We start from the raw sequence: 64095 nt of genomic DNA, 5'->3' as shown, positions 1-64095 counted from the left end.
GAAACACAGCTAATTACTGTTTTGAAAGATAAAAGCTGCGGAGTTTGAAACTAAAAATAAATAAAAATCAGAACAAAAAACACGACGATTGTTTGTTCTTGTTGGGGAGTCTTCGTTAATAGAAATTGTTCTGAAAAAAAAAACAGACTCATTTGAGGTAGCTGGGAAATGAATGAGCATTCCAGCCATCTTTTTCAGAGAGGTTACAAAAAGCAAGACCAACAATGCTGACAGAGCAGGCACTCCCTCACTGAATGCAAGCTTCTTAAAAGAATCGCTATCGATAGCCATTATCACAGTGATAAGCACCTTGAACACCTGTATTCGATTTAAAAAAAGAAATGGTCAGATTTAAGAAGCCAACAACTCTCCTGAAATACATGAAGAAATAACTCAACCCTTTATACAAGGATGATTTATTTCAGTTTTACCAGGGGCAAAAAAAATAAATAAATTCACAAGGAGCTGCTCTCAGAAACATAGTTCTTTGGTAAACAAAAAAATGTGGAGGGTAACGTAAAATAACAGCAACTATTTTACTTAATCATGGATGGCAATAGAAGTCCAGTACAAAATATTTTTTCTTAAAGTATAGGTAGAGGCAGAAAGCAGGTCATATTTGCCTGCGGTTCCAGTCCTACATCTTTGCCTTACAAACTGATGGGGATTCACTGAGCCAGCCAGCTGCTGTGATACTGTTCTACTGTTCTACAGCTGTGTCTGCTTGTTATCTGGTTATCTATTAAGCTACATTACCCCAAAAAAACCTACCCAAAAAACAGTACATTACAATCGTAGTTATATTCAATCACAAAGTGGCTGAGCTCTGCCAAATTCCTTACAGGAGTTGGTGCACCTTCCTGGGAAAAGTCAATTCATTTGAAATGTAATCTAAGTGCATGTTTCTTTAGGCAAACTGCCAATGTAGAAGCAACTGAATCCTATTTCATTGCAAGAAAAAAAAGCTGTTGAGTTAAGGATGATTGAGAATGATTTTTTTCTTACAAAAAGTAATATTGAATGTTCGTGTGCAGCAATTATTTAAATCCTAAGATGTTTGCCTATTTAATTATATTCTTCTCTGGCAACTGAACTCATTTAGTTGCCAAAAAAAAGAAAATCTAAAATGAGAAATAAAAATGTGCAGTAAAATATGAGGATATTGGAACATGAAAGGTCATTTGACACAAAAGCAGTTCACCAACCAACCTCAGCGAATCCAGGGAGACTTGTTTGTGTTATTCAGGTTTGCTGTGACAATCAAAAACATTTCTGCCCATTGCAATAATTACAATAAAAAGGTTACATACATACAATATGGAATTAAAGAATAAACAGGATTGTGATGAAGGGTTTTAGCTTGCCTGGTCTTTTATGAAGATACATATACATATTGTTCATGGTCTTGAAAATGATAGCATTTTCTTCTCTTTTTAAAAAATACATCTTTTATCCAACCATCCCCAAACTGTGTCAGTTAAGACAAATATTTGTATCTGTCATCATTATCTGCTTTCAATTACAACACGACAGGAGTCCGCGTTTTGGGGATCACATTTTGAGGACTAACTCTGTTAGAGACCTGTTTTCTTTTACTAGACCAGCTCACAGATCCAGCCATTGAAAGCTTGCTACAATTTTTCAGGCCCATGGAGTTCAAGGCAACGACGCTCCGGGGGAAGCAGACATTTAAGACAAGGTGAGAGGGCGGAAAGCAATCTCGAAATAGATCGTAGTACAGATTTTGTTTTTTAAAGAAATGGGTGGATCTGAAGAAAATCTTCTATTGATGTTCTGTTTTATTTTATTTTTCTGTGGTAATTATTAAATGCTTAGGTGTTTTGATCAAGAGTTCTTAATTAAACCCGCAGCTGTTTGTCGAACGCAATCTAAACAGAGTAACGTATCCAAAGCCCTTGAAATCAAAGCCCGCGTCTACCGCTCACAAGCCTTCTCGCCAGGCTGCCGGGACCCTTCGCTTCAGCCACCAAAGAAAATCTCGTATTAAAAAACAAACACATTGTAAAGTGTAATTGCATGGCCTATGGTTTCTGGCCCAAACACTGCACTCCTTTCCTCAGCATAATCAAAACCGCTGCCAAAAACTAATTTGTAATCACTAGCATGTGCTAAACAAATGTGGAATCCTTTTACTGTGGTATTGGGTGTAAATGGGGATTGTACTGGCGCTCAGGACTTCCTCGCCTGTGCAGTCGCGCTTCCTCAGCGCTGTGTGGCGGCCGCTCCGCACGCTGGTCCCTTTCAAAGGCGCTGGGGAGCAGACCCCGGCCTAATTGGGTAATTATATATGAAAATGAATACATTTACACAACAGCCTCGTTAAATATCATTTAAAGCAGATAGAGAAGAAATGCATCTACGTGTCAGAAACAGATGGGCGCCATTTGTGGCACACTGTGCGATGCTAAGGCGCAAGCGTCGGCACTGTTCCCGTTGATCGTTCAGTATCGACAGTGTACTTTGTTGTGAGTTGACAGTACAGTCAGCTGAAAACCGGCAATAGTGCGATCTTAATTACCGGAGTAATAAAAAGATCCCGGCTTGTTTATAAATATTTGACAGCAGAGTTGAACTTAAGGGTACTTCTTATTTTTTGCTCGGTATGTAAAATTAGTGTGAGTTCTGCGTCACCCCCGCTTGAATGGGAGAACCGCTTCAATTTCCATTGCTGTCGTGATAACGGTGTATCTGGCGATGTCAACTTCTGACACAAGAGGAACATGGTTCAAGTTATTGAGACCTTATAATACAGTCAACCTAGAATCCAGCCCTCGACACACTGCCTTTTCACGCTGGCGGATCGCTGTGTCGGGAGGCCACAGTATACGGTTTATACGCAGAACGGGAAGACCAAGTAGAATATCGGTAAAAACACCAGGACTGTTACAGAGGTCAACAGAAACCCTTTGACTGTCCTGTAAAAATGAAAAAAATAATTTACAGAATGTAGAACAGGAGTTTATCGGAGGAACATGGCTCCGGGTTTGAAAGATATACCTGTATATATACTGTGTATACCACCTGAATTAAAAACGAACATTCAAAACATGCAGGTGCGTAATTCCTTATTCCTTTCTGTGGGGGGATTTTAACGTTTTGAGATTTCATTGGGCCTGTGCGTTAAAGAAGACTGACAGAAGGGTTCCTGAAAATGCCCCCTGTACAAGCGCTCACAAGCAGCTCTGAGAGTCATTTTGTCTGAATCAGTAGAGAGCGGGGAACCTTCCAGGCGAATGTGGGGTCTCGTGTTGAAACGATGTCATCCTTTCTCAAGAAAACCGAACATATTATATTTGTGTTACGACGGACACAAACTGCACTTATATGGCCACAAAGGTTACACAGCTGAACCCAGTTACTTTAATAGCTTTGTTATTTAAACCGTTGAGTGTGCGCTTATATAGCGCTCATTTGCCTGGGCCCCTATTATCTGCTGAACATCCTTACTTTCTAAAATGCAACAATGTAAGGTGTAATATTGAAAGACGTAGTTCTATATAAAATAGTGTGTTTATACTGATACCTAAATGGCTTGCACAAATGGGTTACTTTTTGTTACATTCGCTCAGAAATCACTCAGCCAATTCCATAATTAATTTTAATAACATATGTTTATTTAATATATGAATTCGGTTTGTGTTACAACAGCAGCGCTTTTGTTCAGTTACTTTTATGCAGGCCATTCGCGCTGTGTTCGTCATGCAATTCAATCTAAATTTTGAACACGAACTGACAAAATATGTAAATCTCCACCGTTTTACAAAACGAAAGGATCATATTTAGTTCATTTTCGTGCTGTTGCACTCATATGGTTTTGTGAGTCAGATGTGTTGCTTTAGTTTACAAAGTCTTGAGAATGCGCTCTGTGAGTGTGAACACACTCATTGTCACATTCACGTTAGCCGGCACCGGGACGTTTACTGGGATGTGATCAAGCAATAAGATAGATCACACGTGGGCTTGGCTGTTGTGAATTAATCGTTTATGTGAAATGCAAAAACTAAAAATACACCCGCGCCACCTCAGTAACTGAACTGCATGTCGTTGCTGTGGTTACAGTTTCGTGAGCCGATGTATAGATCAGTCCGTAGACACGGAACACAGCACTGAGCTAGGAGTCCGTATGGGGCAGAAAAGAGGAAGGCATAGCAAGCACTCAAAGCAGAATCAACCTCTTAGGCCGGAGAAGTCTCCCTCAGGGAAAATACCACAGCATCTGCTGACGTGTTATTAAGTACACGGCTTTTTTGCTGGTTTTGAAAAGTAAGTGTTAAGCCAGGGTTTAAAAAAAAACAATTAATCCTGCGCGTATGCAAGCTTTCATCATCAGAGTGGCAGAAGAAAATCTAATTGTTGGGCAGTGTGTACAATAAATTTCCGTCTTTAGCTTCCATAATTACAACAATCTGGAATTAATGTTCTCGGATGCCAGCTGAGCTAGAAAGAGGATCTGGTTATCTGTCATTCCAACCAAGTATCATGTATTCCTTGTCTTGTAACATTTCTGAAATGTTTGCTGTGAGAACATTGAAATCCCTTGATAAAGCCTAAAATTTATTACTGGCCTTTCAGCCAAATTAATCTGTATAAATATATCTATTTCAGTATGGAACGCAGTCAAATATTCATTTCAGCGGTTTTCCCCCATATAACTTAAATTGCTGCAAGCTGCTGCACTTGGAAAATGTTCCCTCGTAATACCATTCTTCTCAGCATAAATCACAACTTAATGTTGCATTTAAATAGTTACAGACAGACAATTTATTCCTGGCCTACTTGTTACCAAAAGCCCCGCCAATCTGAGTGCTTCATGCTTTGTTGCCAACAGTCGTTATTTGCTGACAGTTCTTGCTTGTTTCTTCTTTATTGCGCCTTGTTGAAGTTTCAAGATTCCCTTCTCTTGAATTTCACAATGCCCAGGCGCTGTGTTAGCCAGGAGCGAAAATATGCAACATCAAGGATTTATTTGAGTAGCAGGATTCAGCTGAAGCTGAAGCCATTGAGAGGTTAATACCTTGCGTCTAGATAAAACCCCCTAAAAGACAGCCCGTTCACAGATCGCACCGATCTGCCTGGAGTGGTGCACACAAGGACCCCCAATACCTGCCGTCCGTCATTACGTGTGAGTGAGACATTTATTTTTACATGTGTTAGAGCTTTGGTCACATTGTCAGCCATGTCAAAATGCTTTAATTCCCCCAGAGTTCATCATCACATATCATTTTATTGTCCAACATTACAGAGTCCCTCCACTGTGAGCAACAGGCCTCTAAGTTCTCTCTCTCAGTTCTGCGTTTAAGTCTGCACTCCCCACAGTACAGTTAGGCATGGCAGCAGTGAGAGCCACGCAGCCACTGTTTCTCCACGGCTCAGAGGACAGCCGGCTCCAACCTGGAATACTGACGGTCTGAGGCATGTCTGAAGAAATGGCCGGTCAGCAGCGAGATATACCATACTGACGGTGTTCATGGGGAGCACTGCTCCTGGATTAATCATGACCAGCATATCTACAGTATATGTATGGTTTGTTTTGTTGTGTGTACAGGTATTCATAGCCATTACGAAAACAGTGCATCAGGACTTACCTGTCTGTCAGATCATCAGGGCTCCATGACTCAGTATTGGGATTCTGAGATGAAAACAAGGCAAGTTGTGATTAAGCAGGGACCTGGTGGAATTCCTAAAAACAGAACAGGGATTAATCGAATCTGTGATCCTTCCAGTTTGAGAGTTTACAGACACAGTCTTATCCAAACCGAGCTGTGTTTAATTTTCTCCTGTCTGAGTCTAAATTAAACCCCGCAGACCCTAAATCAAACCAGCGTGTGCTGGCCGGGATGCCAGTTGTAATAGAAACCAACTATCTTGTTTACAATTCATTTGTCTCATTAGCTTATTAACCCCAATTTAATAACAGGATGTCATTAAATGATCTGGCCTATGACTAATGACAATATTTATGCCCTAAAGTAGGTCACACAAAGCAACTATTTGACTCTCATCAATACCATGACTAGCATTATAGCAGATTAGCCTTATTTCCTCTGGGTGGGTAAATTGTTTACAAGAAGAAATAATTACATTACGAAACTCTGTCCCACATAACTAAATGACTAATCAGATTGAATTCATGTTTTTTGGTACGGTCATGCTGTTCTGCTGTTCTTCAGAGTAAGATCTACCTTAGATGAGCTGACCGCTTTGAGACAGTTGACAAAGGTTGCAGACAAAAATACTCTTGTGCTGAGGATAAAAAAGCAGTTTTTAAAATGCTGTACCTTGAGCTTTTTCTTTGAATCTGGCTTTTAGTTGCTAAACCTTCTGTATTGGACAATGTTATTTTACTGGGTAGCACCCACCATTAGCATGTAACACTCACTATGGAAACAGATAGCCGATAACTGATACCAAGTGACTTCTCCTTGTCACAACAAGAAAGCTTTCTGCTGATGAAACTGTGATGAAACTTTCACTGTGTAACTCATTGCTCAGAACGGTCGTAAATGCTCTTGACTCTTGATTTGCTACCCTCCTCACAGCAAGGATTACAGCTAAAAGCACACACGAGATGTGAAGTCTTTAATGCAATAAAAAGAGGAGGGATCCTTTTTTTCTGACTTTCCAGAAAGGTGCCTGATGCAGATTCCCTGAAGGGTGTCCGTCTGAGTATGTTTTTAGAAAAGGTTTATCAGCCTTTCAAAATGAATGGAAAACATGGTTATATGAATGATTTCTTGAGTGAAACCCGTGACAGAGATCTCAGTTTTGCTTAAGAATATTCATATAAAACAGATAAGAAGCTGTTACTAACCCCTCCCTTGAGAGAACATGTTAACCGCCCTCTTCGAGGCCACTGCTGGCTGGGGCGAGCTGTGAGATAGCTCCGGACAGAGCGAGGGCTTAAACGCAGGCCCTGGCGTGGAAGCTGCCACCACCCTGCCTCAGAGAGGTTTAAGGTTTGATTAAAACCAAATCTTGAGTCCAGTTTATGATCCTTGCAGTTGTTTATTACTGTGTTTATTCGGCACAGGGCTCTTAACCAATCACCGAAGGGGAAAATGCCAGAGCCTTGAGGGGAGCGCATCGAGTGGCGGCTGGCGAGAACCACCAGAATTTATCTTGAATTTATCTAGGAACGTCACAAAAATGGGCTCGGTTTATTTAATTGTTTTTATAATAAAAACAGACACAAATAGCTTTCCTGTTACCCCTCCAAGTCATTAAATAAAACCTCCAAGTAAGAAGCAGCTGCCTCACACAATGTTTCAATATCGTGTTGACCTTTGTGACCCACCCAGGCTTAAAGTAGCCTTTTCTGATGATTCCTAGGTGACGTAACCCATCCTAGAGGACACCAGGACACACAAAGAAACACTGCTAGAATTACCATTGGGAAATCTCTCGAAGCGAGACTCTGAATGGGGCTCTATTTTAAGGAACATTCACAATAATGAATTACAATGAGTCGTCTTTCAGGTCAACGATGAGATTCGTTGGGTGATTTCAGTTTTGCCCTGTCCTGGGCCCGTGTTTACTGCATACAGACACAAGATGGTTCTGGTGTCAGGTGGGCTGCCGTTGGGCTGAATCTGCCAAGATTCAGCCCAACGACAAGGGAACATTCAAGGGAAACGGGTCCGTGTCTGTGTCAGTGCGCTGTTGAAGGCTAGGGTCCATGTGGAACAGGAAAACATCTTTCTATAACCAGCCCCCTGAGGCTCTGGAGCTCCTGCTGAAGCTTCATTAGTGAGGAGGCCGGTCTCATCCCATAAATTTCAAAGGTTGTTTTCCTTCAGATCCATAAATCTGTCCATTCCGATGAAAGCACTGGGCCAAGCTCTCTTTTCAAAAAAGGAACCCATGACTTCTCATTTACTAATGTCGATATATAAAAAAAGATGGCTATGATTCACTGTGCCCAAATCAAAAACCCAACTGTTAATATGTAAATGTTTCAAATCACTCTAATAAAGCGGTAAGAAATTAGAACAGATGGACTTGAGCCGTTGAGACAACCACAGACAGATGAAAAGAGTTATGTAATTGAAGTCATCGGTTTTCTAAAGCGATATATCAAAAAGAAGAAGTATTCAGTAAAACGGGCATTAACCAGATAAATCAACAAGACTCTTTTCATCCAAGGCTATCTTGGATATTTTTTTATATCTATTTTTCGAAAATGTGTGCATGATTATAAAAAGGTCTCTAATTGTGCGCCTTTCAGCCTTTTATATTTTAGATTCAGCCTTTTATATTTTTCTTGACTTGATTAGAACTGCAACAAAACAGACTTGAAGTAAGCTGAAGGGTATCAATTTTCCCAATTCAGATCACTCTGACGGCGTACTGTTACTCAGCATTACAGGGTTTAGCTATAGCTGTCTCTTCCTTCTCATGCACTATGAAATACACCATAAATGTGTGCGTGGGGTGGAAACTAATCAACAGATCCTGTTCAGCATATATAATTAAGCCTTCACATTAAGCTTCCTATTAATCCTATAACCTAACAATCTAACAACTTGAAACCAGGATCTGCAGAAGACAGGAACCAGAACTGAACATGAAGATGCACGGCATAATATACTGTATGCTGAGCTCTTTTTGTTCTGTGACTACCTGTATTCATGAAATAAGAAGAAGCTGAAACACTAGTGCATTAACTCACAGGTAGGACTGTCCACAGATCTCCTATCAGATAATAAAAACAAATGAGTCTGCCTGTTTTATAACAGTTCTGTATAAATCGTTAATTTAGTAATCCTGCAAAAAAAAGAAAACAATGACGCAGCACCAAGGACTCACTCAAACATGCTATTGCAATCTAATAGCGCAAAAGGAAGATTTTGGATGGCTTTGGAGAAGCAAGTCTGTGAAGTGCTTTAATCACATGCCTCTTTGTGAGCTAAACTGTCCATTACAGCTGTTTTTCCTTAACGCACGGGAAAGAATTAAGGCATCAGGGATTTCCATGTGTCCTAACATGAATCCCTTACTGCATATCTGGAAAAGTGCCTCTAGGTGGCAGCTTGGTGTAGAGATTACATTCAGATTCATGCTGTCTGACAGCAGCAGCCCCATATGGATTTCATATTGGTGATCCCAGATATTTCTAGACCATGTGGAGCCATCCTTTTTCAGGAGAAGGAAGTGAGTGGTGTGTATGTCTGCCACTGTTTCCCATTTGTACCAGCAGGCCTTTGGAACAGCTCCACCGGCATTGACATACTCAGACAATGTGTCAGAACTCCGGCCAGGGCTATTTGTTAAGAAATAATGTTTGTTAAAAATGTGTTTGTAACTGTTCCTACTGCATATAGAATAAATAGCAGTGGTCTCCAAGATCAGCAGGATTTTTTTTTCCGCTTAGGTTTTCATCCTCTTGCTCAGTTTTCTATCATTAATAACTGGACTTTTATATCGCAGAAGAAAAATCTGAAAGAGTTATGCTCTCTGCCAGCCAATATATGCACTCTGGAGAACAGAGGATATTTTGCATCAACTCTCATACATCTGAAAATGTTTATTTTACTTGTTAATGTGTATAATATTTCACAGGTCATTCTTTGAAATTTAAGTTTTTTCCATGTTAGTATTAAGAAAAAATAGTAGAAATTGTTACACAAGGTGAAACCATTTACTCGTTAGTTTTCCTTACGTGAATGCTGTTTTGCTGTTGTGAATTGTTTTGTCTGTTTACGTAAATTAAAACTCATTGAAAACAGGAAGCCACTTGGTATCAGTTATGGTGGGTGTCTGTGACCAGGCAGGTATGTGGTAGTTTTCTGGTGCAGAACTGGGAGTGCAGAAGTCTGGCTCACTGGGAGTGCAACTCTCATCACAATAGATAAGATAATTATGCAAGTCCGAAGAACTTACAGAGACTAGGGAAGGACAAAGTACTTCAGTCTGATGTCTCACCAAAGGATAGAGTACAAGGAGGTCTGGGGCTGAATAGGAAAATGTTTTGTAACTTTGACCTTTGACCTTAATCACTAGACACCATACTGCACCAATATTGTGCTACGGCAAAAACAAATATTCATGAAATAAAAGAAGCACCTTCTACAGCCTAATTTGATCGGTCCAATCCTCTCCTACAAAGGGCTCCAAATGAGTGGAGGCGATTTGGCTCATTTCCTAATTAAAGGCTAATTGAACCGAGCAGCCAATTTTCCTGAATGAAGCAATGGGACCAACCCCAACAACATGGCTGGGTATTTCTGCCACACATCTACACTTCTTGGGTGAAGATGTGCCTCCTGTTCTCCTGTAGTTTCCACTCGTGTCCTCTGGTTCGTGTTTCGTTGTTGAAACTTGGGGGGTTCACTGGGTTGGCTGCGTCAGAGGCCTTAGGAATTTTGAATACTTGAATCTTTTAGTCTTCGCTTTTCAAGACCCTTCCCATCAGAGCACACCCCGAAGTCCTGGAATGTGCTGGGAATTTATGTGTTTTTGACACGTCATTTCTGCGGACCCTCTTCAGCTCCGACTCCGGATCGGAGCAGAGCCCACACACAGTGGGGTTCAGGGGGGTTTGTGGCAGGTGACTGACACTCCTCTATCTGGCAGCTGAATTCGGCACCAAACAGCAAGAAAACAAAAGTAAAAAATAATACAGGAACTACGCAGGAAAGCAAAATTACCCTTTTCTTTGGTTTCACAGTGATCATTTTCAGGAAGGAGAAACGTACACTTCATTTAACTTCTGCGCCGCTTAAGCTGGTATTGAATGTTCAGTTTTGTTCGTGATTCTCTTTGAAACATGTTCCATGTTTTGAGCCAGTCGCTGCTGCGTCAGGCCAACTGCTAACCTCGATCTTGAACGTTCCTTCTGGCCTCTTCTGGGATCGCTGTGATTTGTCTTTACTGCCAGTCAATTAGGCTTTTGTAATGTGAACCAGAATGCATGGACACTGAAGTTGCGATTTCCTAATTATTCTGTCCGTCGTCCCAGGGATGAAGCTAAGCTCTGGTTTTTATATTGCGGTTGCAGTATAATTTCACTTTGGTTTCTTTCCTTTAGGAGAACAGCCCTGCTGAATCTGCTCAAAGTCAACAAATCATTTGATTTGGACTTTTTCCCCCCAGATCATTCCAGTTTATTACCATAAGTAAGTGGTCTTTAGGTAGAGTAACATACAGTACATACTGCATTCTTCAAATTGATAGACATAAAGACCAATTTTGTATTTACTTCTATTACATTACAGTTTATAATTGTACTACCTTACAGTATTAGTACTATAGTTCATTAAAATGAACTCCGTCTGCTTATTTTTTTTTTCAAACTTTAGTTCCTGCCCTTGATAAAAATAGTCAATCGTGATATCTTTTAACATTCCAGTAGGGAGCTGAGTCAGCATGCTCAGGCTGCAAAGGAACAGGTAAAGGTTCATTCCATGCTGAAAGTAAGGGAAAAAACACAACGTTTCGGTTGTGGAGCCTTCTTCAAGTGTGGTAGCTTATGGTTGAATTTGGTCATCTGCTAGTGTGGTTCAGTTAATCTCATGACTGTGTGTCCACAGAACTGGGTGACTCCAAGGCCACATTGAGTGCTGTGCTGACAGACTGAACGCAGAATGGGACAAATGTTAGCTAAGACAACCCTCAAGATACATTCAGAACTGTAGCCTTTCCCTCTGTCCCTGACACTGAATAACACAGTAAGTCCTCTGGCTTAACCTGCTGATTTGTGAAACCCAGCCAGCGTATCAACTTCAACATCAAGGCTAGGTAGCTCGTTCCATACTCCTACCACCCTTTGTGTACAGGGATGCCCATTGTTGTGAGTTCTAAATGTTCTTCCCTGTAGTTTCCATTTGAGTCCACCAGTTATAAGGACATAAGTGAAACACTGACCAGTCTATACAGTATCTACCACATGTTTAATCACTCTCAGGAAGATGATTTCAAGTCATACAAAAGTCATAAAAAATAGGAACTACATACATTGCATATATTTTCTTCACTGAGGATTTTGTAAAAAGTACAGTGGTCTAATGAAGGAACATGCAGAAAATCTGCCACATTTTACAGCACTTTCCTTGTCATTGATCATGAAGTAGTTATTATTGTGTCATGGATTGTGAATCTATTTGGATTTCATTGGCTGAATAATGATTACACTGAAATTGATCTGTCATACACATTGCTGGACTGTTTGCATAAACTGGTTACTAAATCATTGTGTTTAGTCTCCACGTGTTAGTTAAATATTTTAAATTGGCCTTGTACATGCCAATCAGAAAACGTGTTTTAGAAATAAAATAAAAATGTGCTGTAGAGCATTAATCAAGAACCAGCTATCCATACTTTCCTCGGGTGTCAACCTAGAAGAGCAGGGAAATGTGATTTTGAAATGCATTTAAACTCCTCAACTACACAGCATACAGGCCCTAGAGAAATCAACCACATGTGTCCACACACAAAACTGCAATACTCAGACATTGAAATAAAATAAATTTATTTTTGCTTAATTTGTGGAATTTGGCATAAGCATTTTACTGGTGTCTCTTCTACATAAATGCTGCACTGCTGTAAGATTCCAACATGGAAAAAGAAAAAGTTTTCTTATATATTTCTCTCATTTCCAGATAGAAATTACAGGGGCAAAATATTAAAACACAGGCACGTGAAAGAACAATAAAAAAGCTTGTGAAAAATGATTCCATTTCACAACCGTGAAAGTGTGCAATTCTTCTTCAGCAATTTCCCTTAATGAAAAAATAAATACATGCCACTTTTGGTTTTGGATCTGAGTTTTTAAATTTAAACTGTTCAATATTATGCACAATATCGCTCCATGGCATTATTAGTTCCATACTGTGTAAACAAGCCCTGGAAGGCAACTCAGACCAAAATTTCACACAGTCATCATCTTTCACTGAATGATATTCATATTCTGTAGCCCGTAGGAACATTCCTCAGGAGGCTTAAAAGAAATGCACGCAGTTGGAACTAGGAGAACAACCAAAAAAAACAAACTGAACTCTTTAAGGTTGTGTAAATGAACAGAAATCCAATTTGTGTTGCTCTTACAATGAGACCAAGCCTGCATTTTCACTACATTTCAACTCCATTTCCAGGTAGTTCATGGTATTTCTTTTGGAACGGTTTCGTGTCCTGATAAAAGATTCCACCTGTATGGTCAAAAATGAAGCATTTTCCTATAATTCCCTTCTCCTATCCAAATTCAGCAGGATGGTAATTAACCCCACTTCAGATCTTTCAGGGTTGTGTTTTTAACTGGACATGCCAGATGTCTTCGGTTTCATGTAAATTTAATGGCTACTAGAAACATTTTTTGAAATTGGGTTTGTATAAATACAGGAGGATTTTAGGAGCAAATAAAAAATAAACTTAAAATAGATTTTTGCACAGTTCCAGTGGTAAATGAATGAACCGTACTTTCAGTGAAAATAGTTATTCTTGTAGATGACGTTTAATGCGGAAAAGTGAAAAAAAACTATGAAGGGTCTTAATTCAAATATTCGGAATCAAAGACATTGACCCAGTGTAATTCTTCAAATTGGGAAACATGAACCAGAGGACACTGGAGGAAACTACAAGGAAGGAAAATGTAAAACTGATAACAGGAGGCTAGAATAAGCTACTGTACCAAGCCATGTTGTAGAATCTGATACTCTGGTATCTTTCAATAAACAGCTGGATTCGATCATTGGAACAATTAGCAAATAGCAGTCACACAGGATAGACTGACTATGTTACCTCTTTTGTAATTGAAATCCTTATGTTTTTGTGTCCTCATCCGGAGAGATGTTTCATGATCTGTCTGGATCTGTCTGTCTCTAGTGTTTACGGTTTAACTTGGTGATCTTGAGATAAGCAGTATTAACACTTATAATAAAAATAATAATAATAATTTCCTTCTATTTATATATCATGTTTCTGGACACTCCACTCAAAGGGCTTCACAGATAATGGGGACTCCACTCCACCAATGCGCAGCCCCACCTGGATGATGCAACAGCAGCCAAGGTGCACCAGCATGCTCACCACACACCAGCTATCAGTGGGGAGGAGAAGTGAAATTTTTAGGAGGCCATGGTGAACTTTAGCCAGGATACAAGGGTAATACTCTACTCTTTTTGAGATACACCCTGACAAACAGAGAGTCAGGACATCAGTTTTACATCTCATACAAAGAACAGCAGCTTTTTTACAGTATAGTGTCCCCATCACTATACGGGAGCATTAGGACCCACACAGACTGCAGGGTGAGCGCCCCCTACAGGCCCCACTAACACCAGTTCCAGTAGAAACCTTAGCTTTCCCAGGAGGTCTCCCATCCAGATACTGACCAGGCTCACACCTGCTGAGCTCCAGTGGGCTGCCAGTTGTGAGTAGCAGGGTGATAGAGCTGCTGTTCGATAATACATCTCCCATGCACCTTTCAAACAGACACCCAGCAGAGCCAGTTCTAGCAGTGGGGACAATGAAAACATGAAGCTCCACAGTTCTTCCCTGCTGGCTGTAGCCTGATGAAGATGCCAAGAGTTTCCCCAGGGAAAAGAGGGAGAGGGGACAAGGAAAAGGACAGCTTGGGTGAGATTTAAAAGGCATCTTTGGTTGGTGAGTATCTTTATAAGTTTTTTCTAGAAATATAATTTCAGGTGTACTTATTTTAAGCTGATGAATACTGTGGTTGCTTCTGCTGTGCTCATGACACAGAAATACTGCACTTCAGACGCACTGAACATGAATGACCTTTTGCTAGGAAATAAAAGCTAGAAAGTAAAAATAAACAGATCTGCTCATTAACTGCAACTATGAGACATGAGCAGGAATACCATAATACCATAAATGGAAACAGTTTTTGATGTGCGTTATTTATGTTTGTTTTGCGTCCACCTACAAACAGTTGGACCAAAATACAGTGGCAGTCTGAGATCTTTTCATATCAAAGCAAACCAGTTTTGAAGTCCAGTCTTTGGAACTTCCAAAAAAAGGCCAAGGAATGTTGTAAGAGGCGTTCAAAGGAACTGACAACATTAACATTGTTTGGCTAATTACTTCGTTTATTTTCCATACTACTATATAACCTTTCAGCCCACAACAAAGTATACAACGAACACAAGGTGTGCAATGAAAATTCCTCAATTGTTTTCATCCACTTCCATGCTGTGGGCTGTTTTCTTCCAAAATCTGTCATTCTGCAACCGGTGCAAAAATAAAAAAATACTACAAGAAACATGAAATAAAAAACCTTAATTGGCAGCGCAAGAGTAATTAGCATGCGTTGTGAGAGCCAGCTCCCCAAGCTGAGCCCAGCGATACATACAGAGATGATAATTACATGCAGACCCACCTGCTGCAGCTGTTCCTGTGAAAATAAGAGTTGAGCAGGTAGGTGAGATGACAATGAACTTGCCATCCTATGCTGCACATGAATATCTCTAGGCTTGAAGTGAAAGCAGATACCCAGTCAGGGTTTTTGGGGGGGCCTTGCAGTTGATGCTATAAGCACTAGCAAACTGTACCTGTAGGTACCTGTAGTTAAATGAACAGTTTACTACACTACACTGAATACGTTATTGAACGATCGTGTTACAAACAGTAAATGCCAGTGCAGTTCCCTTATCGCCAGCTGTATATGTAACAGCTGTTTTTCCTCCAGTCCGTAATTACAGACAAAGGTTCCGCTCCTGACAGAGAAGGTGTAATCCAGAAAGACATACTTTCAGAACCCCACTGCTTCGCTATTACCTGTTCAGTAATGAGTAACTTTGAAACCATGAAAACTAATTAATCGTAACTACGAACGTTTTTGAACCGGCAGGGGTCAACCATTTTGAGACACACATCTGTAACCTCTCGTTTGTCTGAAAAGGGTGTTTTTGGAATAACAATGATAGTACAAACGTAATGAGAAAAATTAACAACACGGCTTTATTTATTTTTTTCTCAAATCAGATCAAGGCAGATGACAACACATAGGTTGGCACTTCACACATAGGTGTTGTTTGCTGTATCGTGAACACAAAATGTCACATTCTCTATGAAAAAAAAACTGCAAAGAGCTGTCAAAATCAAAGTATACAACTAAAACGATCAGGAAATGCTTTGCAAGTCAAGTGGTTAACCAGCGAGTCACAACAATTATACAGCATTTAAAATATTCACAAGGCTTGGGAAAGGGCACCATGACCTGCAGCAATTCGTTACAACACTCAAGAGTGTTAGATTTAATTAAGCCTTTGTGAGGCAAACACTGTAGCAAAATCAGTCATTTAATGTTAAGAATGATTTAATAAAACAGAAGTACAGGGCAATAATCTGTTCCAAGCATGGAGTTTAATAAGATTAACACTGCAGTTTCGTACGCCCTTCCTATGGTTAAACAGGCACAGGAATCATATTAAAGTGCGTTTAAACTGATTTCTCGGGGCACCATCCAATGAGTCCTTTTATTTTAGAATGCAACGTCGCATTTGTTTTCCGTCCCAAAATCCGGTTTTTGCACACGGCATCCGATTGTGGGAATCATCATCGTTTGAAACACTCATCTGTGAGCTGCGCGGTGCACCTGTGTGATCCGTCCGTTTGGCAATCGGTTTGAATTTTATTTGATCGGATTAGTGTGCACCCAGAACGACATTAACCTCTGATTTGCTGCGAGGAGACGCGTGAAGCACCGCGGTTTTGTGCTTCTGTGTTGCACATGGACAGAGGAAGGTCATCTTATGAAGAGCTGAACACTGTTGTTGTAAGACAAAGTAGACACGAACACAATTCCAAAAATAAAAGATATGACAAGCTGTTTCGTGGACCTGCGCATGAATGGTAAGTATTGCGATCTACATCGAATTTACTATTGCGCTTAAATGAGGTATGTACAGGATTACAGGAAATAAATCTCGCACCACAGAGAGAGAGAGAGCTGTGACGGGCCAGTTGAGTGACCAAGGTTCCAGTGGGAACAGTAGTCTCCACACGCAGGAAGCGGGTAGCACGGCTTCTTTTTCTATAAGAGAGACGTGTATTTGCGTAGTCCTTAATGTAATCGAAATTGCAGAAATATTCGTTTCATTATTTAAATCTAAACTGCATTGTGTCCATTAAGGCTCTTTGCCATGATTTCTACATATTGTGCTTACGACATCAGCCAACATGAACAATTAGGGCACAGAAACGCCAGGGCTGTATGTGGTTACTAACGTATAAGGGGACGTGAGAGAAGGAATTATAATGTTATAATAATGTTTCAATAATATATAATGTTTATAATGTTTCTTTATTAGCCCTATACAATTTATTGCATTAGGAATTCGTCTTTTCACATACCCCAGCTTTTCTCCAAGAAGTCTGGCTTCTTACTGGCTTTGTCCCAGGTGGCACCCTCACCTCCCCTTTAATTACCCCCCACCCCTGGGGGGTCTATAAAACAGGGCACCTCTGTGCAGGGGTTCTAGGAGGAGTAGGAGTCTTGTAGGGGAGACCTCAATCACGCCCATGTCTATTGAAGTGCTTGTGTACTGCTGAGCTCGTTATTCTCTCTGTGATTCATAGTGCAAAGACCTTCAGACTCTCAGATTAAGTATTTAGCAAAATTGTTTGACAACACATCTGTAGGGAGGGGCTTTGGGAAGACTGATCACACTTCAGCGCTATGAGCAGGTATCTGAAATATCCATTGTTGAAATGCATGTACTGATCCCAGCTTTTCAAAGCTCCATTGGTACACTACATACTGTAGATCTTGAATTGCAGTCATTTTTAAAAGGGGTCATACAAGCAGGTACAGTTACTGTAGTGTTAGTTGCTCACAAACCTGAAAAAAAAAACGAGTATGGTGTTTCGCTAAAGAATGAGAAGAAAAATCACACTGGAATGAAACCAGCATATATCCTGTACGAAACATTGGCATAAATCATTTTAGGAAATGTGAATGGAAAAGGAAAAATTCAACATGTAAAAAATAATACTCAAATCAAAGACACGTCATGTTTCTTGCAGCTCCATGTTTCTTACGTGCCCTGTTTTGAATTCAAGGCAAGTCAATGTGTCTTGCACATAAAGGATGGGAACATCATGGCAGAACAACATATTTTACATGCACTTGTCATAAAGCATTATTGCTTCACAACAGCAGCTTGCAGATGAGTATTTCCGAATGCTGGAGTCTTTTCTGTGCCAAAGACCCCAGGAACCCCTGCAGTTTATTAAAGTGGGAGGATCACGTGACTGCACTGCTGGAGAAATGAAGTCCATCCAAGCATTAAATAAAAATAGTTTTAAATGTGTAACTTTGGTTCTACACGTGGGAAACAAAAATAATGCTTGCTGTAGTTGGGACGTTATCATTCCAAACTTTGCTGCCAAAGGTGCTAAATACCCAAATTAGCAAACCATTCAGGAAATTTTAAAAAAAATGCTTTAAGAGCATGATTGTTTTCCAAGACCCTTGTGCATCTGAAAACTGAGGTTGTTGAAATACTTTCCCCATCAATCCTATGCCGAGTCACAGAATGCAGTGTCCTGTGACCAGCAGAGTCTTACAGAAATCGATGAAAGACCAAACATCAAAAACACTGTGCATGTGTTTCCAGGTAAATTTTAGTTTTAACTTTTCAGTTTTTTAAATGTTCTGGATTTCCTGTAATTATCCATTTTGCAGAGATGGCATCCAAAGTCTCCAATCTTAAATATCTAGAGAAAATTATACTTATGATGCTCCTTTGTTTTATAATTGGGAATTTCAACAGAAAAGTGACTCCAACTATACTGGCCCCTTGACAGTACTACTGTAGACACACATGATGACATCCTGTACTGCAGTTCAATGATGGACCAGTGAATTAAACAACATGCAAAAGAGTAATGTGAGCCTTACAAAAAATAGCAATAGTATGAGTAATGGCAAGTTAAAAGTTGTATTTGAGGTGGATAAAATATAAAACCTGTCAAAGTCATTTCTCTTTAATTAGTTCCAGTGTCCCATCCTGTTTCATATGTTTAACAATACTTCACACATTCTTTGCAGTTAATTTCTGCAACGGGTCTGCTTGTGGAAGTGTGGGTGATAAATGTAAACATTTTTTCTTGGACGAAAGAACCCCAGTTCACACTGTGCCTATAGTGTCAGTCTGGGTCTTATCCAGAGCTCGGTAATGACAGAAGATTGGCGTTTTGTTTTTACATGTCGAATTTAGAACAATTTTCAGGGCTTCAAATTATGGACGCTTTGCATTTTAATTCATGTTGCCAGTACTCACAAATGATTACATTTTCAGAATGAATTTTGATCTATTAAGTTTTAACCATGCATACTTATTCTTTAATGATCTTTTACTATACTTTTAGCTTCGATAATTCACAAATGTGTCAGACACAGAAACCTGCCCATGTGGTTTCAGCTTAGATGACATGTATCCAGGTGAGAGAAAGGACTTTAACTCATTAAGAAAATGCAAAAATAGGTTCCACCAGTTTATTAAAAAATGAAATAGTTTAGTAAGGCCTTTAGTGTGTTCAGATAGTTTACCTCTCAAAATATGGATTAATTACAGTTTAAACCTGGAGTTGGACAAAACAGATTAAATTTACTCATTAGGTGTTCTGCAGTGCATTCAAATTCGGAGTTTTGTTTTAATATATTTGTCTATGCCATCCCAAATAAGCTGCAGAATTTGGAATGTGACATGCATGTGACATGTACATTGTATTCATTTAAAAATCCCATGGTAAGTTGTACCACAGTTTACTTTATTTGTGAGATTTGCATTGTCGATGAGAAAATAAATCCTTGAAATCAATGTACTGTAATTCCTAAGGTTGGGCAGTTCAAGTGTTTTAGAGTGAAGTTTCCACTTGTGTTCATGGACACTGTATAAAATTCAGGACTGATAACACTGTCCTGTGAAATCTTCCCGAGGATATCTGGTATTAAAGAGGGTGATTTCAATAGGCTGTGTACATTTTATAAATCCTTGAGACGGATGAGAAGCAGAAATGTCCCGCCCCAGGCCACAAATTACATCCCCTATCAGTAAAATTCACTGAATAACACATTATTTCAGGATATTCTGGGAAAACAGTATGTGAATCAGGCACGTTCCTAAACTATTTTTAAGTATTATACCTTGATAGTTACAATACGCGTGTTACTGTACGTGTGATACATTTGCTTCTGATTATCTCAGTGGAGTCCTACTGCTGGACATGGCTGGACTCTTCCTTAGCCTTCTCTGCTTCTTTCAAGGCGTTGATTACCGGTAGCCACGGAGACGGCAGCTCGGGTATCGTCTTCTTGGCCTGGGTAAGGTGGCTGATGGCAGTGTAGAGGCCCCCTCTTGCGCCTGGCTCCTGCTCTGAGTAGTACATCTCCAGGGCTGCGGGGGTGCAGTGCTTGTGCTGTGGAACAGAGCAGAACCCAGACATTGACAACGATGGCAGAGAAGACTGCTGCCCCTGCCTGCAGTGCACGCACAAGAACACAGGCAGACTTACAAATGCAGGAGGTGGGCTGTTAAGACAGTGTCGTGCTTTTGATTAATAGTTGCTGATTGATCCCCCCCCCCACCCAAAAAAATCTTGTTCTACCCCTTTTTGAAGAATTCCAGAATCTGTTTCAAAAACATGGCTGAACCGTTTGCTCCAGACACCTCTCGCTGTTCTTAATTTGTTCTTTTCAAGAGCTGAACATTAACATTTCTATAAAGAGTGCCAGAACTGCTAAGGACAAAAGGCTAGGTTATGTGATGGATTGAAGAAAGCCTAAAAATTTAATTCATACTGAAACTCATTTTTAAAATAATCCCTTTATAACACCAGCTTTGGGGATTTCAGGATTTAAGGTTTTACATTAGCAATTTATTTAAAATAACTAAATAGTGAAACAATAATAATGATGACTTATTTAATAGGTTTGTAATCTCTCAGTACTGCATTCCCATATCTCATTTTGAAGAAAGAAGTTCTTTATATATAACTTCTCAGTATATATCACTCCCAATAAAGTTATTTTTCAACGCACATCCGCAATAGATCTGTTATTTGAGTTAATCTGCATAAAAGAATGAATTAAATTCCTAGAAGTGTTCAAAGAAGATGGAGACGTTTTTCATTTTTAATGTCACCAACCGTCCAGGGAAAGATTCAAGGAAGAGCCAGAATGTGCCTGAGGAACTGAAATATTACCAGACGGAAAATCGAGACATCTGACCTACAGATCCGTTTATTGAAAGAAAGAATTTCACATTTTGTTTTTGCACAACAAATGATAATCATTTCATTATAATGTGCTATAATATTTCTTTTAATTTAAAAAAATGTCATGTTGGAATGCTAAAAGCCACCACTAAATACTTTAATTGCAACTAAGTCATAGCATGCCTAATTATCGCCATCCTGAATTTCTACGCCACATGTTTTTGGTGGGGAAAAAACTCTCTCTTGAAAAATCCAGCATCCTGCAGCTGCTTTAGAGACAAGGTGGCTGTTCTTCACACTGTTGTACTGTATCATCATAGTGAAAAAGGAGACGAGATCAAAAGACTCAAGTCGTTCAAGTAGGGAGCTGCAAAGGAACAAGTAAAGGTTTATTTCATCCTGAAAGAGAAGAAAAGAAACGCAACGTTTCGGCTGTGGAGCCTTCTTTGGGTGTGAAGAAGAAGCCTCCACAGCGGAAACGTTGTGTTTCTTTTCTTCTCTTTCAGGATGGAATAAACTTTACTTGTTCCTAGACCAAAAGATTGCAGGAACTTAAAGAACACAGCCAAAAACCTGGGAAATCTACTGAAAACCACGAAATTGTAAAGAAATGCAACACAAAAAACAGAAGATTGGGCCATTCAACTCTTCCGTGGTCTTGTGGTTGCTAAGAGGAAGATTTCAGTAACCCATTTCCCGAATGTCCACAGAGAATAAGGTGTAGCAGCATGACTGGGAACCTTGTCCAAGACACCCACTACCCTTTGTGTAATAAAGTGCCTTTGCCCTTGCATATGAAGTAATCTGACTATTTTTTTAGGATTGTCATTATCTGTATTTCTTTGCCCTTATCTGCATTATATTTCTTGTGTTAGGTGTCGGCACAGTCTTTTACTGCATCCTAGTCTTTACTTTTCCAACGGTATTGTGTTTGCCATCCCTCCTATTTTTGTGATGTCTGCAGACCTTACAAGTTTACCGGCTACTCCAGAAACATGATTTACATTCACATAAACTAAGATGAACGGTGTGCCTAATGGAGACATCTGTGATCTCCAATGTGAGGTTTCTCAGTGTTTACCGTGTTAATCAGTGGGGAATAGGAGTGTTAGCTTCTTCCTAACACAAGCAACTGAGACCGTGTCAGCACCAACTCTCAGTCTGTTGCTATCTCAGTCTAACCTCGTCATGCAAATAACGTTTTTAGTGGCCTTGCACTAGACGTATGTTACAATTTTTGCCTGAACTCTCCAATTGCCTCTGGGATCATAGCTTGACATTGATCCCTTTCTGGAAGAGCAAATTCTTGCTCCTCTGAACTCTGACCGTTTCCCTCAGGGTGTTCTGTCTCAGGATTCTCTATCCTGTCAGCTCATCGCCATCTTGGTCTTTTTATCCTTTAGCTCTTCCCACATCGGGAATACAAACGCATAATAGTGCACGTAGGAGCATTCATTCCAGCCTTCTCTGTGGCGCCTAGCTTTCCCTTTTTCACAAAACACTAGTTCTCACATTACTCTCTCTCTGACACTCTCATCATAAGGTCATCTGATGCCTGTAACTTCCTGCTGTACAGTATCATTTGCTTGATTTCCTAAAAACTGCCTCTCAGCTCACAGAGTCCCACTGAGATTTTAGCTGAGAAGAACTGCTGTCTATATAGCCTTACTCTGTCACAGCTGATCCTGTCTGGTCAGGGACATCTTCTCCACACTGGACATCAGTGCCGCTGACATGGCAGCAACTTGTTTGATATGTTATTACATTACTATTATTACATCTTACTACATTATTCCTTCTCTCGTCTCCCCCTCTCTCAAGGCTATTGTAAGGGGCGTGGCTAATTCCACAGGAGCCAATCCTGGTTGCCCCTTTCAGTCACATGGAATTCCACAGACTCCACCCACTCAGCCCAGGTATATCTGGTTCCACACCTGTGTCCAGTGACAGCCCCCTCTCTCCATCACACAACCCAAAATAAGCATCATCTTCCTTGCTAAGCCATGTGCAAAATCTAAAAATGTTCTTAAAACTGAAATTATAAGATGACAATGTTCTTGTTTAAGCTGACAAACAAGGCACGAGATCACAGTGCTGAAACATGCATTATGCCCATTTGAGTGGGAACATGAAGTTGTTGTTAATGAAAACCTATCACAGGTGCTCCCAGAACATTTCGCTCCGGTATCATTCATCATCTAAAGACACCAGAAGATGTTATGATTATTTCAATGCATTGGAGATTTAACAAAAGTTGAAAAGGAAACAACTTTTGAAGGAGATGACATGTCTCTTGCAGAATATTGAGGTGAAACTGGCAGAACCAAGATTGGGAGCAATGGGTAACGTATAAAAAAGGCAGAAATTCAGTTCAGTTAACACACTTGTTCTCTCACTGGCAGCACAAACCACTCTTCGGTTTTATTATTTCTGACTCATTTTATAATACAACCACAAAACACAAAAAGGAGACTTTCAATACAATATAAATCAAAAGATGTCTGCCATAATTATCCGTTAGAATAAAGCAAATATCTCAGAAATCATGTTGTGGTTTCCTGTGGTGCCCTGTGAATCCGTTCTCAACCAGGCAGGCTTCATGCTCATGGTTTAACAAAGTGGCATCTGAATAATATCATCACATTAATTATTACTACAAAATGTCAGCATCACCCCCAACTCGATATCCATGTCTTTCAAGAAAATGGTAAAGAATTATTTATGTTCCAGAATACGACCACAGTTATTAAAGTCAGCCAGCATGTAATCTATCTGCTTGTTTGTGCTTTGTAACCCCAATTTCTTTCCATACAATCACGCTCAAACTGAAACACAATTCTAGCAAAATAGTAATATACAGTGTCTTGCAAAAGTATTCAGACCCTTGCACAATTTTCACATTTTGTTACTTGAAAGCTACAGTCATGACACTTTGAAGAGGCAAATAGATAATATGAAAGGAAAATGAAAAAGTTGTGATTGTATACAGTAAGTATTGAACCCTTTTGTTCTGGCAAACCTAAATTTAGGTTCACAAACATCCTGAGTTACTGAGTGGCCTCTGTCTGTGTGTACTGATACTAATTCACATGATTTCAGAATGAATACATCTACCTATTTCTTTGAGATCCCCCAGTTAAGCAGTGAGTTTCAAACAAAGATTTAACCATGAAGACCATGGCAGGAAGGCAAGGAAACTGACTGGGACTACCACTGTGAGATCAACAGGGACTTTGAAAGAGTTACAGAGTTCAATACTTGAAATGGGAAGATGTGTCCAGGGATCAACTATATCCTGGTCATTCCACAAATGGGACTTTTATCCTGCACAGGGTTTACAACAAATCACCTGAGAGATCCTGCAAACATGTGGCAAACATGGTGTGGCTAGGCAACAAAATTGGAAGTGTTTGGTCTAAATGCAGAGTTAGTTTGCATATAGCCAGCATAGTGCATCACTCAGTCAACACCATCCCTGCAGTCGAGCCTGGTGGTGGAGTATGATGTTCGAGTTCTGCTTCTCATCAGCAGGAACTGGGAAGCTTGTCAAGGCTGATGGAAACACAGATGGAGCTAAATGCTGGCAAATCTTGGAGGAAACCCTTCTTCAAATTGGGACAAAAACAAACCTTTCAGCAGGACAGTGAGTCGAAACACAAGGAGGGGCACCGAGTAAGAAAGTGGCCCAGTCAAAGTCCTCCTGTTGAGAATCTGTGGAATGACTTGGAAACTGCTGTCCTTATAAGTGATCCTCAAGCTACTTAAGTGAGCTTGAACAAATCTGCTAAGAATAACGGGCAAAAGAATTCACCACGTAGGTGGGCAAAGTTCATAGAGACTAACCCAGAAAAACCTGTTGCCAAGGGTGCCTCTACCAAATATTGAAATCACAGGTCTGAATACATTTGCGATCAACACATTTTAGTTTTTATTTCATTACTGTAACTTATCTTGCACTTAGATGTCTCAGTCTGAGCATTCAGTTTTAGTATGTGCATATCATTTTGTCATTTCACAAAATGGGACACCATAGGAAGTGTCTGAATACTTTCACAAGATAGTGTATATACTTTCAAAAAATAGTCTTTAAAACCTAGACTTCATGTGTTTAAAAAAAAAAACATTCTGGTATTACTCTAACAACTGGATGCCATGCACGCCAGAATAAAAGATGCAATAAGGAAGTTTTAAAAGCTTTTGTAAAAATAGAGAAGAGAACAAGCTTAGCATAGTATCTATAATAATGATATGAAAAAAGGTGAACAATTATAATATTAAAATAATACCATGAATATATTTTAGTTAATCAGTATTGCATAGAAATATACAGTTATAAAATGTTGCAAGCTCACTGTACAAAATGAAAAATGACCGCGCACGGGCAATCATTCGAGAGCTTCGCTTTTCAGGTGGTCTTACCTTGAAAACGAAGCCCTCTGGGCAGCTGAGCTGGTCGTACCACAGGGCCTTGTACATTACCAACAGCAGCAGGCATGCCAGGAATGCCATAGTGATGAGGATCAGACCAGTTAGCTAAAGCAAACACATAGAAACTGTGAGTCTTGCAAGTCTGTAGAGAACACAAAACACATTTACATTTTGAATTCTAGGCATTACCTTGACCTTCTCTGACACTTCATCATACAGGTTTATATTCAATTTCTTAATGCCAGGCACGTATAGCTTTCTCTTCTTCTTCTGCTGCAGCTGGTACTCTGTTGTGGTTTTCACAATTACCTGGGAAGAGACCGTGTACATGCATTAACGACTGGGAATAAAAACATCGAGAGAGTCAAGTCCTCTATTGTGTGTGGAAGCTTTTGATCCTTCACCATGTTAATGTGTCTGTAAAGACTGTTGCGCTGATAGCTGATTTTTTTTTTTAAACAGTGACTGAAACTGTTCCAGTATGGCTTAAACTGTTAGCTGTGAAGGGCTTGCGGACTATCAAAACCAGATCTTTTTAGAAGTACGATTGACTCTTGAATGGAACTGCAAGTTGTGGTATTCTGGTGCTGCAGTCTTCCCAAGGATATCAAAAAGGATATCAGATTGGTAGTAGTAGTTGCTGGAGGTTATAGCGTCTTACACTAGAAGTGAAAACGGAGTCTACTATATCTTTAAGGTGACTGGCCTTAGTACAGTACATGTTAAATTGCTTTATTTTTATCAAGGCACACACACATGATAGCTAATTATACAGTGTGCAAGAGAGAACAGGATTAATAAAAACACCTAATAAGTGACAAGTGTCCAGCAAGCTCGTCTGTCCCTCTTTGTAATGAGAGCTGTGTTACCTTGTCGGGAAACGGTTGCTGGAGCTGGCTCACGTCCAGGGGTGTTATCAGAGGGATGTTATCAAACCCATCTTCCAGGGCCTGCTCCTTCTCTGGTTTCTCAGCCAGATTGCTCCCTAACTTCACCATCTCTGACTGGCAGCTCTGGGGGTTAAAGACACAATAACTGGCTGGGGAGTGTTGAGCTTCTCTGGTTGTTCTGAACAGCGCCTGACGACAGGGGAAGCCTGCAGTTTTCGTTGGTGGCCTGTGACTTTCTAATAAACCACTCTCGGCCGCAAATCAGAAACACACAGAGCTGAGGGAAGGCACCCTTCTAGCATCACAATGAAAGGAAAGGCAGACAGTGCATAGAATAAGACCCCTAACGGCCGTTTCTTGACAAAACCTTTCTGCAAAACTAGATAGCGAAAGTATTTCTCCAAAGTTTTAGCAATGTGTATGCATTTTGTTCAATAATATTAAAGGGAGATTTGTTTTACAAGTGTAGTATACAGCTATACAGCAGGATCAAGCAACAGCTATGACATTGCAATAGAGCTCTCACTTCTAAATTTCAGACACAGCACCTTATTTCTCTGGTACTATCTATTCAGGGTTCTCATATTTATTTTGTTAAATGGACAAACCATAAAATATCTGGTTTTAAAAAATGGCCTTCACTGAATTGATTAAATAAGTCTCTTATCTGGGGCGGTGTGCTGCGCAGTTGTATGGTACATTGCTGCCTCACAGCACGAGGGCCTTGGGTTCAATTCCTGGGGTGCTATCTGCATGCAGTTCGAATGTTCCTCCCGTGTTTGGGTTTCACTGGGCGGTCTGGTTTCCTCCCACTGGTTGGCTAACTGGATTCTGGGAAAATTGACCCTACTGTAGGTGTGAGAGCATGCGTGCCTGTGTTTGTGTCTGCCCTGCGGTGGACTGGTGTCCCGTCCGGGGGGTATCCCACCTTACCCATTGCTTGCTGGGATAGGCTTCCACAACCCAGAACTGGTTTAAGCAGTTAGAAAATGGATGGAGGTTAGGCTAAAAATGTGGAATGTGGACTAAAATGGGAAAAGAGATTGGAAAATGGGTGGCTGTAGTTTCTTATCTCCCATACAATGGCATCTGAAATACACACATTTATATGAAGAAATGCATTGGGAATACATTGAAGTTCTTTACTATATCATGGTTGGTTACGGTTATGATGTAACATGCAAAATATTACATTCTGTTTCTTGAAAGACTTTGAGATTATTGTTATTACTTGATTTTCAAATGAAATCTCTGACGTCTCTTCCAGATAAAACCATCCTCCTAAAGGGCAGGGCAAATTGTTGACCACATATCCCCTGAGATTCTAGATTCCAGATTCTGAGAATCTAGTAGCAAGGATTTTCCCAAATAACATGCACATAGAATACCTCTAAAAATACAGGAAGTCAATGGAAAATAAGCTACACTTCCATTACAATTTTAGGAATTGTGCTTTTGTTCTGACTGCCTGTTATTAATATTTGAAGGTTATTGTAACAAGCTTGTTATTCTGTAATGGTAATGACACAGTGCACGTTACCCTAAAGCAGATGGCAGTGCTATCATAAGCCCCACTACAGTAATGTTTGTATTTTAGTGTTTCATTTGTTTAACAATGCGAATGTCAGAGAATAACCAAATCAAAATAACTGTATTCATTTATTTTACTGCGCAAGATAAATGATTAAATAAGGCTGGAGGAGCCGGGGGTGAAAGAAACGTCTTGCAGAACCAAGAGCTGCATGTTTGTACAGCAAAGAGGAGAGGCGGCTGTTTCTGGGAGGCTGGGAGCTGGAATCACACATGTTCCCGTGTTGTCTTGGCAACTGTCTGAGAGCAGGGGCACAGTGTAGGATAGGAAGATCTTGTTTTTAGTGTATCACCAAGGATTCTGTAATCTTCCTGGTCAACACTTGCTCTTTCACATCTAAGCAAAGATAGAAACTGTCAGGGGATTGTGATTATACTTGGCAAGCAACACATTTACACAGTCTCTCCTTTGCATTAATCAAGACTACAGCTCGGCACCTAGAAACACTACATACAAGAGCTCCGCAACAACACGGGCAATTCATTATGTCTGTTATAATGGCTGATGTACAGAACCTTACTCCCTATCAATGCAGAAAAAAGCTTCCCATAAATAAAGTAAAATGAAGAGACAAAATTAAGCAACAGTGCACCTAGAGGAATGTGGTCTATGTGTGCAGAACATGTTCTGTCCCCATTAAATGCTTAGAACTCAACTGCACAATCTCTTAACTTAATTAAAATAGAAAAGTGGAAAATTCAAAACACTGCTGTTGCGTTTCAAGGGCTTAACAGTTTCTCTGCTGACTACATTGAACTCTTGTCTCTTTACACACCAGCACATCACGTGTGCTCTTCAGACTCTGACTTCTTTCAGTGCTCAATACAAACCCTGAACCCTGGGAAAGCCTGGACAGGTCTGGAAAAGCCTGGGAGACACTGGGAGTCCCTGCTGCTTATTCTGTTGCTCCAAGAACAGAGTCATGGGATGATCCCCAAGCCCATATCAGACCTTGAAAATCAGATAGCGCTTTCAAATCATGTCTCAAACCTCACATTTACACTCAAGCTTTTAGTTTGGTTGAATCAATTGTATTAAAACGTGACAAGTTTTGTTTATTCTGTTTTATTTTTAACCACCTTAGGATAATGTGTCTTTAGGTTTATTTAGTAAAGCACTGGCAAATACCAGAAGTGCCAGCTTCTTTCTTACAAGATGTACTGTAATTGTGATTTTTTTAAATCTTGGCAGTGTGACTTTTTCAAATGCTTGAAATGTAATTATACTCTCTTTGATCCCAGTAATGGAACTATTGAGCAAAGGGGAATTTTATCGCCAAGATATTAATTAGATTTTATGAAACAATTAGACTAATGTTCTTTTCTTTATCCCAGAGAACATTTGACGGGTTTTAGGGCCTTAAAATATCTAGAAAAGCTGGGATTACATGTGTCAGCAGTAGTTCATGAACACAAGAGGCAACTGTGCTCTGGAGACGATGTCAAATGAACGGAGAAAAATACGCATCCTCTGCAATCCCAAAAACACAGTGGGAGCCCAATGAGAAACCGTCATCTGTACTCAGCCACCTGGGTCAGCTTTACGTGCACATGAACTGGCAAGTGTCCGGTTATTACCAAGGAAAAGACTGTTTTTATGTTGAGTTTCAATTAAAGGTTGGAATGCCAGTGGTTTGGTACATTGGTCTACTCGGCCAGCTCGGATGTGACAGTGTTTGAAGACCTGGCCCTGCAGCTGTGTCTAACACCGTGCAGGCAGAGCAAGGGCCTGCGGACCGGCTGCTCTCTGCGGGACAGGGGGCGCAGCAGAGGAGGGGTACACTTCTCCCCGACGTCACTGCGAGCTGGCACGTGTCCGGCACGTCTAGGGGAGCAGCTGTTAGACAGAAACCGAGAGAAAGCCCTTAGCAATTCACACCTGCGCCACCCCCCACCAGCTCTCTGGCGCGCCCCGGTCAATCAGTCAGGTGACTCGGGATGTACAACAGGACGGGCTTTTGGCAGAGAGACACCTGGGGGCTGGAACAGGAAGTTACAGTCTGTTCCAGAGGAGGGATGAGGACAACCGGCGGCAGACGTGGTGATTTTTCTGGTAACACCAGGGCACCACCCTCCCTGGGGGGACTGGATGAGCAAGAGGGAATGCATTTGTGCTGAAATCCCTCTCAACTTTGAATAGTTCAAACCTGCACTTCAGCTGGGGTAAGCCCTCCATGTCCAGTATTTAAATAACATCACGCAGCAGTCAAATATTTTTGACAGAAAATGCCTGCTCAATGGCACAACAGCAGTGACCCACATGGGATTTCAAATCCCAGCAATCCCCCTGCTCCACACTAGTGCCTCAGGATCTCGGGAATGAAGTTGCAATCGTTTTGGTCTCCCACATGTGAAGAGGGTTTTTATTGGAGGCCTTAAACGGAAACAGCCATTCTTTGACAACAAGATAGCAATAGCAAAGACATTGAAGGGAGGTATCGTTTGAGAAAGATGCTAAAAAACAGAATAGACTTTATACCGTCACATACATTGAATTATTATTATTATTGTTTGGCAGAATTTGCAAATAGAACAGATCCAGATGGTGGTGAGTTTGAATCCAAGCTGTGCCTCTCACCATCCATGGCCAGCTGTCTGAGGAGCAGCTCCTGATTGGCTGAGCTCGGCAGGTGGCACCCTGCATAGACTCCTGTTGCTGTGTGACCAGCTGTGAGGTCATGCCCCCTCTGTCAGTGTGAAGTTATGTTTATTTCCTATTGTGACAGATAGGACTGTTCCTGAGTCTTTACTTCCCCCAAACCTCAGCTTGAGCTCAGCTGAATATGAAGTGGTGTATAAAAAGGAATTTGGATTGTTAATGTAAATAATTTTTCTGACAGTTTTACTGGATAGCTTCCAATAAGATCTCATAACATATCCTAAAGCATGACTACCGTTCTTAATTTTTTACTTTTGCATTTTATTGAAGTTTGCTCGCTGACCCAGAAACACTCTTTGCATTAATGTTAAAGGACAGATGAGAAATTATAATCTATATAATGGTGCAGTTATGGCCAAGCAACAGTAACCTGCAGTTGTTAATGACAACTCTTTAAAACCTCTGCATGTGAATTCATTTAAAGGGTACCAGAAAAGTGTAATAATAAAATTGCACATATGACATGTAGTTAAAACTTCCTACACAGTTCTGAACAATTGGTGTGAATTACAGAGAGATGGAGAGAACTTGCCCTGACAATTTAATTAGTGTAAGTGCTAATGCCAGCCATACCCTTGATCCAAGTGCTCATTAATGCTTCATGAGCTTAAAAATAATCAACATTATGAATCAAGTCATTATAATATATTTCCCATTTATCTGCCTCTTTTGTGTATTTCATGGGCACGGTTTTATTTTCTGGGGCCTCTTGCAAGCATCATCTTGATGCTGACTTACATGGCTTCCAAGAGGACTGTATCTGCACACCTCCAGAGCACTGCCAGGCCCTGTGTAACATTAAGGCATTGAGATCTGCTTCCTCAGGCTGACTGTACCAGCACACATCCAGAGCACTGCCAGACCCCATGTTCCCCTGGGGCATTGAGATCTGCTTCCTCAGGCTGACTGTCCCTGGACACCTCCAGAGCATTGCCAGGCCCAAGTTCCCCTGGGGCATTGAGATCTGCTTCCTCAGGCTGACTGTCCCTGCACACCTCCAGAGCATTGCCAGGCCCCATGTACCCCTGGGGCATTGAGATCTCCTTCCTCGGGCTGACTGTTCCTGCACACCTCCAGAGTCCCAGGTCCGACAGTTCTCTGTGCTGCTCCCCAGAGGTGGAACGATCTACCTGTCACAGTCAGAACTACAGACTAACTCGTCATCTTCCAGAATAAACAGAATCTGAAATCTCATCTCTTCAGGACATACTGGACCCCAGAGGCCGGTGACTGACCCTTCCATGCTGACTATGCTCATTCCTTACTATTACTTATTGTCAAGCAGCACTGAGGCTCTTCTTCATTGTGCAATATTCTCACACTTAATTAATGTTGTGCTTGCTGTTCTCTGTGGTTTTATTGTTGTTTTTTGCTGCTGTCATCTGCACATTGACTGAATGTGATTGTAAGTTGCTTTGGATAAAAGAGACTTACAAATTAATAAATGTAAATGCAACTACTAAACCACTTCACGAGTAGAGCAGAAAACCAGAAGGGAAACATGCCTTTTATACAGTATCTACCTTTATTCATTCACTTATACCTGGTGAGAATGTCATTCCTTATGTAATCCTGGTTTCCACCCCCTCACATTCCCTGCATCCCATTAATTAAGCAAATAAGTGTCCTTTTACCTTCTACTGCATGTGAGGGATGACTGCGTTCTGCACTGTGACCAAACGTGCCTTCAATCCTGCACCAAGGATTCTTTCTTCAAGCTAGGACACTAAAAATGTAGTTTGCTGCCAAAGAAAAACAAGCTCTCGTCTTCCCAGCTAATACACCGCCCATGCCAGTCGGTTCCTTCACAAGCTTCACAGCGCAGTGCAATCTGTTGTTTAATCCTCAGATATCAACAGGCTGGTGTGTTCTGTGTTCTTCCAAGAATGGCTTGAAATTGCAAATGAATACACTGAGGACCTCCCTCAGAGAACTTCTTCCTCTCATCTGCTCTTCTGTGGTATTTTGGCATTCTTTTCTTGTCTTTGGAGACGTCTCTGCAGCCCTTTAAAAGCTTTTGCTTTTTGCTGGGACATTAGATGACTAACAGCTTTGAAATTCCTCCACGAGAAAGAAGAATGGTAACAAAACCAAAGTGACGTTTCTGTGAGTTTTGTGCTCTCCGCATTTCTGCTCATTTTGTGACTGAGAATAACATTACTGGATGAATTTTTGGCCAACCTCACATTACTATATAGCAGAGGCGAGATTCAGATTAGTTGCTTTATTGACTTACTGTAGGCTGCCTGGCTGAGCAAATGGCCACAGAGCTGCTGCAAGGGTGATGATGGGATGGAGTGAGGGGCGCGAGTGAAGATTCGTGAGTGGGTGCTCTGGAGGCAAGACATTTATACGCGGAAGAGCAGAAGAGGGCAAGTTGAGGGTGTGAGCTTTTCCTGGTCATCAGTTGAAAATGTCATAAACATCTGAGACCAAGGGTGACATCTGGTATTAGTATTTATGCTAATCGGTGCAGGAGTAAGCATTGCTGCCTCACAGCACTGGGTCCCAGGGTCCAATTCCAGACCCGCGGTGCTGCCTGCATGGAGATTGTATGTTCTCATTGTGTTTGTATAGGTTCCCACTGGGATCCAATCTGGTTTCCTCCCAGAGTCCTAAGACATACTAGTAGGTCAACTGGCTTCTGGGAAAATTGGCTCTGGTGTGAGTGTGTGGGGATCTGTATCTTTGTTTATCTGGAAATGGCAAGTTGCTTCAGTAATAAGAGAAAGCGATCCTTGTCTTTAAGGTATGTGCCAGGGCAAGTCATGAGCTGAGTGAGTAAGAAAGGTCCCACATCTCTCATAAAACTCCCAGATGTAAGACATAGTCTCAACATCGCTTTGATACATATGGAGGAAAAAAAAAGGAATTCCCTTTTAATGGACTGCATACCCCTAACGGGGAATAAAAAGCAAACTTACGGCAGACGTAAATCTTTTCAGGAAATAAAACTCACTTACACTTTTAATCACTAATGTTATTTACATTTTTATTGGCTATGAAGTCATCTGGCAGGTTTGCAAATTCTGTCTGAACCAGCATGTGCATGGACATGGTAAATGAGGAGATAGAAACTGGACGAAGAGACGTTTCTGCCCTTTAGGGATGCGTGAGGATGGGTGTTGCATGTCTGGGCACATCCATGCTTTCCTGTGGAGGGCTGGGAACTGTGGCTCTGGCTGATTCAGTTCCCCACATTGCCACAGGGCTCCCTATTGGTCAAGCCTCTGGTGTGGTCAGGTGGGCGTGACTCAATATCCTGTCATTAGGGCTGCGGAGTAATTAGGGGATCTGTCATGGCACTGAGATCAGAGGGCTCTCGCCTGTCTTCAGTCTCCCTTTCTCAGCGGCAGCTTTGCAGAACTGAGATGAGGCTGCAATTAGTCACTCCTAAACTGCAATTAACAGAGCAGAGTGACTAGGGGACAGCTGTGTACCACAGTTCCACAGGCTACAGTGGAAGGAAATATGTGAGGAGAACTAGGAGAACACCAGAAGGTGTCTGCAGAGCTGTACTAGACAATACCTGCAATACCCGATCGTGTGACTGTGTGCCAGTGGGGTCTTGTGTCTGCATCCCTTCAAAATCCCAGCTGTAAAGCCCCAGTAAACCAGAATGTGGAAGAATGAGCAAAATATGAGCAGAATAACAACTCGACTGCATATTGTTTCTAGAAACAGGGCTGAAAAAAATTACTTGCATGAACAGCAGCACAGATATTGTTGCACAGCTTTTTTAAGAACCTAAGCACATAAGAATGATTACAAATTGAGAGCAGGCCATTTGGCACATCTAACTGTTTGGTTGCCAGAAACTAATTAATCCAACCATTTATTGAAAGAAGCCAGGGTATCAGCTTCAACCGCAAGGCTGAGTATCTTGTTTCAGACTCCCACAACCCTTTGTGTAAAGAAGTGTCTCGTGTTCTTGGTTTAAAATGCAGTTCCAGGTAGTTTCCACTTGTGTCCCCTGGAGGATGTTTATTGACAGACACACAGACACAGATACGCACACACTCACACCTGGACCTGTTTTCCCAAAAATACAAACAAACTCCATGCAGATAGCACCCCAGGTCCAGAATTGAACCCAGGACCCCAAGACATTGCAAGACAGCAATGCTAACCACTGCAGCTATAGCAGAATAGTGATAACTTATATAAATTAAGAAGGACAGTGGTCCTACTATAGATTGCTGTGGTAATACATCACCATAATTTGAACATCAACAATGTATCTGTTGTCTATTTTCTGTCAACTAACCAGCTCTCACTCCAGTTACAGGCATTAACCTTCAACATAAGAACATAAAAATGTTTATTATAGGAGGAGGACATTCCACCTATCAGTAGTTCATTAATTACTCCAATGATCTCATACAGCTGCCATACAGATGTTAGTTAAGCAAGACCTGCCTATTTGTTATCCTCAAAGACCATCCCTTAGGATTCTACAGTGCTAAGATGATTCTCTAGCATAGTTCTAAGTATATTTTCCATAAATGTACACATAATAAAGCAAGTCTTACACTCTGCTAACATTTCCTCAACAAAAACTGCAAACAGAAAATTGTGTTACTCCTGGATATTTACTGTGCTTTCAAAAACCTTTAGATTATTCCAGACAGTCTACAATTGTGTAAAAAGGACTCAACATACAGTAAGCTGTAACCACAACAAAATGAAACAAGATGATACATGTTACAGGATTCACTCTATGGTATAAAATAATGTTGTTGTTGTGTGCCTTGCATAACGTTTTCAATATAATTAAAGAATAAATACAAATTCAAACGTATTTATCATTCTTGTCCTGAACATTCCCATACCCTAACTTTAATCTAATAGGATTTTAGGATTTTTCACATTACAGTTGACCAAAACACGGAACACAGTCTGAAATCAATACCCCCATCGTAGTAAATTCAGCGGGTTATGTTCCCCGATATTTAATGTGACGCCCCGTCTAAAAGGGTGACATTGTGCTATCGATTAGTATTAGAAAGACGTGCGGTTCCGGTCGCCACGGGCACTAGACGGATCATTTATCTAACTCCTTGCTGCAGTCCCGGGTGCAAAGCGCCGCGGTTAACTGCATATTCTTCAAATCTAGGCAAATGAAAACCCACTTCTAAAGCCATTGAATCAGAGGGACAAAAACACCACCACGAATATCTCTGCGCACAGTGAACCCCCTCTTCGCACTCGGTGCCACATTATACAAAAAACCCCTCTGTCTGTGATCCTACCGCTCTTTGTCTTTCAAAGATCCGCATGGGCGGAGGCTGACACTGAATGGACTTTTCTTCGTTTTTCCTCTTCTGAAAAGGTCACTATGTAAAGCATCCTGATTAAAACAGGCTCTATACCATAAACGATACGCGTCGAATTCACGCCGAAACGCCAATATTAACCGTTTTGCAAAAAATCGATATTGTGCTCGGACCAAATCACAGTACTTGAGAGAGTAAAACAGAGAATTGTAGCCACGCATTAATCCTGAAGCACGTCAAGTTGACCACCGTTCTGTTTGTAAAAATGCAGAAGGGTGAAATCTTGGACTATAAGGTTTAGCTTGTTTCTCCGAAGAAGCGGGTTTGCCGGTGTTATCCTTTGTCTTAGTAAACCTCTTTAAACCCCTAGCTGTCTTTGGCTTTTTTCGGTCTATGATTAATACACAGTTTACTTTAGCCCAGAAATATAATCTAAAAGTCAAAGAACCAGGAAATCACGCACAATTTGCAGCATATGTTCATTTAAGCATGTAATGACTTACCGTTGTTGCTGGTGCTGAAGACGGTAGAGATGCGCCCTCGGTGCTTCTACAGTGCGTGAGAGCAGGAGGATGCTGGAGGAGACTGGTTGCCGTGGTGATGCGGTCTTCAGTGCTCTGGTGCTCAGGAAGCTGAGGCTGGCGTCTGGAAGACGCTCTCCGCGCACGCTGGCTGCTGGAGTTACTGCACAGCTCAGACTTTTAATTTAAAACGGCACTCATGTGAGCTCAAAAAGTGCGAATGTGTTATTCTCACACTTTTCTCAACAGCGAACACGTTACCGTTTCAGTTTTCCATGTTATGCTAATTTCACAAAATGTTCTCTAAATATTTTATCCGTCTTCACAGGACAGGGGACCAGAAGAGATTTTCGAAAGGAAAAGTTCCCCAGACCTACGGTTTCAGTCACGACGGAAAGATAGCAAGGTGAGACTGGCTGCAATTACTGAGCCCCATCTCACACACTCTTATGTGTGTGTTAGGAGAACCAACGTCATAATTTTTTGTTAGTTACTGTCAGCAGAACAAAGGGTGTAAATTAATCTACCAAATCCACCCAGAGAAAGATCCCTGACAATAATTCCTAGTTTGCACTTTCAATCCAACATCTTGAGTTCAGGAGCCCTGCTCTTTCCCTTACCTAGTATTGATACACTTGTTTCAGGAGTTAGTTAAAATAATTACCAGAAGTGAAGGTAAATTCTGAAGATTACTCAACGGCTGAATCGTTGAGATTTTTCTTTCCACTTTTCATTGTGGAATCAAACTTAACGTTGTCCTTTACAGCCAACACACACTGCACAGCTCCCCACTCCGATATCATAAAACACTCATTCGTTTATTGTCTGTTATTATTAATTTATTGGCCTGGTGCTTTGTTCCAAGGCAGCTGACATTTGTACTCCTTTAGACGGCTTGGCATTTTACTGCTGCCATCGGAGCAAAGTACCGCTTGCAAAACAGCACAACTCTCTCAGCAGAATTCACAGCCCTCCAGTCACTGTGCCAGGGCCCTAACGACTACACCACACAGTCAGCAAGCTGGATTCATGCAAGTAACATTATTAGGGATGGCTGCCAATAATTCATAGTAATTCTTTGCATTTATATAGCATTTATCATGCCAAAGCATCCCAGAGAGCTGCACATACAGGAGGGGTCTCACTCCCCAGTGACACACAGCAGCCGTTCTGCACCACCAGCTGGACACAGACGGCACACCAGGTGGGAAAGTGAGAAATTTCTTCAGCTTTCACAACCCCAGAGTGGAACTTACACTGGACACCAAGATTAACACCTCTATACTTACAAGCAGTGCCACGAGATCATTATTGATCAAGCACCTTGGTTTAAAGTCTCATCGAACGGGTGGAGACTCCTACAGGACAGGGTTTGCCATCACCATACTGGGGCTTTGGTTGGGAAATTCTGGTTCAGGGGGAAGTGCGCCCCCTACTGGTCCACCAACCACTTTACAGCAGCAGTGTCCTGACCAGGTCCAGTACTGACCCACCCCACTACTGACCAGGTCCAGCTTTGCTGAGCTTCTGAGATCAGGCAACAAGACAAGTACCCTGTCTGTCGGTTTGTACGTTTAATTATATTTCACTTTAATAAAATTGTTTTTAATCAAATCCTTTAGTGCTCCTTATACTTTTCTCTGTCTCTTTCCTCATTATATGGGAAACTCCTAACGCATCAAAATATTTGCTGCTTCTGTATTCTCAGAAGCCAGTGCCATGGCATTGCTCAGTAAGAAATGTGAAAACGGCAGGTTGCATTAGTATAAAAACCAATGTACAGTATATGTGCATTATGAGAAATTCATTTCTTGTTCCTCTTACGTGTAAGCTGCGTCAGCCTGCACTGTTTTAGAAAGTAAACAATTAACAAGAAGGTACAAAGTGCCAGACCTGTCTTTATTATACGACCTTTACTCTGTTTTATAGCACTGTGGTTTTATTCTGTGGCCAGATTGTTCAGATTGCCTTCTTCTGTGTTAACTAACAGGTACATCCAAGACGAAACCATGTTCAGGTAAGGATATTTTAAAGTCGATTTCTGTTTTAGACTGTGGAAGTGAAAGACAAGGGAAGGAAACATGACTCTTTAACTTCCAGCTAATCTTCTGTCATTAAAATTTACCCAGATTAGTTTGAGAGTTAAACTTATGGTTTTTACACAGACCCAGAAACCATCTACCAACATTTTTAAAAACGTTTTCATATCCTCTGTAGCTGACCACTCCATTTAGAGATACTTACTCATTAAAGCCTTTGAAAAAACTGTAATGAAAATTACAAAGCAAACCAACATCTTTACATTATTCTATTTAATGGGATGTAACAATGCATTTACATCTGTCTTGTTATGTGTTCAAGAGAAACAAAAAAGACAGCTTGAATTATACGTAGGTGGCTTCATTAGATTTTTTTGTTTTTTATAAATCTTATATTTACTATATATGCAATAAACTTTATATCTGATGAAAATGATATTTTTAAATAGATATGAATATAGAATTTATTGTAGGATTTTTTTCAGAAATAATTTAAAAACTGCACCCAAAAGTGATGATCCTCCAAAACGTCTTTTATCCATAATTTTACTGACAATCAACGACAAATTAGGGGTTGACAGATACTCATACTGTCAAGAGCAGAAACTCCTTGTCTGTTTTATTTATAAACCACCAGCTGGCAACTGATGGATTAAGACCCATAATGTCTGTCAAAACTGCCTATTTAGAAACTCAGCTATGATAATCAGCAAATGTAGCATATTGAACAAAAATGAAATAAGTTTTCATAATAATTGTTAAACTGTCTACATGGAAATTAGAACTTATAACTGTATAATTTATTGTATCAGACATTGAAGTTAACAATTTTGCCACACTAATAGGAAATTGAACTGATTTAGTGCAATTGTGTTGTTTAGTACCATTGTACTAATTGGACAGATTTAAAACTTGACTGTTTTAGTGATGTTTGTAGTTAATTACCAGTAACGTATCATGCAAAAATAATTTACTGCTTGTTTATTTTAATGTATGGTGAAATGTATGACTAAAAAAATATGTTCATTTTTTGGTAAAAACGGTAGAAACATTAAGGTTATCTTAAAACACAGGATTTATTCAAGACTGGAATACCAGAGCATTGTACTATAGCACTATTATGATTGAGAAGTGTTGCTCTATGCTGTAACAAAACACTGAGATCAAGGAATGATTACAGAAACAGGCTGGGTGGCCAGTTTTTTGCATGGAGTTGGGTTACACTAACCAAAGTGAGTTGATTAAGAATAAGTTTAGCCAATTAAAAAGATGTAGCTTTCATGAAAGCAAAAGATACAATCATGTGTTTCTTGAGCAATAAAGATCACCCAGTTACTACTGTTTACGCATGACTGACATGACTGAGTCATGATTGGCAGACAGAGGCAAATTAGTAGTTTAATTAGTAATCAGGCAAGAGCCAAATTAGAAGTTTAATTTATAAAGTCCACTGTGCACTACAAAAGGTTACTTAGACACAAAAGTTCCTCATAATCCCTATTTTGCTTTTGTCCTTATTTTCTTTCAGGTTTTTCCTTTTGTCCACCATCTCTGTCTTCCTCAGTGCCAGCACTGCTAGGCCACATTTGACCTGGGTAGGTATGATCTTGGTATTGTATTCATAATAATAATTCCTTACACTTATAAAACGCTTTTTTGGACACTCCCCTCAAAGCACTTTACAGGTAATAGGGACTCCCCTCCACCACAGCATCTACCTGGATGATATGACGGCAGCCATAGTACACCAGTACACTCATCTGCTCTCAGTGGTGAAGAGAACAGAGTGATGAAGCCAGTTCAGAGATGGGGATTATTAGGAGGCCATGATTGGTAAAGGCCCAGGGGGGAATTTGGCCAGGATGATTTTTTAAAGTAAACAACTCCCTTAATTCAGGTAGAAAATTAAATTGTCTTTATAATTTGAAGTAGGTTCCCTCATACACAGCTATATACAGTAAATGCAAGAAATTAATAATGTATTAATCGAGCAGTATAGTGCAGTATACTTCTATAATTTCTAGACGTTGAAAGACAATGTGGATCACTGGTACCTAATCACTAGGTTAATAAAAATTGTGACTGTCAATTTGAGAAAGCAGACAAAATTGCGATATTTTTAAATGCTGTCTAAGCAACAGTGATTTTTGCTTTACAGAAATGTATAAACACAGCAGTTTGAGAAACCTGTGTTTAGCTGCTGAGTGCCCACTCTTGAAAGAGCATAAAACTACATGCTCTCTGTACTCAGGACAGGATCCAGTATTAATTTCCTACCAATTGTATTTTTTTACTCCACATGTGAGTCATTCAGTTGTGAAGCATAATTGATTTGTGAAGTCATGTTGCAATGTCACATGAAGGTAACAGTTTTTTTAACACTGTCGTATCTTTGCAGGAAGAAGTGGACCCTGGTCAATATCAAGATGTTGTGCTGTAAGTTTTTTATTTACCCTGTGTTAATTCCTTACTGAGATGGTTAGAACACATGGTAGTTACTGTGATAAATCCTAAAGCCTTCCTGTTGAAAAGCAGCATCTTTGCTCTTCGCTGGTCACTCTGCTTCTTCAAGCCCAAGGAAAGCCAAAGACTTGGAGAGCTGTCTTATGCCGGCCTCACACTACAGGACTTTTCCTAGGGTTTTCAGTCGTAGCCTTCCTTTACATAATCGTGAGAAAATCACAGCGAGTTGTAGAGAGTCACAGCGCGACTGTCAGTACCGTCAGTTGTGTAGTGTGACACCCCCAGCGACTCAGTCATACCGCTCTTAATAGCCCCTACGACTCCCTGCGACTCGCTACGACAAAATGAAACTGGCGAGTCGCAAGTCGTAAGGGTGGTTTCTAGCGTCTGCGGCAGTCAACAGCCAATGAGCGCTCATCCGGAAGTACAATACAGACAACGCCCACAAACAGTGAAGAACAATGGTGGCTGCAAGGAAGGAAGAAAAGCGTGCGTTTTGGACGGTGCAAATGGAGGAGAGGCTCGTCAAACTTTGGAGCCAGCACAGAAGTCTGTTTGATGTTTCGTGTTTGTTGTTTGTTTACTTCTGTGTGGTGCTCCTCTTCTTATTCCGTTGTGCTCCACGTTGATTGGCTGCCAAAATGAGGCGACCTCGCGGTACTTTCGCGGCGCAATACGAGATTTGGAACCGTGATGAAAAGTTGTGAGGGAATCGTGTAATTTGTCACCTCCTGCGATTCCTAGTCATTTAATTTGAAACCCTCTTAGACAGAAAAGGCAGCAAGATTCAGCAACTGCAGTCGTGAAATTTGACATGCTCTCCAACTAGAAGTTGGGTCGAGCCATGTAGTGTGACAGAACCTGGTCATTAATAACAGTGATAACATCCCACGTCAGGACAATGATATTAAAATGATGTTCTTGCCAGCCAGCCACCTCAATGGTGGTTTTCTTAAAACAGAACATATTTAAGGAGGCCATATTGAGATAACCTGTTTTATTCTCATACATCTAGAGATCTAGATGGGAAGCTGTCTGTGGACATCAGGCAGATCGAACCTCCGGAAGGGTTAGCGATAACTGATGAGGATGTCCACCCTGGAATGGCAATCTGGAAGGCTGTGAGACACGTGACGGAGCAGGCCCATCTCAAAGCCGAAGAGGACAGGGACGATCTGGACCACCCCTTCTCTGCCGAACACCTGGCGCAGGCCCTCGGGCCCCGGCAGTCCCCCGAGCTGGGCATCAGGAACGCCGCTGCTGCCGAGAGACGCCAGGAGGCAGACGAGCTTTACCACACCTTTCCCAGAGCCCAAGACTCCGCACAGGCCCCTCAGGATGCAGAGTTCCACCTCCCCCGGGACTTTGCGGGCCTGTACGCCTCGCAGAACCAGGAACCTGAAGACGATGTGGATCACATACACCACCCCCCCCAGCCTGGCCCGCGACACAACCCACCGGTCCAGACAGAACCGGTGAGCTACGAGGTGAAGCACCAACCAGAAGAAGACCGGGACCCCATCTACCACGGCGTCTAAAAACCAGGGCTGGTTCACTCTTCCATCTGCTTCATTTCTGAATAACTGATGCTAAATCACAGGCCTAACCAAAGCTACTCGGTTGACTTGTCTTTAAATGCGCAGAAGAAGGATTAGTTTGTAAGAGCTGTTTTCTAATGGGGAGAACCTCGCTCCCGTCACAGGCGACTGTCTTCTGTCACACTGAAAGCTTGGCCGAGTAAGATCCCAACTGAAATCCTCTTTAAACATGGAACACTTCTGCATAAATTGGCTAAAATAAAAGCTATTGTTAACCGTTTTGATGTGTTTGTCATATTTTTCAAAAGAAGCCAGAGCGTTCATAAAAAATACAGCTAGAACCAGTCTGTACTTGCTTTGGTTTGAACGTACTCAGCTTTGTGGCACAAGCGTGTAAGAATGGATGAGTTGTTTTAGATTGTTCTTGGTGTTGCCCGGGGCTTTTCTGATCCCACCAGAGCTGCCCTGTTGTGAGCTCCCTGCACCCCAGTTCTCTATTTTAAATACTTCTCAACTATTCTACACATGTATTTCCCATGTAATGCACCTGGGGACCTCAGGCTCAAATGCAACCCCTCTACAGGTTCCATGTGTCAGGACCCCCCATGTGCCATCAACCTGAACCCCCCTCACTGCTCCAGACTTCCAGCCATGCAGCAGTGTCTCAGCATGGAACAGTAAAAATGCACAATACATCTGTGAAACTCTTGCCCCCCAGAAAGCTAAACATTTATTGCAAATGCATTAGACAACTTTTGTTGAACAATGTTACAATATGTATATACTGTATAAACTGGTGCATCCCTTGAATATGTTAAAAGACTGATTTTATTTAATGTGCAGGTAACTGTTTGCCTTGTTTCGGGTTCCGACCAGATGAACTTTTCTTAAAAAACCTCTCCCTGCTTGCAGACTGACAAGAACCTCACTTTTTTAAGATGTCCCGGGACCCTGAGCTTGAGGTCACAGGCAGTTTTCCAGTCAGCAGGAGTCTTCCGCTCCTATGACACCTTTCTTGATGATCAGGTTAGCATACAAGGAGGTCTCTCTGAGAACAGATGCAAGACAAGGTGCTGTGTAAGTAAAGATCAAGTTTCACTGCATGGAAATCAAGACCTATACAGTATATCCAGTTTTTATTATTTCAATGACATTCCCTGAATACTGTTTTTCATTATCTCTCAATGGTAAATTTAAAAATCTATGTCCAGTAAAGCAATGGTTTATTCTTTTCAGGCTAGGGAATTCTGATAAGGCAAGGTCAGGCGATTCTGACTGGACCTACCAGCTGAACTGGGTATTGACCAGCAGCAGAGCCTATGTTTGACATTCACATGTGGAAGTAATGCTTGTTCTCACCATTTGCAGCCAGTCAATGAACAAACATTTGGGCTACCTGAACGGGCTGATTTTAATTTGGGATTTATGCACAAGACCATATTTCCGTCCTTCGGATGAGACATTAAACCGAGGTCCTGACTCTCTTTGGTCTTTAAAAATCCCAGGGCGTTTCTCGAAAAGAGTAGGGGTGTAACCCCGGCGTCCTGGACAAATTTCCCATTGGCCCTTACCAGTCATGGCCTCCTAATAATCCCCATCTAGAAATTGGCTTCATTACTCTGCTCTCTTCCCCACCGATAGCTGATGTGTTCTGGCGCACTATGGCTGCCGTTGCATCATCCAGGTAGGGCTGCACACTGGTGGTGGTGGAGGGGAGTCCTCATTACCTGTAAAGCTAGGGGCTTTGAGTGGAGTGTCCAGAAAAGCGCTATATAAGTGTAAGCAATTATTATTGTTATTGTTATTGTTGTTATTATTATTGGACGTTCATACACAGAACCATTCAGTAAAAGTGACTACCTGCTCTGGCCTGATTGTAAAGGGTTAACTTCACTTGATGTTTAGACACATACATTGCTTAACATGGAATTCAGTGAATTACTGAAAGAAAACTCAAATAAAATCTTTTGTTCCATTTGTTTACTGCACAGGCCCAGTATGATGAGCTTTAATACACCTAAGAAGAGTAATTATTATTTTCTTCTTTTAAAACCTATAATAAAATAAATAAATCTTACCCTGTGGCGACAACAGCAAATGCTTTCTTAGCCCGTTCATAAAATGCAAACCTTTCCAGCTTTTCTAAAGGTTTCTGGAGGAATGAAAGAAATCAGATCCCTCAGACACACTTACCAAAAGCCTCCTGTTATCTACAATACCATCTTCTACTCCAAATGAAGGACTGCAAATTACAGGAACCTTGCTGATATACCACCTCCTAACAGTTCTTATGACTTCTGTGTCTTCTGCAAAGACAGCTGCTTCTGAGAAAAAACCTGGCCATTCAGTATCAGATATCCTTCACAGTATGACTGAACCGGAGCATGCATTTACATCAACATATTAAGCAAGAAGCACACGATGCATTTTATTTAAGCTGCAAAAGGCTGATAAAAGCTGAAGTCCCTTAGACTCATCTGATTGCACTATAATAGTAACTCACTGACATCCGATCCAGCTTGATGCAGAAGCTCCTGATACACGTCCCACACATGCACCTTCACCCCTTTCTGCTTGTCACTGTCCACCACGTCCATCACGGCCGCCTGTCACAGCAGACACAGACGCTGGCCATTAGAGACAGGGCGCCATCGCTGACTCGAGCAGTGCACAGAGGACTCGTGGCACCATTTTAGTCTTGCGGCTGGAACGGACACCTCTAGCTCGTGCGAGTGCAGAGATGCTAGTGTGAGCTGGCAGATGACATTTCAATCTTCAGACCCCCCCTGCAGGGATGATCAATTTAAACACGACTTTGACATATGGAAGTCATAAGCTGGATGATCAGCAATCACGTACTGTACTTTCATACTGGGGGACCACTGCCTTGGTCTTTGAATGAAGGGAGCAAACAGAGGTGGCCAGACTGCGTTTTCTAAACACAGCTTACCCAAGGTCCGCGGCACATGGGATTGACTGAAACTCACTGACCCACCAGCAAACTTGAACTCCAACTTTATTTGTCATTACACTTACACGGGTGCGTAGTATAGTGAAAAGTGTTTCTCAGTAGTCTCTCAGGTGCAGTATATAAATAGAACAGCAGACAAGAGAATTGACAGAAAGACAATAACAATAACAGTGTAAACAACAGTATGGTGCCAGTGCAAAATTGTCAAAAACTATACACAAAACAGAGAGAGTATACAAACAGGACAAAAACAGTGCGAAAGTAATACGGCGAACCGTGCAAAAATAATACGGCGATTGATAAATAGTGCAAATAGTGCAACTAGTACAGTTTTAAGTACAATTTCGGCTTACATTCAGCTGTCGTGTATGTAGTGGTGTAGGAGTTAATGTATGTGGAGTATGGAGTGTGTATGGAGCAGTAATGACTCTGACAGGCTGTGTTGCTGGAAGACAACTGACAGCCATTTGTCTCTCTAGCTAAATTTGCAGAAGGAGCTGCAGATAGATTTGGGCCCTTCAAATTCAGGAGATCAAGTGGGTCACATAAAAGACATGCTGATGTGGCAGTTTAGAAATCATTCTTAAAACGCACCGTTTTAAATGACCACCTTTATAAGATCATTAACATTGTATACAAAAGCCAAAGATGAGGCTAATGGTGTCATTATTCAGTTCATCTCTTGTTTTATTTAGTACCAGGAAAGAACAAATGACACTAAAGGAGCTGTAATGACAGACCTGTGTACGAACCTACCGGACAAGGGACGCAAGTGTCGAGTGGAAACAGCTTCAAGATGGCTCCCAGGAGCTCTGGAATACGCAGGCCTACAGTAGGAAGAAATTTATCAGGAGAGCAACTGACAAAGCAAACTGATATGTGCAAATTCATGGCACCTTTTTAAAAAAACGCCCCCTTTTTCCCCCATTCACACGCCCCTCAGGATAGTTTCACTGTCTGACACAGACATCCCACAGGCTGGGCCCGCCAAGACCTTCTTTCACACAACCAAGCTCAGAAACTACCAGCTGGGGAAAGAAAAGGACAAGAGGGGCTCCCTTACCATCAGCCCTGATTTCAGCCGGCCCACACCGGCACGAGGAGGAAGTAGGAAAGTTCGCATCTGCAAGAACTGAAAGAAGAAAATAAATCCCAGTCCTGCAGCTCCCTGCTGAAAAGATGTCACCGCAAGGTATGTACTGTACGCTTCACGGCAGGGCCTGATCCGAATTGAGATGAAGATACCAGAAGAGGGAAAGAAAAGGGGAATGCCATATTTTTCTTGCTTTTCAAATCAGTTTTTGAGCCAGAAAAGTTTTTTTTTCCCTGCAATTCACTGGAGTAAACAAGGGAGACGTTGAAAGATTGTTTTAATGTCTTCTACACCTTCGTTTTTAAGAAGCACCCATTTAGGCAGGGCTGGAATAAATGTTGTTGACCGACTTTACTAAACTATCAACAGAGTAAGGTGGACAGAACGATGTTTTGTTTGCAACCTTCCTTTTGCTCTTTTCTACATTAAAAGTCTGATTGCTGGATCTCTTTTTCTAACAATGCAGCTGGAAGGTTGTTGGTACAGGTCTCTCATGTTTGCTGTATGTTACCTACGGTGCTCTTAGTGGCCACACATTAAACTTCCTCTACCTGGTTGACAAAGCTAACAACAAGAAACTTCAGTTGACTTCAGCAGGTGCAAACATTTTACTGTGATTTGTGTCTTTATAGCAACAGAAACGGTACAGTTTTATTCATAATCCTTTATAACTACAGTTGAGCGTTTGTCCTTCAGTGATAACTGGGGACATTATACTTCAATAATATCAAAGGGGGTCCCAGGGGCTATCAAGCATTGAGTTATTCTGTCGGATCGTTGCAAGAGAAGGAAGTTTGGCTTTTAAAAGAAAAGTGCTGGCACTAAGAAACTATCGAGCGAAATGACTGGGCGGTGAAAGCCTTTAAATAGCGAATATGGCACATCTAAGACGCATGCGCATCTACCGGGGTCCAAAGTTAGCTGGCAAGTCAAAGCGCTCACTTTCCTTCTCTCTACAGCTTTTATTTCTGATGAAAGGCACGTAAGCTGAAGTCATCCCCCACCCATGCTACGGTATAGTATTTTAAGTAAGTTAAGACCGGTGGGGTAAAGTATAGTAAAAAGTTGCCGTAGCCGTGTTATAAGCCTGTATATTGTTGTCATTGAGAGGCCCGTACGTGCGCACTGTCCGAGCGAAATCACTCGTTTACCTAGCTCATCGCCGTGACCCATTTTCGCCAACGCATACAACAGGTCTGGAGAAATGATAGACGGTATTCCTTTCAAAACGACCATCTCCGCAGCAGAGCACAGCCTGGACACAGCAACACAGACTCGGGAGGGTGGAAATAGGGAAGTCACATGACGGCCGTCTCCTTCCGCGATTGGTCCGCAATGAGGAAGTGCTCGCTCTCTCTCTCTGTGCACATGCAGCCCTGTACCTGCTGGGGGGCTGCGTAACCTTACCGGGGAGGTGAAAGGGACCCCAATCCGAGCGCCGTGGGAGCACAAACTTGAACCCTGCAAGTGTACTCAGCGCGCCCAAGTGTCAAACGGCTGTCATCCAAAACGATTCGCAGCGTTTGAGTTGAGGGCTAGCAACGTGCCTGCGGTTCTGCCGGAAGATGAGGTTCTGTTGGACCAGGCGGAGCAGCCGCACTGACTTGCGGGACCACAACATTCAGTACGTTTTCATCGCGGGATGTAAAGCCGTGATTAGCATCGTGCTATCTTTAGATGTAACGTGTTTTTAATCAGCAAATCGACCCCTCCCCACACACACACACACCCCAAAGCGGAAAACTTTTGTTTCATTTTACTCGGTGACCAAATGTAATCTTTGGCATGAGATCTCTTTTTTTTCACTGCTCGGGAGGACGACGCTCGTGTCTTGTAAAACCCTCGAGCGCCGTGAGGAAATGTTGGTCTTTACAGATCACAAACTGTGTGAAAGATTAACCGCTCTGAAAATACTCTCCAATATCCTATTGGTGGCGAGAATCCGAGGAGGCAGCTCTGTCCGCCTCTGGTCCGCACGGCCCTAGTTAGTCCAATATCTGCGCCATCTGTCGGGGAAGACAGGTACTGCGTGACTGGTTGGTTGCTTTATCGGGGTGGAAGTAACTCGGTATCATTTCTGGTACTATAACATGACTTGAGCTGTGCTGCGTATAGCTTTTCGTGGACGTGTATATTTATTATTTCATGTACAATCTATAGCATTGCTGTACATTGTACTATTACATCGTATGATTGATCGGCGCGCTGCTGTTAATTTATTGCTGTTTTTTTTCTTCACTTACTCTACGATGTATTTAACTTTTCATATTTCACATTAAGACTCTATTATGATCATTCCCGTGGGAAAATCTTGTTTTGTGGCACAGTTTCAAATAAAACAACAGAACAACCATCACCGACAAAGAATTCAGGACAAACATTTCGGCAACACACTTCCAATGAATACTAGAATAAAATGAAAGACAATTATACAGGTTTTATTTTTTTAAATATTACACAAGCATTTTAAATGTAATGGCCCCTGAATGCTAATGGTGTATGTTAAATAGTTATATTTGTAGTAATAATAATAAACATTAAAATTCAGACTGTGTTATTCTAAAATACGTTTACCAGTATCATTCCAATGTGTTATTTATAATATAGCTGCTCGGTAGAATCAGTCTGGTTCTGTGTCCCGTCTATAATTTGTCACGAAGTTTATTTCTCCAGCCAGGCAGCGTCTCAAGAATAAATATTCGATACATGCAGGTCCGTTGGTGAATTTAATTTAAAACTACAGCTCCAATACGTTATTAGATGAATAAACAAGAAAGAAATCGTTATCTGTTCCTTGTTGATGGGATAAAAATATTGCTTCATTTGTATTAGTTTCTAAGGTTTAATAAATGGATATTATACCGGAAATGTAAACAGGCATTTTTAATTACAATAAAGTTAGGACGACTCAAGATAAAAGAGTTGTTCAACATAAGAACACATTGTTGCTGTTTAAACAGCAAATGATTAAATCGAGAAAACGAATATCATAAGAATTCTAAACGCGATTAATAACAGCTGTCTTGTGGGATGTTAATGAACATGTTCAAAAGAGACAATTCGGACTTCGTTATTCGAACAAAACAAATCATTTATGTGACTTGAAAATTGTACGAATGCTTCTGCCCCTGCAAGGCGTATACTAGTGTTTCATTGTAATTATTCAGACTGAGGGAGATTTGGCAATGTGGGCTGTGGGAGAGTGACCACAGAATACAGTACGCTTGCTGTATTAGTTCTAACAAATTAGCCCGTCCTGGCCTCAGGAAAACTTCCGTTCATCTTAAACACATTAACGACATTTTCTTAATACCGACGGATCTAGTGTAAAGATACTTAAGACGGTCTCAATGCAAACGGATTTGAACGAACAAGAATACATTTACTGAGTGAAATAAAATGATCTTTAAATTGTTTTAAAGCAGTTAAAACTCTCACTTGTATACAGCATTTGATTGAAATACAATTAAAATTGTAGTAAATAAACAGTTCCTAAATTATACAATTTAGTGTTATTTCAAAACTGTGCGATCAAAAAGTATCAGGACGAATAAAATTGTTCTGATCTGGCATAAGAAATCATATTTAGATTCTCAATCATGTTTTCCCTAGTTTACCTAAAAGATTTATTGTCTATTTTGCTATCCATAAGAAAGTCCTGTTTTCTCAAAGCTAATGGCGGTTACTTCAAAGTGAGACTCTTTCTAATATCTCTGCTTGAGAGTTATTTCGATAATTATTCGCCCAATTTGTTATTAAAAGTGCCTTTTCTCCTTTGCCGCGGGATTCCTCTCTGGGGAAAGCTAGCTGGAGTGCATGGGGTTCAGTTGTTTTTTAATTTTATTATTTCTTTGAAGTGATCTGTTTATCAGAGGGGTTAAATTCTCAGTTATCAATCAATGGCGACGTTTTTTTTCCACAACTTTGTCTTTCCTACGTGACATATTCCCTTTACAATCACACGCATCACTTGCTCCGCTCAAAAGAAGGACAAAAGAAAATTGTTTCACCTCTTACATTGATTCAGGGATACTAGCAGCTGGTCACCTCCCCTAATATGATAAAAACTAATAACGATAAATAAGAAAGAAGGACCTATTATTGTCATGTTAATCTCTGCAGTATGGAACTATCTATGTTATATATTTAAGTTTAAATAGTAGTGTATTTTTCTTTAAAAATTCGAGCTCATCCGTCTCCTTTCAGATGAGGATTTCTACCTTTTAAAACAAGAGCACACTACTATCTGACGCGGTTTGTGCGGATGTGTTCAGTTCTGTTTTGACTTGGGTATTTGGTCGTCGCAGGTAGGCTGTCTATATTGAAAGAGGCTTCAAAGAGCGCACAATCTGCGGACGGACTCAGGAATTTGTTAAATGCGGATATTTGAAGAGATGAACGCCGCTTCACGCGGCGAGGCTAGCTGAATATGAAACTCCTCAGAAAAAACATTTCAAGACGGGAGGAAGGAGAAAGAAAAAAAAAGAAGGAGACGAGCAGCGCGGACCATCGGGTGAATTTTAATTCCGCGTAAGCGTTCGGATCTGCATGAAAAAGGGTTGAGGAGCTCAAATCGAGTTACATAAATAAAGCCAGCGCCTCGGCCAGAATAATGCGCCCAAACGTGCAGCTGCTGCTGATGGAGGTGACTTTTTCTCTTCCCTGATGAGGTTGTAATTTAGAGGAAATTTCTATTTGGGCTTTTTCAATGGAAGTGTGGAGGCGCTGCAGCTGCGGTCTTCGGGAAGACGGGGAACGACAGACTGATGAAGGAATGAGAAAGGAGAAGCGGAGGAGCCAGCGCTGTCTGATCAGTTGAAAGCTCTATTCTTTATCCGGGGGCTCACGCTGTTCCGCTTTGGTTCTGCTTTTTTAAATGAGTTTATCACGCTATGAGGGGCTGCCTCTGCCAAAATGTAACGTTTTGCCTCCTTTGTCCCCGCTGAACGCTTCAATTTGAGTCTACATTTATTATTTTGACCTTTCGTTAGCAGGGGATGGACTTCAAAGTAGAAGCTCTGTTTTTTTTTTCTCTCCCCTTTAAGGAAACCTTTGTGCCGTCTCTTCGGTGTGAGAAGCTGCCCCCTTTTTTTCTCGCGCTCCTTTTTCAGAAGTTTTGTTCCAGGAGTCGAGAAGAAAGCCCGCGCTGGGCGAATATTGAAAGAAAATAAAAATCAATTAGGCTATGGGCTTGTGAAGAGAGGGCGAAGCTGTGTGAAGAAAGCCCCGAGATCACAGGGAAAAAAGTGGCTTTAGAGATGGGGTGGAAATAAAAAGCTCCCGCTTTAATCAAATCGGCTATGGTTTTACACGTCCAAATCCAAGTTGTCTGCTTCTGTCGAAGCAAACCTTTTTGTGACTTGCAGGTATTGTTAATTTCAGAATATGCATTGTTTTGGCATCGCATAATATGAACTTTATATTCATTTGTTTAAAAAAAATAGCGTAGTGTAAGACTCTTTCACCAAGTCGGTATTTAGCTTGCCCGTTAAATTTTGTATACGTTACCGAGGGATAACAATGTGTAAATCAGGTTGGTTGAAGTAAACGACTTCTGTCTCCCATTAAGAACACTCTCTTGAACAGTCTTCGTTGTTTTTATATAGCCATCAACCCTATTGTATTTTTTCCTAATTATCTAAAAAACATTTTCAATACAGAGGCAATACTAATTGTGTTACTACGTATTATATTGGGTTTATTTAACATCTAGGATACCTAACGGGGTCCAGAATTTACAGCGGATTTCTACATCTTGGTGAGAAATGCCAGGAGCAAGCGGGGTAAATTCCACTCTGCAATCACACAGTAAAAACACGCTGATCCTCAGGTGTGGAGGCTCAACAGCCGAAAACCGCGTTTCTTCTCTGCATCCCGCACACTGACCCGTCTAGACAAATCGTCTCTTCCTCAGAATTTATCAACAAAAGAAAAAATAGTAACAATGTAGGATGTTGAAATGTGATTGAAATACGCTCGCTTTAACGTTTGTGTGTGTGTTTTTTTTTAAATGCCTTTCACTGTTTACATTATGGTGCACCCAACCACGCAGTCAAAAGTATTAATTCAAAGTGAAAACATCTGAAACGCATTATTCCAAACCAGCCACTGAAAACAGCCGAATCACTACAGCAGCGTTACATTCACATGTAAGAGATGGATTACAATGGAAAATGTATTTCAATTACCACGTTGAGATCCAAGAGTGTGTGTGGTGTGCATAGTTTTGACGCTATGACTGGTAATTATGATCATTTGATTTTTTTTATTATTTAATAAATCTACAATGACGCTCTGGACGTAAATCAACAGACTTCCAACGCAGGCGGGGGGGGGGAAGAGAGAAACTGTAAATTGTTCAGCCACAGAACTTGCCATTTATTTGGACCTTTTATTTTTGTTTTCTAGTCGGATCCTTTACACACGCGCTTCTCTTGTAGGTTCTTTAAAAGCCCACGATCGGATAATGTGACATTAAATAGATGCTGCTGGGAAAAGGGGCAGTTGACTAACCCGCGTCAGTACACTTTAAAGGGCTTATACAGTACGACGACCACCTGTAACTTTTTAAAAGTTCTTAATCGCATAAATCGTGAAACACACCTCTCTCTGCGCCTGAACACCTCGTAAGTTACGCTACAGGCTGACGTGCTGGAAGATCAAATCAGGCTTTGGAGTTATTATATAATTGATATAATATCATCATTTTCATAAAAGCCCGAGTTGTATTTAAAGAAGAAAAAAAATCAATTATATAATTTTAGTAGAAGCCCAGTTTATATTTAAGCAAGAAAAAAAAACCCAATAATAACAATGCGGTTGTACTGTCAAGGCTCATATTAAAATGTGAGACTGGAATAGCTGTACAATCGTGATGACGACCCTTAACCACAGTTTAAGAATAATAATAATAATAATAATAATAATAATAATAAATTGCTTGCACTTATATGGCGCTTTTCTGGACACTCCATCAAAGCGCTTTACAGGTAATGGGGACTCCCCTCCACCACCACCAGTACTGTTTTCTTTATCTTTTACTCAGTGTGTAATTCTGAATTTATTTTTTAGACCTATTTTACTGTATGGCAAATGGAAACCAAAAATTCCAGACTTATTTCACTGATAAGTAAATGATTTCCAGACATGAATAACATGATAAAGTGCACGCTTATCTATTAAAACAGATCATTTCGGAAGTGTGGTTCTCATACACGATGTCTTTCATCACAAATCACCTCATTAATTCTTCTGTAGGATGTTTGGTCTATTCATTCATATACACAGTAAAATCCAGCAGTAAATTCTACTGTATATATTTTGCAATTAGCGTTTCACTCGACTTTTTAAAAATTTAGAAGGATTTATATATCGTGTTCAATATAAAACGCAATCGACGGGGTGATTTCAGTAGTTTAAAAGCTTTTACAGAGGGACGTTGAGAGATTGTGAGCCAACCTTACACTGATAAAGGTCTGACCGCAAGCATATCGGCTGTGCCCCGGCCCCGATAATTATTGAGATTTACGGCGTGCGCATATACATAGTCTGTACTGTAGCGCCATCTAGCGGGTATTCAGAATAAATCCCGATTTCACTATAGTGGAAAGAAATTTAGAGACGCAGACGTTATATTCAGACGTAGACTATACAAGTGCTAGAATCTCTGACGTTTCGGAACGAGTAATAGGTATATTCCATGCTGAAAAGAGAAGAAAGGAAACACAACGTATCGGCAGTGGAGCCTTCTTCGGGTGTAAGCTAAAACACAGCCGAAACGTTGTGTTTTCTCTCTTCTCTTTTCAGCATGGAATAAACATATTCCTTGTTCCTTTGCAGCCTACGCATGCTGACGCAGCTACCTACCCGAACTCTCTGACGTTTTGTCTTATTATATTATTTGATTTTCTAATATAGATATAGTCGAGTCAGTCCGGCTGCCCATCAGCTCAGACAGTACTCCCCACTGGCTGCCTCCTCTCCACCTTAGCTCTCCTGTCGGCGGCGCTACCCACCAATCAGCACCGACAGGAGGTCTGTCTGTTGGAGGCGGCCGGCCCACGTGCTCTCACCCAGGTTTCTGCTAATTCAACATAGTCATAGATTGCTTTCCGCCACAAATTACTTTCTTCCTAGCAAAAACAAAATCTGTGTTAAGATCACAGTGTAAGTTATGAATGGATTGGAAAATAGGTCTAGAAATGTGAAGACCTGATTTCTTCCAGGCAAATCCCCAAAACCACTGGCTGGGATGATAAAGCTGTAGCAAGCAGGCAAGACGGTCAGATACATCACCAAGAGCGGAATCCACAACAACAGAGCTGCTGCAGACAGGCACCTAGCCAGGTAAACCAATGTCCTTTACAGCTGCATATTTTTTCTTCCAAATTCACAGCATTCAAATAGCTCATTTATAATACTGAACACAGTAACACTAAATTTACAGAAAGAGTCTAAAGATAACCATTAATTTCACGGCAGTCAGTGGTATTGCTAATATAGATAAGCCAGCAGCCGAATCACCCTGCAACTCACAACTACCAGCCCACTGAAGCTCATCCTGGTCAGTACCTGGAGGGGAGACTCCTGGGAAAAACTAAGGTTGCTGCTGGAAGAGGTGTCAGTGAAGCCAGTAGGGGGCGCTCACTCTGCCATCAGTGTGGGTCCTAATGCCCCAGTAGAGTGACAGGGACACTATACTGTAAAAAGGCACCGTCCTTCAGATGAAATTTAAAACTGAGGTCCTGACTCTCTGTGGTCATTAAAAATCCCAGGGCGTTTCTCGAAAAGAGTAGGGATGTAACCCCGGCGTCCTGGCGAAATTTTACATTGGCCCTTACCAATCATGGCCTCCTAATAATCTCCATCTCTGAATTGGCTCTGCTCTCCTGCCCACTGAGAGCTGGTGTGTGGTGAGCGTTCTGGCGCACTATGGCTGCTGTCACATCATCCAAGTGGATGCTGCACATTGGTGGTGGTGGAGGGGAGTTCCCATTACCTGTAAAGCACTTTGAGTGGAGTGTCCAGAAAAGCACTATATAAGTGTAAGCAATTATTATTATTAATATGAAGGATACAGGAAGAACTGAAATAGTAGATTTAAAGTGGACAAGGCACAAGTCTAGCATGGGCTGAAAGGGACCAGGGATGGAGTCTTTCAGAAAATGAAGCGCACGGGGAGAGGTAGTTATGCATAGCCATGTGAGAATTCCTACTTCGGTCAGGTGTAAGTGACCACACTGTCCACTGGAAAGGACATCTTTAATGAAGAAAAAGGCAAGATATGAGTATAATGTTAAACAAACCGAAAATACAAGAGAACTCAAAACCGGAGAACTACATTTCTTACATTATTTTACAACCTGGACTGTTCAACATTCATTGCTAGAAGCACATGCAAATCTATGGCTAGTGATGTAGAATGACAGGAGGCCCAGTTTGATATAATCTTAGATTTTGTGTTTGCGATTAATTTGTTTGTTTCTAATATTTTGAATATTCAATATAAACATGTGCTGTGTGTGGATTAAATGAAGAGTGAATATTTTACTGCAAAGATGTTATTCCTCATAGCTCCAGGTCAGCAATTATCATAGTTTGTACTTCTCCATAAAATAAAACTGTCCCCTCATGTGTCCTCTTCACAGTTGATGACTCCTTCAGATCCCTTATGCCATAACTACAGTTCGTATTAGACTCTGCTAGCAATCCGATTAATTGGTAACGAGCGTCACTATGGCTTTCCCTGTATTGTCTGAGTTTGCAGTCTGCTGAGATCTTTGGTATCAGAACCAGAATCGGAGCACTGAGGAGGATACAGTTCATATCTGTATGATTTTCTTTCAAGTTTCAGGTCATTCATTCTTAAGAGTTTACAGCCCTTTATTCCCCCTAACCTCAAATTTTATTTGAGGAACTAAAGGATATTTTGATTGGAACACGACTCTTTCAGATGACAATTCGTTGAAGTGAACACATCAACCCACGCTGTGAAATATTGATTATTCACCAATGCAATCCAAGCTAGATGCAATCAGACGCAGGTTGGGAGCCACAGCACGAAAGCAAGTTCCAGATACAGGCCCACTCTACAAAGAAGAGGGCCTACTAATGCTAGTAATTGCAAACGAAGATTTCTTCTCGGATTAATGTGCAGCATGACTATTGTATCTGAAGGGACCAGACAGACACCTACAATGGTTAAGGCACAGACAGCTGTACTACTCACAGCAACATCGGCGTCATGCTCACAACTCATCCAAAATATATTATGGATATATTGTGGATTACTAAAAAAATAAATGTTTTGTATAAAACACTGCTTACAAAATACAAAAAAAAACTATTTAATCATTGGTCAACTACAAAAAAAATAAAATGCTATATGCTGTACATAACTGCTCCCCAAAAAACCTACATGCCTGTGTGGTGGTACAGCCCAGAGGAAGGATGGTCTGTTGAAGCGCTTGGATACTGGTAGCTCTACTGCTGCACTGCAAACCCAAGACCAGCCTCCAGCTGCCTGGATAGAGTCTTTACAGCACTTGTTAGCATTCACATTCTCCAATCCAGGTTTCAGCTGGTTCTGCCTGCGTAAAGCACACTGTTAATGGGCTGTATATACTGTAGTCTGCAAAGGAACAAGTAATAGGTTTATTCCATGCTGAAAAGAGTAGAGAGAAAACGCAACGTTTCAGCTGTGAAGCTCACACCTGAAGAAGGCTTCACAGCTGAAACGTGTTTTCTCTTCTCTTTTCAGCATGGAATACTGTAAACCTATTACATGTTCCTTTGCAGACTACCCATGCTGACACAGCTACCCACCTGATATACTGTAGTATACTGCATCTCTCCTTAACCTGCAATGCTCCATCGGTGAGAGTGCATTTTATGCAAGGATTTGCACTATTCTATCAACACTACAGAGTGACAAAATTAAATGTTTGATCCGACACAGAGCTTCAGACAGAGACATGTATTAAATATAAAATCAAATAAACTACGGATCAAAATGCCAAGACCGATGCTTTCAGTTTTTAGTGGAGATCTCCTTGGTATTCTCACAAAAAGCTGTGCTGTTCTGCGGGGACATTCATGAAAAACCCACAACACTTGAAACAAAACGCAGCAGAAACTACCTGAAGAACACAACAGGGAGCGTTTAAATGTTAATTACTGGCAAATTTATTACCACGGAAATTATTCACAGCTGTGATATGTTTGTGAATGCTTCTACAGTACTTTGTTAATCTGTTGGTGAAGCAGAAAACAATAAAAACTGATCAATGATGAATGCAGCAATTATAGTTCTTAGTTTTGTAACGCTCCTAAAAACAGTATTCTAGTTATTTTTTATATTTGTACAGGTAACGTGAAATCTCTGATCATTTCAAAACTGAACATGACTAAAAGGCCTAGTTGGTAAAACAGTTTAGGTTTGGTGTTCAGTAAACTAATCAATAGATCAACAAATATCTGCAGATGCAGGGGATTTCAGGGCTGGAACTGAGAAGATTCGCACTAGAAAACCACTGTTCAAAGGTGATTACATTCTTGCAGCTGATGGTTACTTGACCTTTTCAATCCTTTTTCTTTTCCCCAATGCCGTAATGATTAGTCAAGTCCCACGCTCAGATCATTAGCAACACTATTTGTCCTTAAAGCTGGCTTTTCTCTTTTCAACAAAGGCAGTCATTCCTTCCTTGCGGTCATCCTGCAAAATACAGCAATCACATATATGTCTATCAGTATCTGCCAAAACAGAAAGAACTCAAACTCCGCAGGTGAATCTGACTCACCGTGGCAAAGGTCGCGTGAAACAGTCTCTTCTCCAGTCGATTTCCTTCCGCCAAAGTCAACTCGAAAGCTGGAACGTGGACAGTAATTACTAAGATTTGTTTTAATTAAGAATACACTTAGTGTATTTAAAATGGACATTTAATTTCCATTAAAAATGCAGATTTTTCTATCCTATTCATTGATTTAACCGTAGCCCTCTTTACCTTTAATTTAGAATTATTCAACGCAAATTGTATTTCATAAACACAGAACAGAAACCTCAGGACAGGTTTACGACATGACAACCTGTTCAAGGTTTAAGCAGTCAACCAAAAACATGAGCAACGTATCCTTTTACAGAATTACCATTACTAGTGCTTTACAAAGTATGCAGTGAAATACTGTATATTTGCAAAGATAAGTGGGGACAAGAGCCGAAACCAGTTGGCATCTCAGAATGCGGTTGGAAGTAAGCCAATGAAAGTAGCCTACCTGCATTGATAGCCTCTTTGGCCATCGCAGACACAAGCTTAGAGTTCTCAGCAATTTTCTCTCCACATCTGATTGCTTCCTGCACAACCTGATCAGCGGGGTACACCTTACTTACAAGACCTGCGAGAGGGATAAAACCAAATCATACATGTTCGCTTTCCTCACGGAAACACAATATTGCACCAACGCACACAATGCTTTGTTAGTTGTGATTAGAAACCTGCACAACTGGAGGCAATTGGTATAGATTTTCAAGTTGTCACGTGACTTATTTTTGTGCCAATCTGATTTGTTTTGAGCAAATGATGCTTTTTCTGTGTGAAATTGTCAGTGAATGGGATTTCAAATGCTTTGTTTAGAACTCTTTGGTTCTGGTTTCTGTGATATTGGAATCCCAGTTTTCCACACCTCTGGCCGCATGAAAGTGAACTGTCATTTCAATGAAGAGTGTCAGGCACCAGAGATGGATTTCCCTAAAGCTTTTTATGGATAAATTTAATATAGGAACCCAGCACTGAGCATTGCTTTTGGAAAAACAGAAGTACCAATTTCAAAAGAAAAACAGGCAGTCCAAATTACCATCAGACTAGTGCGCTTAAAAGTGAGAACGGGAGTGTGGAACAAGCAAACCAGCCATGTTGGTGAAGCCAGAACTCAGGCAGTACTGGCTCCGTCTCTAAAGTGAGGAAAGTGAGCCAGTAGAATAACTTCTCTCATGACACAGCTGGATGGGATCCTTGGATCAATAAGCTACAAACTACCAAACACAACAGATGGGCTGTAACGTTCAATGCCCATTCTGAGCCTGAAATAAAAAGTGCACTATAGCAAGAATATAAAAATGTGAATATAATGATCATCATGCATTCACTGCGCAACATGTAAGGAATCCCTGACCAGTTGAACAGGCGCTCTCTCTGACAGGCTGAGGCACTGTGTAGCGGAAAATGTCCAGGACATGCTCTAACCAGGACAGCCCCTGATCCCCACCCTGTTGAAAACAGGTGGACGTCACGGACACGCCACCTGCATCCTAAGCCCACCTGGCAGAACAACCTTATGGGATTAGGCTGCAGACAGCTCCTCACCTCGAGGGTTGTATACTGTATACTGACATTGAGGCCCCAGCAACAAACAAGGTGCAGTTCCACAGATCATACCTGAGGCCTTAGCCTCCTGTGCTGAAATCCTGTCTCCTGTCAGGACCATTTCCATAGCCAAAGACTTCCCCACAGCTCTCGTGAGTCTCTGTGTTCCTCCGGCACCTGACAAAAATGAATGCTGTGAATCCTAATGTGGAGAAGTTACTATAGACTGACAGTACTTCACATTATTGTACAGCAAATTTAAAGGTACCTTAAACATGCACACCATTATGATCCAAAATCATAATTACAGGAGCCTTTGCAGAAATTTCAGAAATCTTTCTGTCCACAGCACTTACGCACTTTAACTAAGAGAGTTGTTCTGTGTTGCTACATTATTTGTGATCTGGAGCATTGTTCATAGAGGAGGGTAAATGGTCTTCCAGTGGAGAGGATTATACCAGTTAAAGATATGGGTTAGAAGGAAATCAACCTTTAAAAGAAAACAGAAGAAATCTGGCTGGAAGGCCACTGAAATTTGCTTTATTCTAACATACCTGAATCCAGCTACAACTACGATACTGTTCTCAGTTTGACAAAAATTCCTGTGCTCCACCATAGCAGTGTTTCCCAGTCTTGGTCCTGAAGTACCGCTGTCTCATGTGGTTTTCATTCCAACTAAACTGTGCTCGTTTTGTTTATCAGAGTCTTAAAAACACTCCTAAGCCATGACACAGGTGTGGTTCATGCATAAATTAAGCAAATTACATCCCAGCAGGTTTAGTGTCACGTATAAAAATGCCGGACGGTTGGTTGCCCATAATTATGGCTGACATGGCTGCAAAAGGACAGCTCAGTGACTTTGAAATAGTGGGGGGAAAGTGTATACTCCTGGATTCCACAGATATGCAAAGTGCAAAGCACATCAGGGGACCAATTCACTCAAATTTTAACCTGGGAAGCAAGCAGCCAGTCTAATCAAGAACAGTGCTCTTTGGGTGCACTCATTCCCCTAGAAGGTGAGATGAATGCTTATTGCTGCTTAATGCTCCCGAGTGATCATCTTCACCCCATGTTGCTGCATGTTTCTTTCCTGCCGGGAGGGGCGTCTTCCGGGATGACAGTGCCTCCATCCACAGAGCACATGTGGTCACCCAATGGTGTGATGAGCATGGCGCTGATGTTATCCATATGGTATAGGCTTCTCAGTCTCCAGATCTGAACCCAATCGAGTACTCATGGGATCAGCTGGAACAACGCCAGAGATTGCAACAAGGAGTGAGTTAACCGACTTTGTAATGGAAAAATGGTGCTGCAGCCCTCCTGCAGAATTCCAGATGCTGGAAGACTCTAGGCCACAGTGCAAACAGGATGTACTGGCCGCATGTTAGATCTGACACCATATTAAGTAACTATACATTAGTGCTTCCATTTTTTTTTCTCTACCTGTACAAAGTTAAGACAACTCAAATTTACAGAATTTTCCAATTTTAACCTTGGTTTGTTGCCTGTTGTTTTAAGTCAATGAGTAAATCTGTCTTGCGTAGTTTATAGAGTCCTGCATCAGTACTCTATACTACTGTTGGAGCTCTCAACTTTTAGACGTTTTTGAACTCCAAACAACAAACATTCCAATAATTCACTGTCATATTTTGTGAACTAATATAAATATACACAAGTTAAATTCAGTCCTGTTTAGTTAGACCGCCTCTTCATCAGAATACACAAGTTCCCGTCATCACCGAAAAAAACAAATGCTTACCAGGAATGGTTCCCAGGAGGATTTCAGGCTGTCCAAAGTGTGCTTTCTCCCCCGCATAAATAATATCACACATCATCGCCAGTTCACAACCTCCACCGAGCTTTAAGAACATAAATCACAATCAAACTACTGCTTTAGAACACACGTTTAGTGAAATGTCCTGAGAACTGAAGACTGCTTGAGAGTATTATAACATTCATGTGGACAGAAATGGTAAATATACTGAAGAAATAGTTACTGGATGCCCTCTTACGCATTACAAATCACATACTCACAGCATAGCCATTCACTGCAGCGATGACGGGCTTCTTAACTGTCGAAAGTCTGTTCCAGTGGGCCAGGAAGTTACCACTGTAGCACTCCTGAAAAGTTCTGTTCTGCATCTCTTTGATGTCAGCACCAGCTGAAAAAGGTCACCCGGCCCGATTAGATATCCGACCAGTTCAGCTAACCCAGCACTAGGAACACATGCAGTGAAGAAGGCAGTTTCCCTTTGTTCCCTGATACCATTGTGAAGAATGTTCACTGCTACACCCACATTCTCAGATTCCACTGCCAAGCAGTTAATGACCAGACTTGAACACGTTTTTCCAATACCTTTGAGAAGACTATGTCATGTAAAATCTGTTACTCTCAAATAAAATTGAGAGGACAGATTTACAGACTCTTGACAGATCTGTCCCAGGTTTCGGCAATCCCTTTGTATACTTTTTACAGAAAAAAATAAAAGTGGGAAATTTTAAACTGAGCTCTTACCTGCAAATGCTTTCTCACTTCCAGTGATAACTATGGCACCAATCTGACTGTCTGCTTCGAATGCGTCTAAGGCCTGACCCATCTCAGTCATCAGACCATCACAAAGTGCATTCAAAGCCTTGGGACGGTTCAGCTGGATAAACCCCACATTCTGCTGTGACCCCTTCTTTTCCACCAAGATATACTGGTAGTGGCCACCTAAGAAAATGTTGATCACAATCTTCACGTTATCTGTGGTTGGATGTACTTTGAATGTGTCCTACGTTTTACAGATTAAGCCATTATTCTATTCTGCAAACAGATCAGAAATAATGCTTCAGTTAAATGTCTATCTGCATAAATGGGTGCAAATCTAACTCACCCACTTGTACACAGAGGTCTTAGTTCGCCAACATATTAAAGATAGGGCGTAGCAGTTGACACGTACATTTTCCATTGAACAACAATTCTAAACGTTAACAATTTAAAACCTAAGAATCTTATAACAACGTATTAGACTCAAGATTGCAATTCAATTTTTAACAAAAAAGAGAGTACTCCGTAGTGGGGTTGGTAGCGTACTCTTACCTGAGCTACAATTTTGCGCAGCTACAAATGTGTAAGGCAATGCTTTCGCAGGCTTTAAAAGCAGAGCTGCAGTTCTGCAAAGCGCTGCCATTTTAATTGAAATACACGGTAATCTTTTCACAGTCGCAACAAATGCTTGAACTTGACACTTCTTTGCAGGCAACCCACGTCCTCTGGAAAAAGTGAAACCACGCGATATTTCCCAACCAATGGGGATAGGGGCGTCGCTGATTTAACCATAGACCAAATGACTAACTAGATTTCCCCCTATCCGCCAATACTGTCGCGGAGCCTTATGGGACCTGCAGAGTTCCGGTGTTCCAGATTTTCTATTCTATTTCTGCAGTTTTCTATTGAAGAATCTGGGTTTTATGTAGAAGTTTCCTGAAAGTTCAGATATACATGTCATATGTCATCGAATCAGACACTCGCCTGAATTTGGCTCTCCATTGTTACATAGCTGCTGTAAATAGCTGCAAGAAATGTGTTTGTGCTATATTTTCTGCAGGACGTGTCGTAGAGGTGTAGATTGGATTGCTTTATCTGAGGGCTGCATTGGGATGGATCGAAATGCAGATTGAAACACTCCTCGCAGATCCGGCGTGCTGCCTGGCTGGTGCTGAAAGTGTTCTCGTGTTGTCATGAACGAGAATGCAAATAGAGTAACAGGACATTTAACTTTACTTCAATTTAACGCGGAACAGAAAGATTGTTCTTTACCCTTTTGGCTTTACGAGACATTCGTGTTCTTCTATTTAGCGAAACAAATTAAACTTGAAGAATATTTATGAGTAAACGAAAATTTAAACGCCAGCATGTACAGTAGTGTGGGCACTGATTTCTAACTTTGAGATTGAAATAACTGGGAATGGCTCATTTCAAGCGACCGAATAGTACAATGATGGTATTGTGGATTTATTTTTTATTACGTTTATAGTAATTATGTTACAGGTCACATTAAAGAACACAAGCTTTGAAGTGCCACGTGATGT

General features: G+C 41.1%; 4 protein-coding genes across 6 annotated transcripts; 1 reads left to right on the top strand and 3 right to left on the bottom strand.

The window, feature by feature from the left end:
* The first annotated feature begins 14602 nt into the window (after positions 1-14602).
* Positions 14603-42879, top strand: LOC107077309 (uncharacterized). Its single transcript, XM_015346413.2, has 6 exons — positions 14603-14616; positions 36888-36965; positions 38550-38576; positions 40127-40193; positions 40997-41034; positions 42077-42879. Exons 3-6 carry the CDS (start codon positions 38569-38571, stop codon positions 42597-42599), a joined length of 636 nt encoding a protein of 211 aa, XP_015201899.2. The 5' UTR covers positions 14603-14616; positions 36888-36965; positions 38550-38568; the 3' UTR covers positions 42600-42879.
* On the bottom strand, positions 15911-36698 carry caly (calcyon neuron-specific vesicular protein). Of its 2 annotated transcripts, none has more exons than XM_006630322.3 (5): positions 36542-36698; positions 26493-26636; positions 25813-25932; positions 25615-25728; positions 15911-20397 (listed from the first exon to the last, which is right to left on the bottom strand). In XM_006630322.3, the coding sequence occupies exons 2-5, from the start codon at positions 26619-26621 to the stop codon at positions 20194-20196; spliced, it is 567 nt and encodes a 188-aa protein (XP_006630385.1). In that variant the 5' UTR covers positions 26622-26636; positions 36542-36698; the 3' UTR covers positions 15911-20193. The 2 variants fall into 2 exon arrangements, with proteins under 2 accessions (XP_006630385.1, XP_015201898.1); XM_015346412.2 differs by lacking the exon at positions 36542-36698 and adding an exon at positions 32397-32645.
* fuom (fucose mutarotase) lies at positions 42044-48476 on the bottom strand. Of its 2 annotated transcripts, XR_001478351.2 has the most exons (7): positions 47815-48476; positions 46634-46702; positions 46327-46397; positions 45107-45205; positions 44678-44751; positions 43529-43647; positions 42044-42318 (listed from the first exon to the last, which is right to left on the bottom strand). XR_001478351.2 is itself a non-coding variant. In XM_006630253.3 (6 exons), the coding sequence occupies exons 1-6, from the start codon at positions 47897-47899 to the stop codon at positions 43581-43583; spliced, it is 465 nt and encodes a 154-aa protein (XP_006630316.2). In that variant the 5' UTR covers positions 47900-48475; the 3' UTR covers positions 43299-43580. The 2 variants fall into 2 exon arrangements, 1 of the variants encoding a protein (XP_006630316.2); XM_006630253.3 differs by lacking the exon at positions 42044-42318 and having other exon boundaries at positions 43299-43647; positions 47815-48475.
* A 9347-nt stretch (positions 48477-57823) lies between these two features.
* echs1 (enoyl CoA hydratase, short chain, 1, mitochondrial) lies at positions 57824-63290 on the bottom strand. Its single transcript, XM_006630252.3, has 8 exons — positions 63104-63290; positions 62537-62734; positions 62056-62183; positions 61781-61880; positions 60094-60198; positions 58934-59053; positions 58462-58529; positions 57824-58376 (listed from the first exon to the last, which is right to left on the bottom strand). The coding sequence occupies exons 1-8, from the start codon at positions 63192-63194 to the stop codon at positions 58311-58313; spliced, it is 876 nt and encodes a 291-aa protein (XP_006630315.1). The 5' UTR covers positions 63195-63290; the 3' UTR covers positions 57824-58310.
* Positions 63291-64095: the final 805 nt, after the last annotated feature.

Source organism: Lepisosteus oculatus, chromosome 4, assembly GCF_040954835.1.
Source record: "Lepisosteus oculatus isolate fLepOcu1 chromosome 4, fLepOcu1.hap2, whole genome shotgun sequence".
Taxonomy (NCBI): domain Eukaryota; kingdom Metazoa; phylum Chordata; class Actinopteri; order Semionotiformes; family Lepisosteidae; genus Lepisosteus; species Lepisosteus oculatus.
This window is presented reverse-complemented; position numbering and strand designations above follow the sequence as displayed.

Excerpts from the sequence above, each read along its gene's own strand:
- echs1 (XM_006630252.3), bottom strand. The coding sequence starts at position 63,194 with ATGGCAGCGCTTTGCAGAACTGCAGCTCTGCTTTTAAAGCCTGCGAAA. Across the intron at positions 60,199-61,780 it reads CCTCCTGGGAACCATTCCTG|GTGCCGGAGGAACACAGAGA; the intron begins GTAAGCATTTGT and ends CATTTTTGTCAG. Across the intron at positions 58,530-58,933 it reads CAAAGAGGCTATCAATGCAG|CTTTCGAGTTGACTTTGGCG; the intron begins GTAGGCTACTTT and ends TCCACGTTCCAG.
- caly (XM_006630322.3), bottom strand. The coding sequence starts at position 26,621 with ATGGTGAAGTTAGGGAGCAATCTGGCTGAGAAACCAGAGAAGGAGCAG. Across the intron at positions 25,933-26,492 it reads AGCAACCGTTTCCCGACAAG|GTAATTGTGAAAACCACAAC; the intron begins GTAACACAGCTC and ends GTCTCTTCCCAG. Across the intron at positions 25,729-25,812 it reads AAGTGTCAGAGAAGGTCAAG|CTAACTGGTCTGATCCTCAT; the intron begins GTAATGCCTAGA and ends TGTTTGCTTTAG.
- LOC107077309 (XM_015346413.2), top strand. Across the intron at positions 40,194-40,996 it reads CTAGGCCACATTTGACCTGG|GAAGAAGTGGACCCTGGTCA; the intron begins GTAGGTATGATC and ends GTATCTTTGCAG. Across the intron at positions 41,035-42,076 it reads CAATATCAAGATGTTGTGCT|AGATCTAGATGGGAAGCTGT; the intron begins GTAAGTTTTTTA and ends TCATACATCTAG.
- fuom (XM_006630253.3), bottom strand. The coding sequence starts at position 47,899 with ATGGTCGTTTTGAAAGGAATACCGTCTATCATTTCTCCAGACCTGTTG. Across the intron at positions 46,703-47,814 it reads GGGTCACGGCGATGAGCTAG|TTCTTGCAGATGCGAACTTT; the intron begins GTAAACGAGTGA and ends TTCTTCTTTCAG. Across the intron at positions 44,752-45,106 it reads TGCATCAAGCTGGATCGGAT|AAACCTTTAGAAAAGCTGGA; the intron begins GTCAGTGAGTTA and ends TCATTCCTCCAG.